A 71,753-nucleotide genomic window follows, 5' to 3' on the forward strand; every position below is an offset into this window, starting at 1 on the left:
GTTTTATAAGAAACTAATGATCAAGTTTAGTCTTAAAGATTTTTTGAAATAAAAATATTTTTTTATATAAAGTTGAATAGGTGGATTAGTTTTTGTTCGTGGAATTGTAATGGTAAATCACAAGAATAACATACCTATGAATATACATATCATGTTAGGTGCTTAAAAGGATCACAGAGTACATCCTTACGCTTTACTATTCTCACTTTGAGATCTTTATAACACAAAGTGTAATGAGCATCTAGCCGATAAACGTCCAGGAGACATACTTTGATCTACTCCAAAGGGTGAAGCGCCTCTTAATTTGGTGTGGACAAGCGGTAGTCAAGATGTACAATTTGGTGCTAGATAATAAACTATCTTAATGGACGATGTAGCAGTAAGAACTTATTTTCTTTACCCAGCGGTGTAAAGAAAACCACTTACTCCAATGCTTGGGTTATTGAAAAATCATATAGCTAGATTAATTGTTCAAAGTTGAGAATATATATATGGATTTGGCACCAAAACTAGTTCAACGGAAACCCTAGAATTTATATCGTCAAAAAGCGTCGCATAGGTGGGAAATGTTACTTGATGTAATATTTTACTTGGTGCCAAAACTATTTCGACGTAAGCCCTAGTATTCAATGATAGAAAGCATTAATTGTATACATGGATAGTTATTTCATGTTATGGACTAGACGACACTGAGCGCATGTCAAAGTTTGGTTATTTTATCGGCACAGTACGTAATATGACGTAAGCCCTAGCTAGAATTCATCGGCGGAAAGATGTTACATACTCGAAAATTATTACAGATTTGATATCTAATATACTTAGATTCTATTTATGTCAAAATCTAATTAGGTTTTTCTGAGTTGGCCGAAATTTACTGACCTAATTTGTATTAAGACTACATCTAACAATACCGACAGAAAGGATGTGGAGTTACAGTTGTTAGGCTTGATGGCTCAGCACCCTGCAGGGAACACCAAACAAAAACTTTTTTTTTGTTTGAGCAAGACGGCAGAGAAGACTCTACCTTATATCCATTTCATCGATAAAATGGACCAAACAAAAACCTGATTGGTTTATTCCTATATATATATATATATACACTAGCCACCATATATTGGCCATCCAATATACTACTTACACATCTTTGTGTTCATCTATTATTTGTCATCAGAGGCTAGAGCAGAGTTGCATTCTTTCTCTAATCCTCGCCTCATTGCCTCACCGATCGATTGCTTGCAGTCTTAGAGCAATATGTTATCACTTCATGCACTCTGCCTAGACTTGTACCATTATCGCCCAAATTATCGAGAATGGTGGCATTGTCACGGTAAAAAAAAAAAGAAGAAAAGAAGCCTAGTTGACCCTTGAAGGTTGGCCCTCCTGATGATGGAAATAAGGGACAATTAATATTACCAAGCACAAGCAGCCTCACATCTCTAGTCATCCCCCTCCCCCTCTTTTTTTTTCTTTTTTTTTTTGCAAATAAATGATGAAGATATGCATGTCTATCTCAAGAATATCTTTAAGATATGCATGCTTATATCCCAATAATGTCATTTGTTTCTCCTATGTCTCTCTTGTTAAAGAGTTAACAAAACCATGATATACCAAAATTGATACACTAGAGTCCAACTTAGACGTTAGGACCATTTACTCTTTTGTATACTCCCTGTACCTTCCCAGTGGAATCAAATCGATCAAATTGAAACAAGCATAGACATACACAGCATATATAAGGGGATGAATTTTCATTCCTCGGTTTGGGATCCACCATATTCTTATATAAGCTAAACATTCATAAAAAATTAAAAAAGTGACGGGATAGATTAATATGAGATATATCTCTATGCAAATATACATGCAAGTTTAAATTCAACTTATATATACAAGTCGTAACAAAAAAAATTAAAATAAAACTAGTATACATACATTTAAATTATATTTAAAATTTTTGTTATAATATGTAGAAGTCAAATTTAAACTTATATATTTGTATAGAGTGATCTGTTTGCCGTGTATAAACCATGTGCATATATCCATTATGCAGCATGCATTCACAGCCACCGAAGGACACACTACACCCTTGTCGTTTTCCAGTAATGGACGGTCCAGCAACGGCACACTCCTTCGATCCAGCACGGTCAAAGCGTCCGGCAGACGATGGTAGCAACGGCTGGAACCGGCGATGCTTCAACACCGGAACAGCAAATTAAAGGCAAGTGATTATATTTGTGCCGACTGGCGTACGTGACCGACGTGGACGCAGGGTTGCTGCTTGCCGGGTTCATGTTTCTTTACTATTATGACAGTGATATTATAATCACGTAGATCCATTCTCTTATAGCTCTATGTGTCAGTGACCGTAATGTTAATGATATAGTGCTAGATGATCGTAGTTCCTCCTCGCATGCCCTCGTTAAGCAAGCATGTGTTTGGTCGAAGGAACGGCTGTTTTCTTTTTCTCAGGGTGCATGTTTGGTTTGATGACATGCGTGATATTGTTAAGAAAGATATGAATCAGCTTCATCGCTTAAAAGTTAGTTTGACCCACTAACTCAGCCCTCTCCCATTACTCAAAAAAGAAAAAAAATGAACCATTCCATCACTCATGTCAAATGGATAGAAATGGCATATATAGGCTGTGCCACCATTTTATACATTGGCATCTTCACCGGGACGTATAGCGAATCCTCCAGCATATTATTCTCTTAGGTTCAAAAACTAGCAGGTAGAAGTACTTATTCGGTTAGTCGATCATGTAAAATATAATTGATCTTGCCCCTGATGCTTTGAATTGTAAATCATATAGCTAGGTTAATTGTTCAAAGTTGATGAAATGCGGATTTAACGCCCAAACTAGTCCAACGGAAACCGATTTATTGTCAAAAAAAACATTGCATATGTAGCCAATGTTACTTGGTGGAACGTATTTGTTAGGTGACTAAATACCAAAATATTACTCAATCTTTTACTTGGTGCCAAAACTAGTTCGACGTCATCCCCTAGTATTAATTAGCAGAAAGCATTAGGTAAGGTTATTCTATTCACGCGACTAGTTTGATGTACGCCCTCGAATTTATTGTTAAAAAAGTGTAGCATCAATGGACAACAACTTTACCTGATGTAATGTATTTCGCTTGGTGATTATTTGATGCCAAATGTGATTCTTTTTACTTGGTGCCAAAACTAGCTCGACGTAAGCCCTAGTATTAATTTGCAGAAAGCATTACGTAAGATTATTCTATTCACGCAACTAATTTGACGTACGCCCTCGAATTTATTGTCAAAAAAGTGTTGCATCGATGGACAACAACTTTACCTAATGTAATGTATTTCGCTTGGTGATTACTTGGTGCCAAAATTTGAGTTCTTTCTACTTGGCGCCAAAACTAGCTCGACGTAAGCCCTAGTATTTATTGGGATAAAGCGTTAAATGTTATTTTAGCTAGTTTGACATAAGCTCTAAATCTGATTGGAGAAATTTTACTATATGCCACTGAATTCGTGTGCCCTTCTAAATTTAGTATCAAACATACAAATTCGTCAATTCCATACCACTCTATCCATCCACTGCTGCTGCTCCTCAGTGCCACTGACCTCAAATATATCACCCCTATCTTTTCTCTTCTGCTTATATTTATAAGCCAAAATTAAATTTTCAACCTTAAATTTAAAGTAGATTTTGGGATTTGTTTTCATCGTAGTTTATTTTTAACCTTGGTTTTTAGATCGCTAAGAATACATATATAAAATTTTTATTCACAAATTATTTTTACATTTGCAAATATGTCGTTTGATTTTTTCTTGAAAAAAACCAAACAATCACCATAGTACTAAAATGCCTACCTCAAGAATGCCGCTTTTACTAATTTATTTTCTCTCTTGTTTAAAAAAACTTGAATTTATTTGCCCAAGCATTCCGAACCATAGCTTGGTACACCAAAATTAAAACGCTAGAGTCCAACTTAGACACCAGGACCCATTAATTTGCTACCTCCCCCAGTAGAATCAAATGAAATTGAACTTCACAAACGCAGCATAAACCATGTGGATCCACGCATGCGCATCATGCATTTATCAAGCCACCGGAACACACTACACTCTCACCATCCCTTCCCAGATGGACGGCCCAGATCACCCGAACAGCACCTCTTCCAGTACCATCCCCGAACCGCAGAGGATAGCCACGGCAACACCCACCCTCCCCGGCCTCACATTTCCGTCCATCCATATCGAGCACGAGTAAAAAAAAAAAACTGAAGTGACGCACGCAAAAATGGAATGGCCTGAAGTTGTCACGAAGACGGAAGAAGCAAGCAGTGATCGCCTCGCAAACTGGCAAGGGGTGACGCCGGCTATATATGCCAGCTGGCCAGCGCCGAGCGCGGCCCCGAGGCGTCGACGACGTCACTAAATGGGAACTCACCGTCACCCCCGTTCTTCTCTAAGCGAGAGAGCGAGGGGGTTGGGTTAGGGTGTTTTGTCTTTGTGGAGTAGATCGACATAAAGGTGAGAGTGGAGACCGGCGAGGGGTATCACTATTGTCACGTAGGTGTGGCTGATCAAGTCATTTTGAAAGTTCTGCCAAGCTAAGATGGCATTAGGTATGGATGTGGGGTAGCTTTGGAACCAAAACTAGTCCAACGAAAACGCTATAATTTATTGGCATAACTATGATTATTTATTTGGCACCACTGATAGTTTGACACAAGTCCTATAATTCGTTGGCGGATACGGACATCGCTCTTTTTAGTGTTTTGGTCTAAGAATACGTTTCATATATACTTTCTAACCTGATAAACGACATATTTCAATATAAATTCATATTCTAAGTTTATAATAACTAATACTCAACTAATCATTTGTTAATCATATTTCTCATTTTACTTGTGGCTAATCAGCCGATACAAAATGCAGAAAATAATGCGACGAGAGTCCAGATATGAAAAGTGTTATCTGATATAATGTGCTAGGGGGCCTTCATTTTGAAATCCAGTTTTTTCTGTTTTGTGTTGAAACTAATTAATCCCAAAAATTCAATGGCAAAAACTAAAAAGGCCATGTGTACGCGGAATGCACTAGAGGAGCTTCATGTGTCAAAATCTTATTGGTATTGACTACTTACATGTCTTTGAATGCTTGCATTGACATAACTAATTAAAATAATTTTAGCATGAAAAATTGTTCCGGAATAATTTTTTTTCATTATAATATGCTGAATCTATCAATAAACAATATCATGATAACCAAATTGTAATACAAAGCCAAAAGGCATCATTTTATAGCAAGCACAGTTTACGGTCATATATGAGCTCTTCTGTAGTACCACCTCCATTTTCAATATCTCAAGTTGTTGACATTATATTTGACCATATGTCATGGTCGGTGGATGGAAGCTAATAGCAAGAACCCGATGGTACCCCTTTCTTCCTGAGCTTGGCTAGGGGATTAGGGCGCTCATGTCAGTGGGAAAGAAAAATATTTCTAAGAGAAAAAGAAATTATCCAAGTTCATACCATCAGGTGGTGTAAACCCTAGTCCTGTGAGCTTTCTTCTTGCGTTCTATGTGGTCAAGCTCATGTACAAGCCTCTTCTTCGATCTTTTTACATCTCACCTCTATCTATGGCCAGCGTATACCATATATTGAAGTCAATAGTACAACGTATCAAATATATACCATACAATAAATTTCAATCATCTTATAAATATTTGAAATGGCTTAGGATATATTATAATTGGTAGAAAATAGTTAGTTTTAAATTCTAATAATATAATGTGGATCTATTCAATAGACAAGATCATATGATTTGATTCCAAATTTTTTGTTAAGTACAACAAATAAAACCCTAATACTGAATATATGTTTCTACCTTGTTTTTGACCATAGAAAATCAAACAAATATTGGGCACAATTTTTGTATGTGCATGTACATCGAACCATTTAGAAATCTAGGGTCGGACCTGAAAAAACCCCACAAAAAAAAGAATTCAGACCAATGCTGAATTGGTGCCAACGCTTAATGGAAATGTGGTAAAAGCATATGTATAATTCGTTTTTTCCGATGATATATGCAGATAATAGAGAAAATTTGAAAGTACTACCTACGTATATACACATAGTATAGGAAATTTGATAAGGTGCATGCATATATAGTAAAATTACTATAGAAAAATTGCTAAGGTGACATGCATTTAGCATAATCATAGTAAATTTTTATTTTTTTGATAATATTTTTTATTACATATCATGATAAATCTGTCTATGTTATGTTTATATTAAAGTATGTATAACCAAATTTAATTTTCTAAAAGTACGGTGGCCATGTAGCAATGAAAATGGTGCTAATGCATTATGCATCGGGTCAAGCTGAACCGAGGAGGGTGGCTACAGTTGTCCACATAAGTAGGGAAAAATGGTGGTGGGTAAGATGAATAGATACCCTAACCCTAGCCACTGAACTCATCATTTTTTAAGATAAAATATATGTGATGGCTATATTTAGATTGTAAACATGTTTACAATATTATGACAAATAACACATTTGAGAACTGTATGATAAATTGTTTTTGTTATGATAATATTCTTAATTACATATAAAGATAAATCGTTAAAAATGTTTCCAACTTATTCTGGAATAACTACCCAGCTAGTATGTAACTATATGTGTGTCTCATTTTTATAATACAGCGTGTGAAAATGTTCGAAGCACAAGCTTGAAATTAATTATTTAATTACTAGCTAGGTGAGTACTCACAAAATATATATTCAGCAGGAAGCATGAAAGAAACTGCAAGGAGAGACTTGAAGACATGCTTCCTGGCTACGGCATATATGCACCTTGCATGCCGTATTCATGCTCACGCCTACATCGATCGACCGACCGACCAATTAAACTAGAGAAATAGACAATTAATACAAACGCGTTTATCCACTCGGCTAAAGACACCGACCACGATTCTCTGAACACGATGTCGGTGTACGCAATGGTGAGAGCTGAGAAGAAACAACGAAAGATCAAGACGGCGATCCAACAGATATTCATGTGCTCCCTCTGTATAAAAAAACAATTCTCCGGTTTCTGTGTACAACGTTTGATCGTGCATCTTATTTAAAAAAATTTAGAAAATTAAAAAAATTAGTCACACGTAAAGTACTATTCATGAGTTATCATCTAATAAAAACAAAAATATCAATCGCAAAAAATTTTTGAATAAGACGAATAGTCAAAAATTATAGGTAAAAAAATAAAAAATTGATTTATTTTGGGACGGAGGAAGTACGGTGTTTCATCACCATCATTATTATTTTTTTAAATAGTACTCTCTTCATATTTTTTTATATGACATCATTTGACTTTTAGATTTATGTTCAAATGTTTATCTTATTTTAATATTTTATTTAAATATACAAAATTAAATTATTTATATAATAATAAATCAAATTATAACAAAACAATTAATAATTATATATTTTTAATAAAACGAATGGTTAATATAAAAATAAAAGCGTAGTATAAAAAAACATGAAAAGCAGTATACATCTTCGTGACGGACTTGGTCTTCGGAGTAGGTAGGAACTAGGAAGAAGCTTGAGCTGCTACCCTTTCTCTTTCTGCCATATATATTCAGCCATCGCCACACCCACACGTCTGCTAGCTTCTTTCTTGCTGCTGCTCTCAAATTATTCTCGCCATCTTCTCAGCTGGGTCGCCACCATTTCGCAGACAGCTTGATCGATTGATTGCTTTTATTAGGAGAGGCTGTCAAATTTAAGCTCCTGATAAACACAAGCATATTGCATATATATATAGAGAGAGAGAGAGGCGTTTCTTGGGGGTGTTTGAGGCTGGCCTGTCTGCCAGCTGCGTCTTTGCTTTCTCTCTCTCTCTCCTCTCTTCAGGGGAAGGAGCTAGAGATAGAAAGTAGCTAGAGTTCGCCGTCGCCGTCGTCATCGTACGTCGTCGTCGCCGTCGCCGCCGACGCGGTCTTCAGGCCGATTCCTCTTCAGGCGTACATATGGCCGTGAGTGCTTCTTCTCCCTGCTTGATTAATTACTCGATTGTCTGGTCAAATTTCTTCCGTCACAGAGGTGTGTTCTTGCCTTCTTGCTTTGCTTGATTACTTCCCCTTTCTGCTTAATTTGTTGTTTCTTGCATGCGTAAATTAAACTGGTGTTTCTTCACCTGATTCCTCTGACGCTCGAGCATGTTGATCGGGGCTCAAATTGCCCTAATTACGATCATTTTTAGGGCCATGCATGATTGCGTATTTCGTCACCAATTCATCATCCAGAATTGCGTGGAAAGCAAATCAGTTAAGTTGTGGCAAAGGTCATGAATCGTCCAGTCGAAATGAATAATCTCTCGGGGAATTGGAGAATTAAAACAGGCTTAATCTACATTCATTTCCTCTATCTTAGAGAGAAATTAATGGCTGGGAAATTAACCTGAAAAGGCTTCCTTTCCTAGCTTAATTATCTTCTTGACATGAGCCATACATATCGATGATGTAGGAAGCTGAGACGCGTGCAATTAGATTAATTTGCTTCTCTTTGAAGATTTTGTGCACACACTGATGAGAACGAGTGCGTCATTGGATCTAGACGGCGCCGTATAGTATGATATTAATTACCCCCATAATTATATAAACAGTGTCAGAGCGATCATCTTGGTTGGAAGCTATATATAATTTTGTTGTTATCTTAATTAATCTTGTTTACCCGTTCAAACCAACTTCCAGAATACATGATTGATTTGAATTTATAAAGGCAAACGCGGTTTTGTTTAATTTTATAAATAGCTACTTGGAAGCACGTAGCTTTCAAATACAGGAGGCGGTTTGCACGACTGTAACTAGAGCCGTAGCAATCCAATTCTGTAGCAGATACAAAGTTGACCAAAAATACAATAATTAATATCCATCAGCTTTTGGCTCTCACTGATATTAGAAAAATAAACATGGGACATTTCTTTTAGAAAATAAATAACAAAAAAAATACATGGGGTACCCACTTTGATTATTTTGCTTTTCCTTTTTTTTTTTTTGTTTATGAGGGTTGTCACTTTGCTGTTTGGGGCCACTTGACTAGTTGACTTTTTTCCTTAGATCTCTGAACAGCTAGCTAAGAGTAAACTGCATCGTATCACTGTACTTAATTGTTTGGTTGTGTGACTTTGGGTCCTGACATGAGAGTTACACATTAATGCCTAAGTTATGTACTTATTATCTGCTATTGACCATATGTAAGCTAATATTTGACCACATATATTTAATTACTAGCTAACAAAATAATGAGAAAGGTAATCTATATGTTACGACATGACATTATAGTCGCATATCAAATCGGACTTTCAAGACTTCAAACAACAAAATATTTTAGTAGTAAATATTAAGGAAGCATAAGTAGTTTCTGGTGGAGCCGTGAGTACATTACTTTACTTTAAACCTTATGTACAAGAATATTATACAGATACGATTACGATGTGTGTGAGCATTTCGCGCATTCCGTAACTGAAAAAATATTTGACATATTTAGATTAAATAGAAGAAAAATAGTACATATTGTAGACTTGTCTTGTCAAGCCGTTCTGATAGTACTATTTACAATTTACATTGCAGTGCTTTTAATGATAGGGGGTGATTGTGAAAAAAAAAGCAAACAGTATATTTGTAAATAAAAAATAATTTATCAATAAAAATTATATATATATATATATTCTTAGCGATATAAAAGCCAATGTTAAAAAATTAACTTCAATAAAAAATCGTAAAATACAATTTAAATTTAAGCCTGAAAGTTTAAATTTTAGTTTATAGGCATAAGCCAAAAGATGGAGGTACGTGTATCCGTAGAAATTTGTGGGTAAATTTGTATTTCCTAAACATATTAATGTCTAAAATAACATGCTCTACCACACACATCACATATATATACAATCACATCATCAAGCATCAACCCGAAAAATAGTTTTGTGAAATTAATTAAATATTCCTTAATTTTGTCAAAAAAAATTAAATATACTTGAACCCATGACACGAGCGTGTTGTACGTGGATTCGCAGAAACGGCCCAGCGTGCCCAAGTTCGGCACCTGGGACGGCGACAATGTCGGGTACACGGTCTACTTCGACAAGGTGCGCGAGAACAAGGGCGCCACCGCGCCGCCGCTGCACCGGCCGTTCAACGCCAACGACCCCGTCGACAACCCCCGCATGATCAGTGTCGGCGGCGGCGGCGGCGCCCCTCCGTCGTCTGCACGGCCGGCGACCTCGAGCGGCGGCGCCCACCGTGACCAGCAGCAGAGGCGGCCACCGCCGGACGTGCAACAACACCGGCGCACTGGGAGCAACAGCAGCGTGTCGTCCGACCCGGGCGGCGCTCCGAGCAAGTTCGCGCCGCCGCCGCAGTACCACCCGCGCCCGAGCCCCCACCACGGCCAACACGACCACGGCCACGGCTACGGCTACGCCCACGGCCACGGACACCATCAACACAACGGCGGCGGCGGACGCCGAGCGCCGCCGCAGCAGGCGGCGAGACACCACCACCAGGCGGCGCCTAAGGCGCGGTCCGCGTCCGCCTCGCCAAACGACACGCCGGTGAGTACCTAGCCCCGGCCGATCGAGCTCAATTCTGTATACGTGACCGACCGACGGCCCGAACTCCGACGTGCTGCCGTGTTAATTGGTGAGTGGCGTCGCAGAACCGGCAGAGGCCATCGGCGGTGCCCAAGTTCGGCGTGTGGGACGAGCAGAACGGCGCGGCGGCGGCGCAGGGCTTCACGGTGATGTTCGACAACGTGAAGCGGAACCGGGATGCGGCCAGGGGCGCCGCGGCGGCCGGCGTCGTCCCGCGCTCGCCGCAGCCGGAGATAAGCTTCGCCGAGGCGAAGGGCTCGCGGGACCACTCCCTCATGTCAAAGGTACGTGTTAGTGTTTTTTTTAAGCAATTTTACTGTACTTAAGTAGTTGCTGAGAGTTACCAAAATTTTAGTGAGAAAATACTAAATTTTACAATAAAATTTTGATATTTCTTGGTACATTCTCAAGGACCATAATATTGCTGTTTTTTTTTTCTCTTTTTGCTGATTTCTTCCGTGTTTGCTATGATACATGCAGATGTTTGGTTTTGGTTGCTTCCACCACCCCACCACCAGAGAATGAGGATGGAAAACAGATGTTCTAACTTAATGTCCTCTTAATTTGTGTGGTTGATATGTGAGTCATATATCTTTATAGACTTACATGACTCTGACACCTATCAGAGGACAGTATGTCAAATGGAGACTCATCTCTGTGGACAAAGGATGCTTTTTTCATGTACATGACCTTGACCTAGGTAGGTCATGTGCACTAGGCTGGGGTGGGGTTGTCATTGGTGATGCTAAATTCTTGATGATTTTCCCCTCGTGTGTGTGGGGGGGTTCGTAAGATGGAGGTTTATTAGAACTAGTACATTGTTCTCCTTCTATATTCTTTCACTGGATTGCTTTCTGTGTTTTTGGCTCGCTAAATGGCTTTCTGACTTGAAGAAATTCCAAAAAGACATGTATTTTTATTATTTAGCAAGTGCATATGCATACTGTTGATCTATTATGGGCCCCACTTTACTGTTATGAAATTAATCACAGTTACATCGTTCACTAGAACGATAGGAAGAAACTAGGAGGTTCAGCGCATTTGCAAGAACTCTGCGAAATGAAAGCATGTCTAGCTAAACCATGTGCTATTGTAGACAAAAAAAAAACATACACACACACGAAGACATGGAAGATCTACTTAACTTTAGTACATCTCCTCGGCTTTGATAATTGAGGTGTGCTAGTTAATTTAATTCTGCAATTGCAATTGCAATTGATACGAAAGATATAATTTGGTTACATGGATTTATACCCTTGTGATTTATTCGGATTCGACATGATAACATGCAACTGATGGAGATTCATATCCTAAAAGGAAAAGGAAAAACATCTAACTTAAACCTATTTTCACAAGGTATCTAAAAGTCCGGAATAGATCTGATAAGATATTTGCCACACTTGGCTTCCACCCCTCATTAAAGCGGCTAGGCTTTTCATTGGCTTCATTAGTTAGGTTTTCCTCTTTTGCTTGCTTTGACCGATTTTATTTTGAATAACAAGAAGTCAAAAATTTGCGTTAATAGATACACAGCTTGTCCCCCAACTACAATGCGAGGTAGAAATATTTTCCAGACCTAATCTAAGCATGAAACATTCATATGAAAAGAAATGATGCCAAAGTAGTAGCCGAGAAAAATCCATCTTTTATTGTCCCCAGTACCACCTGCAAGCAGTTTGTTTAGATAATAAACTGCTCGGCTAGAAAAGAGAAGAAAAGGCAGAGAGAAGCAAGCCAAAGGCCCATATCACATTCGCAGCTTGCAGCCCAACCAGCCAGCCATGTTGGGCTAGAGGGCGGTGATGGCCGACGACCTGGCGGGCGCACGTACGTGCGTGCGTGGTGGTGAAGCAGTTGGTGCCGGCGCCGGCGCCGGCGCCGGCGCGGCCGTCAGGGGTGAGGTGTAGCGAGATGGTGGTGGTGGAGCGGAGTGCGTCGGCGAGGTAGGGGTACGTACATCCATGGGCTACAGTGTGGCGGCGAAGGAGACACGATCGAGGAGCGAGCGGCGGCCGGCCCGGTCGCGTAGGAACACGGACGGCGTCGGGGGCATCACGTACGGCAGCGTCCGGCCGGGGAAGTGGAGGCCTAGTGTCGTAGGTCCGGCGACTCTGGCCACAGTTAGCTCCCGCACCCACGCGCTCCATCGATCCGATCCGATCCCCGCCTGCTTGCTGTGAGCGCCGGCGGCGGCGGCGGCAGCCCGCGCGCGCACGCCAAGGGCAAGATGGCTGCCCTGGTGCAGGGTTCGGAGTATCGGAATGACGCTCTGTATCGCGATTCACCGAAATGGCGAATTTCGGAAATTTCAAAAATATTTCAGACGAAATTGTTTAAATAATATTTGAATTCAAATTAATTTCAAAGGAAATTTCACAGGAAAAAAGAAATACGACAAAATACTCCTTGGTGGGCGCCGGCGATGTCTTGGGAGTCAGAGGGGCTGAGCGACACCGGCGGCAAGCGGCAGTTGGGGGTTGCTTGGAGCGACAAAGCCATGCCGCATGCAGAGCGCGGGGCTGCGCAACAGCTTAGGGAGGCGCGGCAGCGGCTGGGGAGGCGTGGCGGCGGCGCCAGGCTGCGGGCCGCTGGGGCGCGCGACGACTGGGGGAGGCACGGCGGCGACGCGCGGCTAGAGGAGGCGTGGCGGTGACACCCGACGGCTGGGGGAAGAGCGACGGCGGCGCGCGGCCGTTGGGGGATGGAGCGGAGGCCGGCAGTGAGCGCCGATGCGGGCAACGGATGAGCAAATTTTGTTTTGTGCGATTGGATTCAATTTTCGTTGAACGCAGCGCGTCTACGACGAAGGGAGACGAATTAGGGATCTCGGTGCCTCCTTAGGGTTTCACCCGAAACATGCGCCAATTTCTTTTACCTGAAATTTTTGACCGGAGGCACTATCAGAACCCACCGAAACGACCGAAATTTCGGAAATTTCGTTCCAGAATTTCAGACCCTGCCCTGGTGATGGCATGAATCTTGGCACATGAGAGTTTTCTTACTTGACTACCTAAATACCCGTTCTTTACTTGTATGCATATTATTATTTTCTGGCACAAATCATTTGTGAGGTTTCCAAAATGATAAAATAGAGACAATATACAACACTATTTTATAATATTAAAGTACACGAAGTTAGTTGGTAAAAAATACAACAGAGCTAGTGGTTGGCAGATTCACCGTCACCACCATTGCCTACTTTAAAAAATTATAGATGAAAAAATCACAAGAAAGATTTACACCACGTCTTTTCGTTTCTGATTATGCATTTAATCCAAAATTTTAATTTTCAATCTTAGAGTTGGTTTTCGGATTTTTTTATCAAAGTTTATTTTTAAGCTTTGGTTTTTTAAACAGTTAAAAGTACGTATATAATTTTTTATTTATAAATTTCTTTTTTATTTGTAAATATGTCCTTTAGATTTTTTTTCCAATCACTTCGATTAATCTTGATGGCCACAGAATCCTCTGCTCTTTCTTTCACGTTATATTTGTTTTTATTGTGGTTCGATGAATGATGAAATGCACCGGGCTCCGATCGAGCAGTGAAAATCACGGCGTTTTGATGGAAAATGTGTTTTCCTAGAAAGTACTGTCTAACACTTTACTGTGCAATATCAGCAGTTCAGCGCAGCCTCTATCCAAGATCAGTACCATTGAATATTTTTTACATGCTTGTCTTATATTAAAAATATAAACATGTATTTTAAGATTGTTTATAGTTTCTTGGCTGACTAGGATGCCTTGGCTGACTAGGATGCCATGTCAGAGAAACTAAGACATCAATACCGTCAAGAACCACATTTATATAGTTTTTATAAAGTTATGAAGTTATATCAGGTTTTGTTTGGAGGTTTATGGACGTTAGCATGCCCCATGTGCGCAACCTGCCCTCTGCATGGCCAATGGACAGGAATGGACGAGGGAAAGCATGAGTATCACACCGTCTCATTCCTGATTGGTTTACCAATGACTTAACGAGAGCCAAATGCATGAGTGGTACTTCTTATTTATACCTATTATAAATTAATTGAAGTTCGTTGAGTATAAAATGAACAACTTAGGATCATATGCTCAATAGGAGGCTGAGATATGGGTGGAAAACAATCGAACAACATGATTGATCGCTTATGATCTGACGATGATGACGATGAAGAAAACGATATAACCTTCATAGTGTCAATTCAGTATGATGGTATTACGTTTATAGGTGTCAACTCAGAACAAACATGACTATCTAGCTAACAATCTTCTGCTTTCTACTAGAGTTGGCTATTACAAATAATCTTATATAGTATTATACTTTAGGTGCTATCTGTATTTACAGTCATGATATAAGTATATTTAGAGGATGACCATTTTGGATTGACACAAATGAAATAATTACATTATTATTATGTGATATTTAGTGCAGATCATAAATCGTATTTAATATATCAATTGTATTATATTGAAGTCAATAGTACAACGTATCAAATATATACCATACAATAAATTTCAATCATCTTATAAATATTTGAAATGGCTTAGGATATATTATAATTGGTAGAAAATAGTTAGTTTTAAATTCTAATAATATAATGTGGATTTATTCAATAGACAAGATCATGATTTGATTCCAAATTTTTTGTTAAGTACAACAAATAAAACCCTAATACTGAATATATGTTTCTAACTTGTTTTTGACCACAGAAAATCAAACAAATATTGGGCACAATTTTTGTATGTGCATGTACATAGAACCATTTAGAAATCTAGGGTCGGACCTGAAAAAACCCCACAACAAAAAAGAATTCAAACCAATGCTGAATTGATGCCAACGCTTAATGGAAATGTGGTAAAAACATATGTATAGTTCGTTTTTCCCGATGATATATGCAGATAATAGAGAAAATTTGAAAGTACTACCTACGTATATACACATAGTATAGGAAAATTGATAAGGTGCATGCATATATAGTAAAATTACTATAAAAAAATTGCTAAGGTGACATGCATTTAGCATAATCATAGTAAATTTTTATTTTTTTGATAATATTTTTTATTACATATCATGATAAATCTGTCTATGTTATGTTTATATTAAAGTATGTATAACCAAATTTAATTTTCTAAAAGTACGGTGGCCATGTAGCAATGAAAATGGTGCTAATGCATTATGCATCGGGTCAAGCTGAACCGAGGAGGGTGGCTACAGTTGTCCATATAAGTACGGAAAAATGGCGGTGGGTAAGATGAATAGATACCCTAGCCCTAGCCACTGAACTCATCATTTTTTAAGATAAAATATATGTGATGTCTATATTTAGATTGTAAACATGTTTACAATATTATGACAAATGACACATTTGAGAACTGTATGATAAATTGTTTTTGTTATGATAATATTCTTAATTACATATAAAGATAAATCGTTAAAAATGTTTCCAACTTATTCTGGAATAACTACACCAAATCCAAGCATGAAGCTAAATATGGTTTTGAGGTTTGCTGCAATTTCTGTATTTCACTCGTAGTTAATTGTTTATCGTACCCCCTCTAGTCAAAAATATTTATCATTTAAGAAAAGATTTGGTGAGACTTCTAAAAGTCTGACAAATAGTGTTGTGTTAAAAAAATTATAAAATCTAATAAGTTTATAATAGTATAATAGTACTTCTTGAAAAAAATCTATGTATATCATTTGCCTTGTATTTAAACTAAATATTTAAAAAATTATTGATGCTCATGATTTTAGAGGTTGGATCAAATTTTGTTCTAGAACCTAAATATTTTTTTAATAGAGGGAGTAATATATATAAGTTTTTTGAAAAATTAAAATGTGTCTCTCAGTAAATCATTACAGCTTATAAACAGTGGAAATCATGCACATTGCAAAACGACAGACGCTCCGCTCCCACCTGACTCTCTCTCTGCAGGCTGCAACTATTCGTATGAAAAGAAGGCAGGAGTAATCGAGCGCCCAGGCTTTACCCGACCCAGCAAGCTTTCTGCTATGTCGGTCAAAGGACGCGGCCCCGGCCTTCTCTCATTTCCACTCCACACTCTTCTTATCCAATCTTAATAGCCGATTAATTGCTAACAACATACTGATGAGGTTGAATGCTATGACCTGATCATGTCGTTCTAAAACTATTGACAACAAAGGCATGAGCTCTCACATGTTTAGCACTATAAGTTAATTGGCGGATATATAAAGTGTGATTTGAAAAGAAAAGCTATTAGAGTAAGATATTTGTGGAAACCCATTTACATATTTTATATAATTACAGCTTGCTAATGAAACAAACGTATCTATCGAAAACATAGTTTATTGTTTATTAATATGATTTTTTATTTGTGCTAGTCCTACTTTCCAAAATCTATTTAAAATGATGATTTTAGTATAACAGTAGTAATCATGATTATAATATTCGCTGATGAGCATATGATTGATTATATAGTATATTGTGGAGGATATGAATATTAGATACTAGCATAACTGGCTATAGATAGTAGTGAGTTTGATACGTAATATATAAGATAGGATAGATCTTAGATAATAGTTATAGGATCACAATCAAATAATAACATGTAAAAGTAAGGAAAACATAGTTGTATTTAGCTACTTTATCTATTTTGTAATCATATCCCTCAGTATATAAAAGGAGGCAGGGACTAAGAACATGATATTCAACACCTAATTAATACATGTCGCTAACCCTAGCTAAAACACTTAAACCTGCATAATTTATTTTGTTATGTATACCTTCGTGCTTTTGGTATGATGTGTCACCCCAATTCACAAAACATCGACATATTTAATTAGAAAATACAAAATATTTAAAAACATAGATGAGCTCTCGCACTAGCCTATCAATATTATGTTGTCCTTAGTATTGTCTGAACCGTCGCATCTTAAAGTGTTAAAAGAGCTCCATTCCAATTATTCATGTAAATTAATCAATGCCGGATTAATAGTTTAAATTAACAACTTTAAAGAGATAATATGATGTTGCATTTTATATAATCTAATAATTTATGTTAGACCGGTGTGATGCGTGTGTCAATGACCGATGACGTAAGCAGCGGTTTGCTGAAAAAATTATCGACAATCAGTTGGTTTTCAACCAGCATCGTATATGTGTTACTGCCTCTATATTTTTTATTTTGCACAGTTAACTTTTCGATTTACGTTTAATCATTAGTCAATTGAAAAGAATTACATGATTACTAATTAATTAATTATAATTTAATTTATTCCTAAATATTTATAATTTTGTATATTTACATAATAATTTTGAATAGGATGAACTATCGTCACAAACTACAGTGGGAGTAGAAAACGTGAAGAGCCGAAAAATTACATTGATATATGTTTAACCATTCGTCTTATATATTATTATTTTGTTATGTTTTGATTTATTACTTAAATACTCTATGAATATGACTTATAGTTTTATATACGAACGGTCAAAACTTTAACGACTTTAGAAAAAACGAAGGGAGTGGAAAACGTGATGAGCCTAACAAAATAAGAGGTTTTTGTGTGAACGAGGCGGTGGCAGAGCAGCAGGGTGTGAATGTGTTATCACGCGAGGCGGCAATGAGAGCGAGCGCGAAAAGACTAGTTCCCGCGCGGTCGCGAGCGTGCGCCGCAAGCGGCACTCGTGTCAGGGTTCTTTTTTTATTTTTATGTATATAAAGTTTGTATTATAAAATTTTATGTGTAAAGACTTATATATATTACATTTATATGTTTCTGCTATCATACAATAAAAAATACAGACTTCATACATATATATATCATTCATATGAGATTTAATGGTATTTTGTTTTCGGTTGGGTGAGAGATTTATCTATAAACTATATATACTATTTATCTATTTAATAAACCTCATTATCCATGTAAGTTGTAATAGATCTCACTTTATTTATAGGGATTTGAAACGACTCTATGATATAACTAATAATATTTGTTAACATTTATGTTAATGTAATTAATATTTTTATAAAACTTTTTTTGTGATGTCTTTATTTTTAACCAAACTAATTTCACTCTGTATTAGTCACTTCTATTGGAAATTGATCTCTTACCATGGAAACCGGGAGAAAATTGCGGTCATTTGCTCTGGTTGGCACGCAATCACTGGGAAACTTTATTTCGATGATGCTTTCATCTATGATTCGATCAACCTCGATCTTGCTCGACACCAAATATAAAGCGAAATTAAATGTAGCTGTGAGGAGGGCTCTCTCTCACACACGTTGATTATCTCACAAAAAATTCCACTTCCTCAAAACTAATCCAATCACTTTGGACGCTGGAGTGAAAACATGCGACGATCATCAGACAGTGTCTATAGTTGGCAAAACAAAATCATACGATTCTAATAGAGAAAATCATACGATTGTCATGACGTTTGGAAATGGTCGGTGAGCCTAAAATTCTGCCAAAGGGTGATTTTAGGCTAAGCACGCCACTTTGAGTAAATTAGATTAATCTAGAACTTCATGCCCTTGTTCTTTTATTAAGCGTGAAAAATCGTAAAATAATACCACACTCTAATAATGCAACATGACTTCTATTTGACTAGACAAGCTTACACCATTCCATATGGTCACTTTACGTCCTTATTCTTCATAGCGTGGAAGAATCTTAAAACAATTCCAATGTGGCTTATATTTAACTAGCCAATCAAGCTCCGTTTTCATTCTATATGGTCACTTTATTCCTGTCCTTAAATAAGGGTGGAAAAAATCGTAACACAGGAAGCAATGCCCAAGACCACCCAACTAATACCCCGCTGCAACAACTAACCATACACCATTATTGCATAAACCGATATGTTTTTATTTCATTGGAAGTTATATATATGATTTAAATCTTATACTTATAACATTACATGATAAATATTTATTGGGGGAGGGGGGAGGGGGGAGGGGGCAGACTATTTTGTATTGTCATTTAGCAAATGATAAATATAACATTACATGATGTATAAGCATTTGCACATTGTTAGCCTATAATATACTAGTATAAGCATGATTAGGCCCGTTCAAAACCTGGGCCGAGTGGGCCAGGCTTGAACATGCAGTCTGCGTCACAAATGTATTCACCTTCCGAAACTACTCAGGCACAACTGCACCCTTAAGTTGTAGGAGTTGTCTCTTGACCTAGACCGAAAATTTGGTCTAGTCTTTTTGATCAAAAGACAATTCAATCTTTGAGGATAAGAAACCGAATTTATTGGTGAAAATTTTTGGATGGATAGTTCGATTAACCAATTTCTGATATTATTTATCGGTGAAAAAAGGTTGGGACTTTACGAAATTTGGTTCGGTCTTTCAAATCCTACCCCCGAAATAACGACCGGAGACCGAAAGTACTTCAGTTTTCATGGTTCCATCTCGTTTCTTTCTTGCCTGATCTTTTGTGCCCCGGCACGGCCTAGCCCAGCCCGTGAGGCATGGCCCATTTTAATAATTTCTTGAATTTTCCTGGTGTTTTCCTATAATTCTCAGTATTTTGTCGATTCTTTTCTATGTTTTCTGTATTTTATTATATTCTCAATGCAATAGCTGCCTGCTGGAGTATGAGTTGTCACTGCGAGTGTACTTTCTATGTTCTATCAAAAAATGCGATATAATTTCCAGCTCTCAGTGATCTACTAAAGCAGGAACTGGAGAGGCTTAGGCTTGCCACTTGTGAGAATACAAATTCCAATGAAACATTTTCTATGTTCTTCCATTTTTAAAATTTTTCTATTGTGTTTCTTTACTTTTTTTTTCTTTTTTGTTAGGTTACACCTCTGATGGATCATTTCCGGCCCATGGGCTATTTTCATGCCTAGGCTGGCCCAATATGGCATGTCTCACCATTGGGCCGCACTTGGACTCATGCCATAGCATGTGGGCTAACCTAGCAAGACTCGTGTGTAACAGGCCATGCCTAGCCATGTTTAAGTCGAGCCATACCATGTGACCTATTTGGCTATCTATAACTATTGTTTCCCTGTCAGACTTCACATCTCTGCCTATTCTTTGTTTCATCGAGTCGCTCGTCAAGAGGAATTGACTTGTTTTTCTTTATATATATATTTATATATATATATATACATATATATATATGTATATGACTATTGTGTTCTTATCGCTACTTTGAAGTCCAATTACGATTTTGCCCTTGCTTTTTAGGATTTGTATTTTGTCCATGTTCTCTTAAACGAAGAAGAGATCTATCCCTGGTTTGCAAACTTCATTTTTATCCTACTATTGAGCAGAACTTGTGTATCTATTATGTACATGAAACTTGCAATTATTTTAAACCAAGATTTTCTTTGAAATAATTCAAACCTGAGCTGATTGTTGCCAAAAAATTTTTTTGACAAATTGACAATTTTGATTGATTTCAAATAAAATTTTGACTATTTCGAATAAAAAGCGGCACAACGATGCAACTATTCATTAACTGCTCTACTGGTTGATTCATTACTACTAGTAAGAAGTCAGTCAAACCACCTCGAGCGTGTCATACTTTGGGCGATGGCATTAGGCATAACAACGGCTGACATGCCCTTTTCGTCCAAGAAGAATTAGTATGTTGCAAGACAAACTATCATAGCATTGTAGAAGTAGAGATGTCTAAAAAAAATCATTGCATGCAAAATAAAATGAGATATTACAGTGAGATATTTGAGTAAACCAATTTAGTGTTTTCTATGAAATGACAACAATTGTAAGCTCAATTATGATTGAACCATTCCTTCAACGACCTCTGCACTTAGGATCCAGTTGAAAACGGTAAATGGGTTTAAGCTATTCTGAATCTGCAGTGCTAACATCGATCAGTTGTTAGGCTATGGTTGTTCTCTTGAATAACTGTAAATGAGATGTCTATTGTGACTCAAGCCTTGAATTTGTGTTTTTTGAAAAACATGTCCACTACTTGCGTTATGAGACTGAGTACATATATTTATAAAACTATAATAATCACAGCATGAAAGCAAACAGAGACAGTACCAAGATTGAGTCACATTTTAATATGATCTTTCTTATTATGTCTATGTTTTGTGCTTTGCTTATCTTCTCCATAATTTACTGCTTTGCTAGTGGCTCATAATAGTATTTATTAACATAGACAATATATGATATCTTACTCCTCGGTCATTAAATACTCGTCAACAACCAATCCAATGTGTGGTTGGTTAAGAAAAATTAGAGAACAGACTATGAGACTAAAGTGTATATTTTAGTATTACATGTAAATATGAAATGGTGGTGACAGTCCATCGGCAGTAATGGATAGCTCAAGTTTGTGTTATACATGTGAAGCCTCATCATATTAGTGTGATATATGCGGTTGTTAGAGTAATAGTATATATTACAAGTGAAGCTCTCCTCATGGATAATTTAGTATGTTTCAAGACAAACTATCACATCATTGTAGAAGTAGAGATGTCTAAAAAAAATCATTGCATGCAAAATAAAATGAGATATTATAGTGAGATATTTGAGTAAACCAATTTAGTGTTTTCTATAAAATAACAACAATTGTAAACTCAATTGTGTTTGAACCATTCCTTCGACGACCTCTGCAGTTAGGATTTCTTCTGAATCCGCAGTGCTACCATCGATCAGTTGTGTTGCTGTGGTTGTGCTCTTGGATTACTGGAAATGCGATATCTATTGTGATTTCAATACTGAATTTGTGTTTTTTGAAAAACATGTCCACTACTTGCATTATGAGACTGAATACATACATTTACAAAACTGTAATAATCATGGCATGAAAGCAAACAGAGACAGTACCAAGATTAAGTCATATTTTAATATAATCTTTCTTATTATGTCTATGTTGTGTGATTTGCTTATCTTCTCCATAATTTACTGCCTCACTAAAAATTTAAAACTAGTTAACATAAACAAGACATGATATCTTTCTCCTCGGTCGTTGTAAATACTTGTCAACAACCAATCCAATACGTGGTTGGTTAAGAAAAAGTATAAAACAGACCATGATATTTAAACAAGGTGGTATTTTATTAAAACGATTTAGCTTTTGTAGATGCTTATTTATCAAAATAGCTTAAACATGTCGCTGGGAGGTACATAATTGATTTTAAAACAATTGGTGGGTACCAATAAAGAGAATGGAGAAGGGTGGAGTATGTATAGACATGTCCATCCTGTTGCCTATTTGGTTTCTATTCTTTAAAAAAAATGCATACGCTGCAATTGTGTTTAATCCAAATTTGGTACAATATATGGTACATAGTGGATTAGTGGTTAATGTCTGTCGTTGGTATTCCTTCATATGTGGATAAACTGTGTTTTGTAATCTTCACTCTGTATTATATTTCCTGTTTAGAATGTGAATCCTATACCTAACTCACCAAAAAATGATGGGAGGTATAAGAAGCGAAAGTAACATATTTACATTTCTCATATTATTTAATCATCCTCCTATCACTGAATTATCAAATGAACATGTACGTTTTTAATGGTTGTGCTATATCCTATATGTATCAATTTAATTTACACCGAGTAACTAATATCGGAGGAACTAAAACATCCTCTTTCACTTTCACTATAAAAAACATGAGAAGAACACTAGTAACTTTACTGAGATGCAGAGTAACTAAGTACGAGTGTAGAGACTAGAAAAACCATGGCGGTCAGTCTATGCATGCAGTTTTGCAAAGGAAGCATAGGAAATTCAGAGTTCGTCAGACCATGTACACGTCTTCATCAGGGTCTTCGTCTCCGACCAATATTAACCCCTCGACGAGGACGGGAAACATGCACCTCCTTGGCTGCCAGCCAGTGGTCACCGCGCCGGACGCTGCGTCGATGATGTCGAAGGCGTGGTGCTTCTTCAGGACACCAATCACACTGGCAGTGTCCCCCTCTCTGATAAACCTGCAGCATTTGGTGTGTGATCCCGGCGAACAAATTGCATGATGTGAATGTCAAAGTTGATGGAGTACATCTGTTAGGATTACATTGCAGATATGAAAATGGTGGTGACAGTTCATGTGGCAATAATGCATAGCTCAAGTGGGTGATATGGAGGTGAAGTCTCATCACATTAGTGTGATATATACAGTTGTTAGACCAATAGTATATATTAGAGAAAATCTAAAAAATTTAATTGACAAACGTCTAAGTCTAAGAAATACCATTGACGAATACGAGTTCTAAAAAATGCCATCGTACAAATAAATTTGTCTAAGAAATATCATCATCATTAAGGTTCCATCCATTTCCACCGTTAAAAGCAGTGTTCATACTATAGCACTTAACGAAAAAAAAGTTGACGGAACCCTAACGGCGATGACATTTCTTAGACAAATTCGTTTGTACGATAGCATTTCTTAGAACTCACACTAATCAATGATATTTCTTAGAATTAAGTATTTGTCAATGGCATTTGTTAGATTTTCTCTTATAGAGATTACGATCCCAGCATTGCAAGAGTAGAGATGTCTAACAAAAAATCATTGCATATAAAATAAATTGAGATACTGTAGTAAGATATTTGAGTAAACCAATTTAGTACGTGTTTGGTTGGCTAAATATGACACTTAGTTATTGTATCTATTTGATTTGTGGCCGAAAATGTTTAGGATGGCTGAGGAACAGAACATTCACTGGAGATGTTAAATGATTGTATCTAGTTAAATTGGATAAAGACCTCATCCACCAAGACTAATAGTGATCATTAGTGATTGTTTAGGGATAATTAACATATTTTTCATTAATTATTAATTATAAATTTTAAATTAGTTCTAATTATAAATAATAGATACATTTTGTTGTTAATTTGTATTAATTATGATAAGATCTATGATGAATAATTTATAATAATATTTATTAGTAATTAAATATACTCATTCCATCTGTCCTCATACATCCCATCAAACAAAAAATTTGATTGTATCATCCACCCAACCAAACACAAAACAATCACCTTAAATATGGATAGCCATATCTTATCTCAACTTAAACGCCAACCAAACTATTTTCTATGAAAGGACAAAAATTATTCATTCTTAAATTATAGGTACCAAGCAGATAAGTATTTACTTATCCCATAATATGTTGAATATTTAACTTATATATGAATAATCAAATATATTTATAAGAGAACAAGAAGCTACAATGTCATTATATCTATTTAAATTATGGTTAGAAGAAAAAAAATATAGATATGGATCAGCTAAAAAGACATAAAAGAGAGTTTGGATTTATTAACAAACCACATCAGAAGATTAATGAATTTATTCTTGTTTTTCAATTCTTTTTTAATAAGCATCACTCCCTGACTATATGTTGAATATTTTCTACAAAAGCATATCGGAGTTTTTCAGTTGTCAGCCATAGTTATACAAAAACATATTGCAGTTTATACAGTGTTAATTAGCTAGTTTTGATATAATGAATTAGACTTTTTCATCATTTAAATTTCATCCTATAAATTAAATTAATTCACACCCTTCTGCATCCCCTGATTCACGTCTTTATCTTTTTGTTTCGTTGATGTGTAAATTAATATATCTTACCCTTCTTTCACACGCACAGGGCCGTCGCACGACACGCCATTGCTGTCCATCCAGCTCCTGAGGCTGCTCGACGCACCCTTCTTCTTCTCGCCGTCTAGGCTGATCGTTCTCTCCCTGATCATCACCCAGCTGGTGACCTTGCCACCCTCGCCGGCTCGCACGTAGAACCTCCTCCCGCTGTTCCTGTCGGAGATGTAGAAGTTCGCCGCCCGCGCCTGCATAATCCACAGCGAATTCGCGACATAGAGCCTCACGCGGTCACCGATGAATGAACTGACGGAAAAAATGGTGAACTGATGAACTGACAGAAAAAAAAAATGGTGGTGGTGGGTCTCTGCTAACTTTCGCTCACCTCGGAGTGCCTCGGTTGCCACCGGAAGCAACATCCATGGCGCTCGTGCAGCTGCGTCGTCGCGAAGACGCACCGGGCCGCGTCGTGGAACCGGGCTCCCAGAGGGGTGTGGCCGCAGGTGATTTGCTGCGTGGCACGGTCATCGTTTCAGAAACTTTTGAGCTCAACTTGCTTGGCATATTTAAAATAATTTGCGAATAAAAATTTTTATACGCGGACAAAAGCTAGAAAATAAACTTTGAAAATAAACGAAAGAGATGGGTTGTAATAGTGCGACTGAATAATCTGCGCTACATGTCGGTAGCAGAGCATGTCAACAACCAAAATGCAGAGTAATTTCACCTATATGCACATCATGCAGTACATGCTACGTATATTAGTTCTGACTGAATCAGCCGTTGCTTCAAGATGAATGGTGGTGAGAATTGAGATGTTATTAGCAAGGCAAACGTGGTGAAGCAAAAGTGGTTTGGTACCTTGGCTTGCTCAGGGAAGGTATTGACCACAGCGCATGGGAGTTTTAAGCCCATTTTGACATTGGTTGACATTCTCTGACGCATAGCCAAATGCAAGCAACAATTTGGACCTACGAGTACTATGGATTAAGCTAAGCCAAATACAAGCAACAACACAGCATGCATAATCCGGAACGCCCCATCAGCTGCCAAAACATTCACAGCCTCGTCTTTTCGCTTCTCATCGTGCTTATTAACCAAAATTTAAAACTTTAACCTTAAGTTTTAGGTTGATTTTAGAATTTTTTTCATTGTAGTTTATTTTTTAGATTTGTCTTTTAGAACGGTAAGACCGTTTAACGGTCACTCCCTCAATCGGCAAACGTTTCCAAAGATGAAATTAATTAATAGAACAGGCCGGTTGTTCTATAAAAATATGCGTGTTTTTTTCGAAATGGATGAACAGAGATAGAGAGGTGTGGATGCAGCCACAGATGACAGATTTTAGATTCAGAGAGAGAAAATAAATGGCACAAGCAGAACAGTTGATTTGATTTGATGAGTAAATGGATGACAAGGTTGCTCACCCCGGTGATCTTGACGACCTCGCCGATGGGCATGTCGCTCTGATCGAACACCGTGTCGGGTAACCGCCGGAAGAACCTCTCGGCCTCCGCGTCGCGCCGGCGCACGTTCCAGGCGAACGCCGCCACGACGGCTGCCACCGCGCCGCCCGCCGCCGCGAGCACCTCCCACCGGCGCCACGCCACGAGGAAGAACACGCCGGCGCCGACGCCGGCCGTGGCGGCCACGCTCACCAGCACGTAGCACGCGACCGACACGCCGAGCGTCGCCCTCCCGCGCGCCACGGCCGGCGCGGCCTCCTCCTGCCCCGCGGCGCGCATCCTGCTCGACGCCTTCCTCCACGACCCCGACGGCGCCGGCGACTGCGCCGGGGGCGGCGACGGCCCGACGAGCAGCCCCGAGTGGGACAGCTGCGACAGCGGGCCGGACGCCGGCGACGGCAGGGGCCTGGGCAGCGGCCCCGAGCTCCGGCGCGACGACGCCGGCGACGGCGCCTGCGACAGCGTCGCGCCGATGTCGAACATCCGGCCGAGCTCCCCCGACCTCGACAGATCCCCGCCGGTGTACGGCGGCGTCGCCACCGACCCCGACGACAGCCGCCGCTCCTTCCTCCTGTCCGGCGCCGGCCCGGACACATACATCCCGCTCCCTATCTGGTGCATCCCCGACGGCCCGACCCAATCAAGATCGCAACCAAAAGCGAGCTGAACAAGTGGAATCTCGAACCAGCAAGAGGAGGAAGAAGAAGACTAGTGCTGCTCCTTTAGCTCGCAACGGTGATGTCGTGATCAACTTATCAAGAACAGAGCAGGATGCACTGCACTGTATCTGGGTTTATACGCGCGTGTTGTTGCTTAATTTAATCGCGAATTAATTCGAGGTCGGCTTGACTAAACACCGTCACTAATCCGAAAGATTGCAGACTATTTAGTAGAAGAAGATTAGCTTGGCCATAGTGGCTTTCTCTGCACTTGATTAGTGGAAGCGTGCAGCTAATCAGGTCGTGGCAGAGTAATGCCGACGGAAGTGGCGGTAACTCTGATGAGGCCACTGCTTCCCGCGCTTTTCGCCGGCAATACACGTACGTGGCTCGAACATTACTAGTCTCGAAAATGTTTAAAGCTAAATTTTAAATTTTAAATTTAAATGTATGGCTTCTTTTATCGTGTTTTATTTTTTCGATTCTGCATTGAGAAAATGTATATAAAAAATTTATTTATAAATTATTTTTATTTGTAAATACGCTGTCCGACAATCGCCCGCTACACGTAAAAGAGTCACTATACGGTCAAATTTGAATTTAAAATCTCAGCTGTGGTCACCATAACGTAGGACCCTAGCTATCGATACTTTAACCCTCCAAGCAATTTCATGCAAACACAGCTTAAGATTCTTCCTAACCTTTGACGTCGCATCTAATCTGGATGCTTAACCAAAATAACTAATCCAACTCCATACCAAACAACAGTATATCGCCTGATTTTTTTTTCTCACCATTATCAGTTGCATTGTCACGTGTCTCTCTGATTAATACCAGTTGCTCGTGGAGTGTTTGAGTAGCAGTAGTGCAGTTTTGAAAAAGAGAACTAATCACGGTTTCAATAATCCCCGTGACGATTTGGCTTCTCGATTTCCATGAGACAGCGACACGCAAGCACTCACACGCATTTTAATTTAAAATTAAATTCGAGTACTGATATATATATTCGGCACAAGTGGAGTATGCACGGGATAATGACAGCATTAGCAGTAGCAGCAAAGAGGGTAATTAATTACGGGTAAATAAATAAATCAATTAATTAATACTAATTATTACTCGCGAGCTAATGATCGCGCGTGCGTGACGTGTCACCCGCCGCCCGCCAGGTAAGCCCCCGAGCGTGCCACGTGGCCGGCTCCCGCGCCGTCCGCGTTGGCGACGCGGACTGCGGGGAAGCGGCTGCCGATACTGAGCTGGGCGGGGGATGGGGTTGGAGGGATTGGACACGTGGACGGTTGGGATGAGGGGATGGGCGTGGTGGGCCCGGGGCAATGGGAATGTGACCCTGTGACGGTTTCGTCGTTTTTCGGAGTCACAGGTGATCTGAATTGGGGGCCGGTTTTGTTCCGGCCGAGCCGACTGGCAAAGTGTGATTAGCGACAATGATACCTTGGAAAAAGAGATTCGTGACAATGGCGAATGGCGAAGGTTCAGTTGACAGAGTCATCTTGCTAACCTGTAATCCTATTGTGCATTTGCATTTTAGTCAATTGTTGTTTTCAAAAGTCCTTGTCGAATTTTAGCTCTTACATTTAGATTTTATGATAAGATTTATTTTGACTTGCGTCCAACATAATAAATAGCAGATATTGGGTTGGTAATAAATTTGTGTCTGGGTGACGGATTACGTATACGAGAGACACTATGTTCCAATGGCTAAATCTAGAAATGAGCCACAAATATAGTATATATCAATACTAACATCAATTTTTCTAACTAATTTCAAACTTTAGACTACATATTTAATTAATAATCCATTTCGTAGTGTAAGAATATAAATGATGTAAATAAATATTCCCTATATTTCATATTATAAGATTTTCTAAACTTACGTAGATTCATATGTGTGTTAATAAATCTAAACACATACAAAACATATACATTAAAATATTAATTAATCTAGACAAAGTCAAAAAATCTTATAATATGAAGTGGATGTAGTAAGCTGTAAATATTATATAAAATGGTATAGATAAATTAAGTTCCAAATACATGTATGCTTTAGCACAATAGTGGCCTAGTCTATGACGGACGGTACCATGATCGTTAAGCGTTACAGCGGTTGCTAAACTCCAATATGATGTTATTGGTTCGCTATCTTGTGGCGGTAGTGGTAGAAAACTAGAAATCCGCTACCGCTGTAACCAATGATATGAATACTATTTATTATCTGGCCTAAGCTGTCACATTGACTAGGAACATCAACTGTTTTTCAAATTGAATGCTTGAATACTGACGTATGTTAGTAAGTGTATTCCTACGTTATTAATAGTAGTCTTTGATGATGTTCATAGCCAACCTCAAGATACCCCAATCATAGTGTTTGATGATGCCCCTATAAATAGGGAGTCGAACTTAGAACCTCAGGTGCTACTAAGACCTTATGTAACCACTAAGCTATATGTCTTTTTGCCAACTATTATTTAAATTGCATGCTTGAATATTGACATATGTTAGTAAGAGTATTCCTACGTTATTAATCGTAGTCTCTTTGATGATGTTCATAGCCAACCTCAAGATACCCCAGTCAGTCTTTGATGATGCTCATATGAATAGGGCATGTCTTCGTAGGGATAAATATGTGTGTATGACTACGAGTGTATGTGTATCTGTCAGTCAAAAGACTAAGTCAAAATACTATCGTCATGCATAGTCATGATAGTGTACTCGCCACTTTGTATTTGTACCTAATTCTTTCTTTCATATGGGTGTTAGATACGTATCACAATGTAATAATTTCATATATTATCTATCTATATATATAATATAAATTAATCAACATATAAATCTAAGCACAGTTAAAACGAAACGCCATACTTCCATTTGGGCCTTCATGGGGGACAGAAATGGACTGATACCCCATCACTCGTCACTGTAAGGCCCAGTATGTATTACCATCAGCCCAAACACCGGGCTAGAGGCCCATGAATCTGGGCCTAACAATCAGCCTGCTAGTAAAATATTTTGGCTCCGAAATTTTCCAATAACCACTCCTTTTTCCTTGCTTTTCCGGGAGAGAAATGACGCATCTGCTGATGTCATACAACCGGCGGCGCGGCAGCCACAAAAAAGGCGCTTCCATGAGGCCCAAAGCGCAAAACCACGTCTCCCTCCCACATACAGCCACCAATGCGCTTTCCTAGTGTCAAATGTTCCTTTCAAAACACCACCTTTAATTAATTTTTCCTAATGAAATTTCATCCCCCTTAATTATCCTTCCCACTTCATGTCGTGTCATGTCAAGTGAATCCTTTATCCCTTCTTAGCTGCACTCTTTTACCGACACAATTTTTCTGCACTTTTTTTTCTATAAGAGATATCTACTCGGTCTAGCTGTGTTTTTTGTTGATAGAGAACGGAAGATTATCTGAATTTTTTAGCTATTTAATGGTATAAAATATAGAATTAACTATTATAATTTATAGAGTTAAAAATCTATTTTAGAAACGTAAGATTATGAACTTTTACATAAAAACTTTTTAAGAAAAAGCTCACGCTTAGCAGTTTAGGAGATACGTGAAAAAGTTAACAATAATATATTCAAAGGAACCCAACCTCCATCTTAAATAAGTTTTCTTAGATCTCGACAGACTTCTAGATGCTACTTCAATCAATAATATAATATAGATAAAAACAAGTTATTTTCAAACAAAAATAGTTGCATATACGAAGGTTTGTTTTTAGTGATAAATCTAATAGCAGCACTCTTACATGATTTTTTTATTAGTAACCATAGTTAGACAATTTTTATCAATAACCATAGTTAAAAATGTCTAACTTAGTATCATTCTATAAGTATTTATATTTTAGAACGGACATGAAAATAGTGATTAATCTCATGCACGTCGTTAATTACACGAGCTTCAAAGAAAATGGAATCGATGGTTCTGATACATATGGAGAGGAAGATGATGATGATAACGAGCATCACTGTGGATGCATGTATAGCTGCTGGAAGAAAATAAAGGTGATGCCCTCTGCCCGGATGGATGCATGCATGCCCTTTTCTGAACTGCATCTTCACGAGACATCCTTGAGCATATTTGCAACTTTAATCTTTCTAGCTTATCTCTAGAGTCAACAGCTAACAGCAGCGTCGTCGTCGTCGTTTCAGTTTGCTTCTCAACACTACCAAAGAAGAGGAGGAGGAGGAGGAAGAAGCATCTCCTTTCTTTGCGTGCTTTTCTTTTCTCTCTTTTTGCGCTTTCTTGCCATTTGTGTCCCCAGCCAAAGAAAGCACGAGCTGCTGCTGCGGCTGATAGGTGAGTGGCATCCATGGTGGATTTGGTAGGGTAGGGTAGGGGGATGGGGTTCTAAGCTACGTGTCGGTGTGGTTATACTTTGCTTTGGATTGAGGCGGCGGTATCGATCGATCGATCGGTTGATTCCGGCGTGGTGGTGGTGGTCCGGTGAGCAAGCAATGCGCGCGGCGCGGCGACCGGCCGGCGGCGTGTCTCCGCGCCGTCGACGAGGGTGCCGTCCCGCGGCCTTCGGCATGCTGTGCCTGCTGGTGTTGTGGGTTTCTTGATCGGCTCCATGCTTTCTTGCTTCCGGCTGCCGCGGCCGGGCGGGGAGACGAACCAGGCGACGGCGGCAGCTTCGGCGTTGGCGTCGCCGAGGCGGCCGTCGCTGCCGTTCGCGTCGAGCCTGTTCGCGGGGTCGCCGTCGACGTCCGGGAAGCACCCGTGGCCGCCGGACGCGGACGACATGGAGAAGAAGCGGTGGGACAGCATGGAGTCGTGGTCGATGCTGCTGGACACGGCCATGGGGCCCTCCGGCGAGGGCGGGTCGTCGAGCAGGGACAGCGGGCGGCGGGAGGAGTGGATGGCCGACCTGTCCCAGCTCTTCATCGGCAACAAGTTCGCCTCCGGCGCCAACAGCCGCATCTACCGCGGCATCTACAAGCAGCGCGCCGTCGCCGTCAAGATGGTCCGCATCCCGGAGCGCGACGAGGCCCGCCGCGCCGTCCTCGAGGACCAGTTCAACTCCGAGGTCGCCTTCCTCTCCCGCCTCTACCACCCCAACGTCGTCCAGGTCACACGCATATATACTTCTATCCGTACGTCTCCTTTCTTCTCCGGCGACGGTGGAAAGCTTACACCATAACTGTTCGTACGGGTGTTGAGGCATGCAGTTCATCGCGGCGTGCAAGAAGCCGCCGGTGTACTGCATCATCACGGAGTACATGTCGCAGGGGACGCTGCGGATGTACCTGAACAAGAAGAACCCCTACTCGCTGTCGTCGGAGACGATCCTGAAGCTGGCGCTGGACATCTCCCGGGGCATGGAGTACCTGCACGCGCAGGGGGTGATCCACCGCGACCTCAAGTCGCAGAACCTCCTTCTCAACGACGAGATGCGCGTCAAGGTCGCCGACTTCGGCACCTCCTGCCTGGAGACCCGGTGCCAGGCCACCAAGGGCAACAAGGGCACCTACCGCTGGATGGCGCCGGAGATGACCAAGGAGAAGCCCTACACCCGCAAGGTCGACGTCTACAGCTTCGGCATCGTCCTCTGGGAGCTCACCACCTGCCTCCTCCCCTTCCAGGGCATGACCCCCGTCCAGGCCGCCTACGCCGCCTCCGAGAAGGTCCCTCTCATTCGTTCTTTCATGCCCGAGATTTGTCTCAGTCCAACAAAAAGTACCTCGAGGTACTAAATCGTTTCTGATCATTAGACTTAACAATGACCATTCTGATCAGTTATATCCAATGACGTGAAACGATTTAGTACGGTAAGATACCGATACCTCGAGATACTTTTTATTGGACCAGAGTAAATCTGTGCATGGCCGCCACCGTTACTACGTCCCCTCTTCTTCGTTTCATTTCATCTAGATTTCTTCTTGCTTTCGTTGGGTGGCGCAGAACCTGCGGCCGCCGCTGTCGAGCTCGTGCTCGCCGGTGCTGAACAACCTGATCAAGAGGTGCTGGTCGGCGAACCCGGCGAGGCGGCCGGAGTTCAGCTACATCGTGTCGGTGCTGGAGAAGTACGACCACTGCGTCAAGGAAGGGATGCCGATCATGGCGCACCAGGAGCTCAGGCTCTGGAGCTCCGTCGCCAAGATCTTCAGGATGGGCTGCATCACCAACAACTTGTCCATACCGGTGCACGCTTGATTCGATCAAAATCACCATACATATATGCTACTTTCTACACATGTATGTTGGATTAATCTCTGATTACATAAATACACATGATGCTGTACCTATACATACATTGCACACACCTGTTTGTGCTTTCCATGACAAGTATTTGAATGGCATGAACATTGGACCAAATGTACCTCAAATGTGTAATTTTTTTTTATCTTTCACTTCGAAACCACCCAAAGAATTGATCGATCAGCACATAATTGGAACAGTGTACACGTTAATTAGATCGTCCTCGACGAAACCTATCTACGACGGCGGTCACCTGCACCGTGATCATAGTACATTTTGATCTGAATGTCTGAACATTTGGTACATCCAGCATTGTGCATTCATCAGAGGAGCTCCTTTAAGCATATCTGCAGAGTGGAATTGGCAAAGAAGCGGTTCACCTTCTCCGTCGGATGGAAGGAGTCCCAGAAGAAGTACTTGTCGGCGTCGGGGCATGTCAGGGGGCTCTTCTCGTTGCAGAGATAGCCCATCTCGAACATCCCCGTTGCGCAGCAGCCCTGCTCTACGTTCTCCAGCCCTACCAATTTGCAGTTAAAAAATGTACTTTAGAAATGTGATGCAATAAACTTCTCTGCATAAACTTTTTTGTAAAATAATATATTATTTATATTTAGCAGCTCGGTAAACGTGTAGGGGCAGGTTCAGTTCAGAAAATTAGGGAGGGATAACTGCCTTCTTCTCTTCATATTTTTTCTATTTTTCTTTCTTTTCTCCTTCTTATTTTTATGGGGATCCAGCAGGTAGGGGGCTTGAGCCTCCAGCACCCACGCTGGATCCGCCCCTAGAAACGTGCATGCAAAAACCTAGAATTTCTTTTCAAAAAAATAAATAGCCTAACAAACGCAGCTACCGGTTTGTCACCATTGGATCTAGCTAGGTAAAATGTGCACTGTTAGATCCAACGATCAGAAACGATTTGGTACCGCGAGGTATTTCGAGATACTTTTTATTACTTGTTGTTGGACTAAAATAAAATCTCTTTGTGTAAATTAAATTTTGTCGTACGTGCTACAGTTCTGAACATTTTTTTTTTGTCAGTAGCAAATTCAGCAGCTGAGCTCACCGAGCGTGGAAGGATTGTTGATGAGGTTGAGCATGTCGTCGTAGACGGGGATGTAGGCGAGCTTGAGCCCAGGCAGCGAGCTGCGGAGCTCGGCCATCATGGCGTTCACCTTGACGTTGTAGTCCCGGGCCACCTGGTTGTACTCCTCGATGCAGCCGCCGCGGACGGCGTTGAGCGTTCGCTCCAGCGGCAGGCAGCCGATGGCGCTGAGGCCGGCGAAGGCGACGCGGCGCGCGCCGAGGCGGTAGATGGCGGTGAGGAACTCCGCCGCCTGCGCGACGAGGAAGTCCTCGAACTCGCCGACGGTGAACTGCTTGAACCGGCCCGTGACGAGCAGGAAGTAGTTCTCGAGGAAATCGTTGGTACCGACGCTGACGACGTAGAGCGCGTCGCGGACGACGCGCCGCGCCGCCGCGCGGCCGGCTTGCCGCCGGAGCCGCCGCTGGTACTCCTTGAAGTACTCCACCTCCTTCCACAGCGGGATCACTGCCTTCAAGCAGACAAGAAACGAAATGCGCTTGTCAGGGTCAGAGTTCAGATTCGAGCAGCAACATCTTGGAAAGTTGGAATGCAATGAAGTAAATCATTCTTTACATTTAAAATTGTTTTGGCCGTAGCTCGTTCAGCAAAGGCCAGAATATTATTCGACTGTCTAAAAAAGTTAAATTGTTGAAAGAATTTTTTTTGTGATTCAATAAATTTTGGACAAAGTTCAGCAAAATCTTGAATGCAATGGAACATCTTTAAAAGATAATTAAAATTCTAACCATCAATTATTTCTTTAGTGAATAATTTAAATGCAAAATAAATTATATACATAGACTTTCCTCAAAAGCTATTATCTAATATCATAAATTTATTTAATTTTATAAATTTATTGTAACGAAAATTAGTTATTAAATTTTAGAAGTTTGACTTAATATTATTCTAAATGATAAGTATTTTTTACCGGAGTAGTATTTAATGTAATGACTTTCTGTGTACATCCTTATGAGTGACGATGTTTTTCGCTCGACTAGTTAAATACTCATGCTTTGCTACGGATTTTATGATGTGTTATCAAATTTTCTTATATGAAATAGTCACCTTAATTTGAATTTATATGTAGATATCAATATATATTTAACTGAATTTGATATCAAAAAATTTAAGGCTAAATTAAAAACTATAGTGAGGATAGGTGGTGGTGACAAATTCCACTACTCCTTTTTATAGGAGTATAGATAATAAAAATCAATCTGATGTCTATAATATCAAAACATATATTGGCCCATACATATACCAGCAAGGACGGATCCAGCCTGGGTTATAGGAATTAAGCCCCATACCCGCTGGATCATGCCGCCAATCTTGTAGCACTCTACTTTTGAAATTATCCAAAAATATAATGCAAAGAAAAAAGAAAGTCCTTGCAACTTCATTCAGAAAAGATCCTGCTTTCCAAATGCGGTTAGTGAATGAAAGATTCTCTCTCCAAATGCAGTCAGCGTATGAAAGATTCTTAGGTGGTGTTTAGTTACCAAAATATTTTGGCAAAAACATAACGTTTGATCAGATGTTGGAAGGGGTTTTTGGATACGAATGAAAAAATAAATTTCACGGCTAGCCTATAAACCGCGAGACGAAACTTTTGAGTCTAATTAATACGTCATTAGCACATGTTGGTTACTATAGCACTTATGGCTAATCATGGACTAATTAGGCTCAAAAGATTCGTTTCAAGATTTCTTCCATAACTGTGCAATTAGTTTTTTGATTCATCTATGTTTAATGCTTTATTTAGGTGTCCAAAAATTTGATGTGATGTTTTTGAAAAAAAATTTAAAAACTAAACAAGGCCTTAATCCAAATGCGGTCGGTGAATGGAAGATTATCAAGGAAGCCTGAACACTGAACAATGGTGCCAGTCTTTCTGAGCACCACAGTAGTAGTAGATGCAATGATTGTTAGTTAGTTCCAAAAATTTTCCAAAAACATTACATTGAATCTTTGAACATTTAAATAGAGTATTAAATATGGATAAAAAATAAAAACTAATTGTACAGTTATGGGAGAAATCGTAAGACAAATTGTTTAGGCTAATTAGTCCATGATTAGTCATAAGTGTCATAGTAACCCACATATGCTAATGACGGATTAATTAGGCTCAAAAATTCATCTCAAGGTTTCTAGACGAGCTGTGAAATTTGTTTTTTTACTCGTGTTCGAAAACCATTCTGACTCAACGTTCGATATGACCCTTTTGTCAAAATTTTTGCCAACTAAACAAGGCATGAATTTGTACATTCTCCCATTCAATTGGCAGGCTATTTTCCTGTGGTTGGTAGATCCTGGCCCAGGATTGGTGACAGCAGAGAGCAATTAACTTTCTACTGGTCTTCTCAATTACTCCCACACAAGAACACTTCTTCCGTGCCAGTCGTCGACGGCCAATCAAATTTTATTAGGAAGGGAGAGAGGCAGTAATTCTAAATGAATTAGCTGTGCACCATCTTAAATAAGAGTAATTTTACAGTCATGGAGAAGATATCATGAGGTATCAAAATTTAAATGTATCTTTTGATACCTACGCATTATAAAATATCAAATTTTACACTAAAATTTTGGTATTTCTCGGTATCTATTCAAGTACTATAAAATTGCTCCTTAGATAAATAGAGCAGCCAACAACTGTCCTCAGCTTAGCAATTGTGCCTACCATAAATGTGTGTCTCTTGAGCACATTAATTTCTTTTTCAGGGAGGCACATGAACATTAACAGGTGAAGGAAATGAAAAGGGGGAAAAGGTGAGAAGGAAAGAAGAAGCACATTCAAACAAAGTTACTCACTAGGTTCAGAAAAATGTGATGGTTTGAGTCATCACACAAAAGTGATACTGGGAAGATTTCTCACGAAGACTGTATCACCATGATTCCTATGCTCTGAACATGAGCAGCTGCTATAGACCTGGACGCAGAGTACAGGGAAGAACACAGTAGTGATAGTTGTACCGGTTGTTGAACCAACCAACCGTTCTTACTTCTACTAACTCTCAAAAACACCAGAGTTCCTGTAGAGTTGTAGCAGGCATGTGCACATACAGCGATTTGCAAGCACTAAATGCAGAAGGTTTTAATGCCTCTACAGTTGGCGCCTCTTCGCTGACCACTAATCCACAACAAAGACACCCCTAATCCTGAATCTACACTCATCCAACTGTAATCTTCGCCACATCTAATCAGGTTCTCGGAAGAACATTATTTGTGCAAATCAGGCTAAAACTGCCATCAGCTCCCGGATTGCAGGAGACACACTGCAGATATAGTATTACAGTTCAGAGTTTAGTCTTTTCGCACTCCATTTTCTACGGAACGAGATCCTCCAGAGACGTTAGTGTTGTCACTCTGATTTTACGTTAGAGGATCTGTTTCCGTTTTCTACCATGTCCTGCTAGCCATGGTAAAAACTGAAAAAGAAAAGAGCAACAGTTTGGCTGGTTGTTTGCTTTGCTTTGCCATATGCGACACTGCACATAGCTCACGGGATCTCCTTCTGCTACCTGACTACTCCCCGTGCCATCTCGCAACGCCGGAAAACGCCATGGCTGCAAAGCTCTTGCCACTGTCAGATGTACCTCCAAAAAGACCATGTCGTGATGACTGATGACAGTACATGCCCCCCCTCTCCACTGACTCGGCGAAAATGGCTGAGATGCACATACTAGTTGGTGGCCATTTCTTCGGATGGAAGAATACACAGGTTGATACTGATAATTCAATGGGAGATGAAGATGAATTGAAGGGGCACGTAAAAATGAGTGCTCCCTCTGTTTCCATTTCGTAGTATAAGACATATATATTGTTTAGATGTTTAGATTTATTAGTATTTATATTTCGATAAATACATTTTATGTTATAACGTTTTATATTATAAAAAGAGGTATTAGATGCTATCTTGAGGTGATCACTCCCAATTCGTTAGGATTAATAAGAAACAATTAAGGCTGTGTTTGGAGGATATTGTGCCTCTATTCTCGTGTCGTTTGTGATTCAATTCGATGGGGGTGCCGCTAATGAATAATGCCCCCCACTATGCCTGGATGTACAGTGCAATCGTGTGCAGTGAACAGTGCCCCGCATTTCAGTTTTCTCCGACTAAATATTGCAATTCCAGTTCAAATTCGGCTGAATTATCAAGCCAGTGTTGATTTTGGTTAAATTCCAATCAAAACTGTATACCGTGGTCAAATATTAACTTGAACTAGGTATATGCTTTTTGACGAAAACAGATCGAAAGCAGCGAAATGTCCAGGTTTTGACTTGGGACGAGAGTAGATTTCGAGTGTAATTTCGAATTGTTTTCAAAATTTCAAATTTAAGATAGTAAAACCCAACCAATATTTGATCAAACTTTGACAGAAAGGTCTTTTTACCCTCCTTAAAAAGTACATTCTCGAGGTACCAAGAATTCTAGTGTAAATCTTTTATATCTCAAAGTAGGCACCATCACCTTTACACTAAAAAGAATAGTAACTTAAGGTATTTTTTTTTAAGGATGGTAAAAAATCTCTTGATAGAAAGTATCATATATCAACTGTCTAGGGTCGTGTTCGGCCAGAAGGCTAAGTTATCTAAACTCTCTTATTTTTCGCACGCATGCTTCTCGAATTACTAAACGACGTATTTTTTTAAAAAATTATATAGAAAAGTTGTTTTAAAAAATCATATAAATCTATTTTATATTTTTAATAATTAATTAATTATATATTAATCTATTACTATATTTTTCACGCCGGATAAATTACCCTCCCCACACCCACTCCAAACGCGGCCTAGGGATAACAACAAATATTTTGAATGAAGTGCCCACAGGATTACGGGAGAGAAAAACGAAAACGTGACACCTGTCCTATGGTACCGTTACTACCAGTCACATGACCAAATTCTTCAATTCTCACAGCCCGGTAAAAAAACGCGTAATTAGCGTTAGATTTTTTTTTACGGTTTAGTAATTACTGCTGCGCGTGTGTGAGAGAGTGAGAAGATTATTGCAACGGGGTGGCCGGCCGTGGCGTACCAGGACGCCGGCGGTGGCGTTGTCGAGGCCGGTGCCGGCGGAGGCGAAGCAGACGCCGCGGGCGAAGTCCTGGATGCCGTAGGCCGGGTCGAGGTAGGCCGGCACGAGCGGCGGCAGGCCGAGCGCCTCGGAGATGAAGTCCGGCGGCAGCCTGCCGTTGCAGAACCGGCCCGTGGCGGCGCCGATGTCGCGCCCGTACGGCGGGAAGTTGCTCTTCAACGCCGTCGCGATCACGTTGTTGTTGCCGGTGTCCACCGTCGAGTCCCCGAACACGATCACCGCCGGCACCTTCGCCGCCGCGGGGGGCAGCCACGCCTCGCGGGCCTCGGCGCCGCAAAACACGGCCGTAGCAACAACGAGAACCGCGAGCGCCGCCGCCGCCATCGTCGTCGACGGCATTGCCCCTCTGACGCGCGGGAAGCGTGCGTGCGTATGGTGTGGTGTGGCGTGGGCGTACGTACTCGCGGTGGTGGGAAGAGGCGACGAGGCCACCATTAAATACAGAGGCGGCGAGCGAGGACGAGCGAGAGTGACCACAATTTTAGTGCACCAGAGTATTGTAAGCCGACTAAATGCTAAGCTAGAGTAGAGAAAGGAGAAGTAAGTTTTAAGCTTAAAGTCGGTTCGGACACATAAGAGCCAAGAAACTTTAAGTAAATTATGTATTAATAATAAAAAGCTAACTACTTAATGGATGAGTTGAGCTGAGAGAAGACTCTAAAGAGTCTTAAAGCCGGTTTGCACACTATAATTTTAACCTTGCTTTTATTGTCACTAATATATAGGTTTACGTGTCAGTGATTGATTATAACAATACTAATTGCTAATATAATGCCAGAGGATCCAAAACCAAAAAAGTCACCCAGACAAAGAGGGTGATGTACGCGTACACTGTATAGTAGAGTGGTTGCTACATTGTGATGCTAACTGACTGAGGTGGCTTTCAAGGTTGCATCAAGGGGCGCATGGTCGCTCTCAACTTCCTTATTGCAGATAATGATGTGAAATTTAAACACCGCTAATGTGCCTTTGGGATGTGATAAATCTGGTAAAGAAGTATGTAACTCATGAATTTCATACAGGTGTTTTTAATTTCCACGATAATCGGAGTAAATCAAATGCAAAATAACCGTTTCTATAGCGAGCAATATTACGGTACTTGAGTAGATAACTAGAGATACCAAAATTTTAATGTAAAATTTGATACTTCCTAATACCTTCTTAAACACTGTAAAATTGCTCTTTTATACTAGCCTTAAAAAGCATGGATAGATTTTTGTTCTTTTTGAAAAAGTTGGAAAAAATAGATTCAAGATAAAAGAAAGCAAGTTTTAGTAAGAAAAATATGAAATACATGATGTTTTCTCTTTTCTCGATTTTACATCGTATTTTACACCGGCATGGTCAAGCGGTAAGGCAGGAGACTGCAAATCATAGAAGAACAGAGTTTTAACGTAGAAAATAGTTTATAGTAAAATTAATATTGTAGTATTCTATTAATTTCAACCGTATGTTTTTGAAAGGGATTTTAACCGTTGATTATATACCAGATAGTATATTGCCTAATTTAGGATGCTCTTTGACATATCTATCATATTGTTGCGTAAAAATGTTAGAATAATAATTATTGATGAAAATAAATGAAATCAATTTTTGAAAAACATTTGTAATCTCGAATAGATATTTGCAAGAGCCTTGAGGATCCAACCGTGTCTTGTTTTACTAAATCTTTGTTGAAATTTTCAATAGCCTCTGCTAAAGTTTGACTACAAGATCCATTTAGCCGCCATTAAATTTTATCTATACATTTGTTCAATTTTTATGGCCTAATACTCTCGCTAGGTTAGGGGTGGGCACAAAAATGTCGAACCAAAAAAACAAACCAAAAAAACCAAGACCAAGACCGAGAAATTCAGCCATTGTCTCGGTTGTTTGATCAATTCAGTTATTCCCTTTAATGAAAAGGCAGAGCTCCTGCCATTTGCTTAAAAAAAATTCGGTTAGTCCCACGGTTAACCAGATGACCAAATTAACCAAAAAAAACTTGCTAAAATGTGATCTACAATCCATGAAGTTCAAAAGGATTAAACTCTAATTTTCATATCCTACTCCTAAGCATTAAGAGAACAAGAGTCTTCACTTGGATGTGCCCGTGAGTTTTTCTGTCTGATTTTTGTGTTGAAAGTTTCTAAGATTTATATGCATGTATTAAATGGTTACTGAATACCAAGACCGAATTGTTCAATCCTCCTTTTCTTTCTCAAAACCGATCGGTTTTGAGTTTCTAATAACAGAAATTTAGGTGAAGGCCGAATTAACTAAAATGTCGTAATGCCACTCCTACCCTAAGTCTACACAAAACTCCACGTGGACAATGTCGTACCAAACTTCTAATTTCCCAATATCCATTTTAAAACTGTAATTGCGAGATATAAAAGTTTAACATTTATGTTTAGGATGCAAAACACTTTTGTTTATGTTTATAAACCAAAATTTAAATTTTGTCTTAAATTTAAAGTGTATTTTGGAGGTTTTTCATCATAGTTTATTTTTTAATCTTTGCTTTTAGATCGCTAAGAACATAATATATAAAAATTTTATTCACAAATTATTTATCATTTAGAAAAATGCCGTTTTAATTTTTCATGGAAAAAACCAAACGATCACTCGAGATATACAAATGCTGTCCAGTAACAAGCATTTAGAAACAGAGTACAAATGTTTGAATAATATTTCGTGGCACATGCTTGGATTGAATCTTTAATGTTGTAGAAGTCCCAACTGAATAAGTGATAAATCCAATGTACCTACACTTCAGTTTGTTCATAGAGACCACGGATGTGATTTCTTTGTGTCCGTGCCATATGATTTCCTGTAATAAAGGGTACAGAGATGCTCATGGGCCATCTACCCAACAGCACTGACCCAAAATGACCAGCAGGCCAGATCATATAGCCACACTGCGCCCACAATCTCCCTTCTCCTGCATTGCATGTGAAGAGCTTCAATTTATCAAACATCATGCATAGCTTCGTCATCATCTTCTTCTTTCCTTAAAAAAAACAGTCAAAATTAATTCAATACAAATAATTAAGCCATTCGGTCAGGATCAGTTTTCATCTCCATGATCAGTCGATGTCAGAAGGTGATATATACGGTTGTGTTCTTTTATTGACAAAAGATAAAAAAATTGTCTGATTTTGTGATACTTATTTAATGATATAAATGATATAAGTAAATACTACAAACTTACAAATCTACTTTAGAAATATAAGACAGTGAACTTCTATGTAAAAAATATTTTGCAAAAAAACATGTAGTTTAACCGTTAGAAAAGCGCGTAAAAAAACCAAGCAAAAAAGCTAACAATAATCAATGTGAAAGAATGCGCCATAACCGATCGATGACAAATTCACGCAGGTGGTCTCCGGATTGCAGTCGCTCTCCTGCGCCTCTTCGCATTAACAAACTTCCCCCCGACATTTCGATCAAAATCTGCATACGCATCAGCATCACTAGCCCCCCCAGCTGCATTTCATTGCATTACAGGAATGCATGCGTGCCTCATGCCTGGACCTCGATCGATCTGACCTGGCAAAGAAGTTGTGTACGGCAACGCAGCTCGATCGAATCAGCATCAGCTCATTGGAGTAGCAGGAGCACGCACGCAGAATCAGTGGCCGGTTTGATGGGTATGTGCCAACTGCCCAGGCATAAAGGTTGTTATTGGTTTCGCATCGCCATCGCAACTTATTGTGCAGTTAGCCGCGATCGGAATGACGAACACCAGCAGCATATGCAGGCTTTCAGAATGCCAGCATACGACGCATGGGCATCCGCCATCTACTGGTGATGGCTAGCTATCTAGCTTCAGAATGTTCAGAGGAGCATGTAACCGATTGGTGTGCGAGTAACTGATGAGTTCTTACTTGTCTTCTCTGTCTGATTCTGATTCTGGTGCTCTCGTTTTGATTGCATACCAAGAAATGAATAGCAGGTTAAGCTGATGAAGTAAAGTTCAAAACAACCTATCTTACTTTGTGAAGTTCTAGTGCTTTTTTATAAGTACAACTTTCAATTTTGAACTAGCGAAAGTTTGAAACAATCTTACTTTCCGAAGGTCCAGTACTCTCTCGACCATTTGACTTTTGGATCTACGTTTGATCATTTATCTTATCAAAACACTAATTATTTTGTTATGATTTATTTCTAAACAAACTTTAAGAATAACTTATAATTTTATATATTTGCAAAAAAAAAATTGAATAAAACAAACAGTAAAATATAAATCTTACCACTTTCAATTTCGAACTAGCTAATAACTAAGATGTAATTAAGATCTATGATTTTACAGATTGCCCATGGTATACATATTTTTATTTGTTACAGGAGGCTGTGATAATCAGAAGCTGGAGTCTAAATACTTCTGAGGCTAAATTTAGCTGCAGCAATGCAGGCTGTGATCATCTGACGACCTCCCGTTTGGTTCTTCCAGAAAAGCAGGGGGAACCACCCAGAAAATTTCCTCCTCCATGCAGAGTCGCGACCTTATAATCTCGCTGCCTCGCACGTAGTTTCTTGTGGTTAACTTTAATCTCGCAGCCTCAATCGCGTCGCGTAGGCATTGTGTTCTTCCACGCGCGGTCGATCGATCGGCTGAGATCGAGCAGGTTGCCAGACATGGCGGCGACCGTGCGGGCGTGGGTGGTGGCGGCGGCGCTGGCCTCCGCGCTGGTGCTGCTGCCGTGGCGGCCGGTGGGGGCTGAGGAGTCGGAGTCGTCGGCGGCGGGGGCGACGGCGACGGCGTCGTTCGGGGTCGGGTCGGCGTCGTTCAGCGTCGGGGCGGGGGCGAAGCCCAAGTGCCAGCCGGGCGCCACCACGGGGCCGTGCCGCGTCGGCGCGGTGCACGACCCGGAGAACTCGGAGGAGGAGGGGCTGTTCAGCGTCAAGGCCAGGGCGCCGTCGGGCGCGCCGGACGGCGACAGCGACGACGACTACACCGACGCCGACCGCGACGACGAGCTCGTCGTCCTCGGCCACTGATCGCCGTACGCCGACGTGGTTTTGATGCATGGTCGGTCGTTCGAGTCGGCTGGTGGTGCTAACTGGGCTTAATTTTCGTGTCTGTTGTTTGATTAAATTCGATGATGAAGTGATTGTTTGTTGCTAATTGTATTCCGTGGTAGTGGGCACGTAGCTACCAGCTAGTGTGAATCAATTAATGAATGTTATGAGCTTTTGTACGATGTGTTGTGGCCTCATTTCATAAACGACACTCGTCGATTTAGGATTAACGTGGATTCAAGTGTGAAAATGCTCAGATACCTTAATAATGTATTTCTTATATCATCTTCTTTTTTACCAAATTTATCATCCTTAGGAGGTATCACTGTTTTTTATGTAAAATTTGGTACATCTTGTTACCTTAGATACTAGAAGGTACTAAATTTTACATAGAAAACAGTACTATATCCTGGTACCTTCTCAAATATGGTAAAATTGCTCTTCCTTCTTACATTAGGAGTGATGGGTTTTTATAGTTTTGAGAATCACGATGTGAAGTTTTAAGAATTTACATAAACAAACTAGGGGATCCCAAGGGTATTATGCTAATCTAGAGACAATTTGGGACCATATTACGAGGTGTCAATAGCACTTGAGTATTGGTCTCTGGTCATCTTATAGAGAATATTTCTCGGAGGCGTGATAGACAAGATTCATATTGTCCTTAGTCGAATTATCCCTCCAAGTGATCCATTCCTTTTGCATTGATATATCATCAAACTACCGATTAGATTAGAAATTCTTTTGCATCGATATATAGTCGATTGACATGTTATGGTGTTTCTAGTATAATCGTTAGTTCTCAAGAGTTCCCATCTGCATGCAGGCTGATCAACTATTTGATTTAATCGACACTCTTCTTACCATGTTTTAATGTTTACCTTCCTGATCAATTACAAGGTTAAATTGACTAGCATGCCCGAACTTCAATATTTAGGACCTATACAGCTATACTAGAGTTGAGCAAATCTATTAGGCCGTGGACGGTGTAGGTGCAAATTTTGTGTCAACGCCACCTTACCCCTATGTCCTCTCTACGTGCTTCTTCCATCCTTTCTCTCCACCCTCCATTCTCAAGCTCATGAAGCAACACAAGCCTACCTAGAAGTGGCAAGGTAACTCTATCTGGCAAGGCATGTAGTGTTGTGGACATCGCTACCCTGAACACTACTAGAGAGGAGAGGAGATCGTGCCGCCATGAAACCCTCCCTAGATGTCGCCATGCCAAGGTCGTTGCCATTTTCTCCCCATAGCGGGGCCGTTGACGACGGCAATGGAGATCCATAGGAATGGACCCGGTAGTAACAAGCTCAAGATTAGGGGCCCTCATATCGTAGACTCTGATATGCACGTGCTTGCGTCAGCCTCCCTCTCCCTCCCACACCATGAGTAGGGGTAGGTAACTAGCCAATTTAGCTCACTTGAAATCGCTATCTTAACAAGAGAGCTCGGGTTGGCGCGATAATGTTAACGAGCTAAAACCAAGCTTTGCTCGACTCACAAGCTAGCTCGTTAAGCAAGTATTTCATTTAAATCACCTATATAATTTAGAAAGTTACCGTTTTATTATGGATTTTTAAAGTACACCACTTTTGGTGCGAGCCATTGATTTATTTTGATCCAATGGATGATATTCACTAAATATAATTAGATTGGATATGCTTATAAGACTAAGCATCAGTTAAGAATTTATAAATATATAAAAATATGGTGATCTTAATACTAACGAGCTAAACAAGTAGCTTGTGACTGGATCTTTAAGTTCATGAGCTAAAAACTTAGCTCAACTCATTAGGACTACAAATTCGAGTTGATCCAAGTCATGAACTTCATGTTTTTTGTCCAACCCTAGCCTTGAGGCTGCAAAAAAAGGGATAGTAGCCATGTACTTGCCGCCACTACTGGGCCACCAATGAAGAGGGAGTGGCGGCCACAACAAGATCCAATCGAGAGATGGTGGGGGAGCTCTACGGACAAGGCCCGTGGCGAGTAGGTCGTCAGCAGCAGTTGCTTGCCTCTCCGTTATTACTGCCCCGCCAATGAAGAGGAAGTGGTGGTCGCGGTCAACCGCCACCGCAGTGGAAGTGCACGTTGAGATCCACGTTGCCGGTTGGGGAGGATGGATCAAAAGTAGAGAGGAGTCAAGAATCAAGTGGATCAAGGGACAAAAGAAGTGGAATCCGATAATACATGGGCCACATTATATTTTTGTCTGTCTTTATGACTAACATGTGAGCTCTATATATTTATTTTTATTTTTCATTTTTGTACGTTTACCTCCAATGCTACATGGAACACTGACCAAGTAAAACATGCTACCCATGTGACACAATAGCCGAAAGCGCTCTTAGTATTGTCAAGGGACTTGGTTAAAGCTGATTAAAAAAATCGAGAACGTTTAGTACCCGATTTTACCACAGAGAGACTAATAAAGCTCAACCAATAGTTGAGTGATATAATTGGACCTTTTTTCCTACACAAGTATACAACAAGGCTACATAATATCAAGCTATCGGCCTACGTGGGGTTCAGACAGGTCTTTAGCTTTCGCGGCAAATCCCAAGTGAGTTTTTTATTGGGCCTAATGGCCCAAAACATATATAGCTTAGAGTTTCACAGATACAGATACAGTAAGTCCATATCTTTGGCCAGTTGGCCGTCTGACGTATGCGGTGATTCTTTGTTGATGGCTACCCCTACCTCCAGACCTAGGGGTAATTGCATAAAAAAGTTTAGATGATATATTTATAAATGAAAAATAATTTATGAATAAATTTATGCATACGTATTCTTAACAATCTAAAAGTTAAAGCTGAAAAATACTAAAAAATTTAAATTTTGATATATAAGCTTAGGCGTAAACGAAAACATAAAGTTGCGAGCAAGCAGTTCGATCGCATCGCGATACCCGAGCCGCGCGCGCCGGTCGGGGAGCGTGTCGACGGTGTGCGTGCGTGCGAGCTAGCGTACGGTGGGGTCAAAGTGATTAGCTAGCGAGAGGCGCACGTTAATTAATTAATATTACGATACGTGTTAGTAGTATAGTGCACATGTGCGCGAATGCTGCTTAATTCTTGCTTAATTAGCTTGGATATATCCAGTCGCTGTTTCGTGGGAACCAACTACCTCCTCTCCCCTGTGGAATTGACCCATTGCAGTCAAATTCCATTGCCTACAGTTACCAATTAGTACTGTCTGTATAGTTGAATATATGATGCTTTAGCTTTTGAATTTTAATTTTGATCATTTAATTTATTTATATTTTAAACCATAACTTATTTGTCCTTAAAAGTATTTTAAGCACAACATCTTTTTAAAACATAATTTATTTTATTGTGATTTATTTTATCCCTAAAAATATTTTAGCAAAACATATATTTTTAATATTTGTATTTTTTAACAGGATGAATAATTAAACATGGAATCTAAAAGTTGAAAAATCATATATTAAAACTATAGAGGAGTTACTAATGATCGAGTATGATTTGTATTACATGACAAAACTTCGTAGAAATTAACTCCATCACCCAGCTCACCCTGATTAGATTTTGGGGTGGCAGCTCATCGGTGTTTAGCAAGACGTATACTAAACCCGTTGTAAACGAGGCGGACCTAGCCCAAAAATCGAGTGAGACATCTTATTAAAATTGTTAGTGCGCTAAAATTTTTTTACTTAATTATACATTAATAATACACTAATTATTAAATTTAAGTCTTTATATTCTATTCTAGATCCGCCGCTGCTAGTAAAAAGGAGCGAGAGGGGAATATACAAAAGCTGGCCGGACGGGGCAAAGCAACTAAACAAGCTACAAAAAAGCGAATTTTTGACGTGCGTGGATTCGGTTACAGGATGTTGGCCAAGAGCAAAACATGCATGGATGTCGCCGGCCGCCCCCAGCTCACTCACCTTTCTCCATCCTCGATCCCTTCTCTTTTCTCCGCTACTCGATATCCGCATTAGCTCTCGATATATTAAATATTATGGCATGTATAATACTGAGATGACGGTTTGTCTATTTATATCTGTGTTAGATTAATTATTCTACACGTCATCATTAAATAAAAAACTCAGTAGTCGTATTTTTGTTCGTGCCCACGCATGTACTCGCAGGTTGCATGTAACCTGTTTTACATGAAAAACTTCATACATTGGTCTGCATATAAAAATACAAAACATAAAAGATAATATATTAAATACGATATTACAATCCACCCAAAAGAAAACACAATATGCATCTTTTCTGAGCAATTTTACGGTCCTTGAGTAGGTACCGAGAGGTACCAAAATTTTATTTTATAGTATCTCTTAGTATCTAAGGTACTAAGAGGTACCAAAATTTACATTAAAAAATGATATATCATGGTATCTTCTCAATAACTGTAAAATTGTTTATCTTATCTATTTAGTTATCTATTTATATTAAATTAAATAGATAACAGCCCTTAACATCTCTACACGCATGGGACCAGAGGTAAAAGGGTTGTGCTACCTCCTCATCTTGCTGCCTTCCTCTTTCATTCTTTTCCATTCTCTTCTCCTCCATGCCCCCACTATTATGGCCTGTGAAAAGCTACACACTGCCCTCATCAATCCATGCTGTTACTTTGAGTTTACTTTGGGTTTTTCTCGCCACAGTTTTGCTTCCATGCCTTTGCTTTGGCATGCAGGTGGTTAAAAAGGTGAGATACTAGTATAGTAGATGGGGGGTAGAGATGATGTGGTTGGGTTAGCGCGTGGGAATCTGATTAGTGACCAACTGGCACGCCGGCCACCTGATGACCTGATCGAGCTACACCTCTAGCAACTCTCTCAGAGCAAGTTCGATAGTATAGCCAATTACTCGCTCTAAATTATCTATAGTCAATTCATATAATAGTTACCTATACATATATACTATACTATTAATATCTGGTCCCACACATCATATACACATTGCGTCTTAGAGTCTGTGCGCTGCAGCTTACTTAAATATGTAAATATGTAGCTCGCTGTTCTTCTCTCTTTTATCTCGTTTAAATATATTTATAGCAGGTTTATAGTCTGCTATTGTACCTGCTCTTGTATGATCATCACATCAACCAGTCCACTACACACAAACATGTACACACAGCTAGCCATTTTCCAACCATTTTCCTTTTGGTTCTCTGCCTTCAATTATCCATGCTTTTCTACCTTGTCCCCCTGCCAAAGCTAGGGGCCCATTAGAGTATATACATGAGACATGGGACATGGATAATTATTAAAGTGTGTAGCATTAGTTCGTAGCCAGTAGTAGTACTAGCTTCTTAAACCGAGAGATCGAATATACGCACGCGCCCAACTACTCATTTGATCGAGTTGTGTAACTGGTTTTTTTTTACTTGTTGGTTGTTGAAGAGAGAGAGAGAGCATGGTTACCTATTATCATTCAAATGTTTAATAACATAAAACTGCTTTGCAGTTTTCTTTAGGAAATTAAAAAAAATTGTGGTACGTGCAGGTGTGTTTAAAGGTATTTCTATGATTCTATCTACTTATACTAGAGCCGCATTCGGCAGAGGGCCTAAGTTAAATTAGCCCCCTCGTTTTCCGCGCGTACGCTTCCCGAACTGCTAAACGGTGTTTTTTTTTTTCAAAAATTTTCTATAGGAAGGTTGTTTTTTAAACAAATCATATTAATCTATTTTATTATTTTTAATAATTAATAATTAATTAATCATGCACTAATGTATTACTACGTTTTCCGTGCCAGTTAAGTTAACTTATGCCCCTCTTTCCCGAACGTGGCCTAGGTCTTGTTTGGAGAGCTTCTGACAATTGCATATCTTCTCATGGAATATCATATTATCAGAAGTTCCTCTAGGCTAAACAACACTTTGAAAATTTTATAGTCGTAGAATATAAAGTTCCTCCAAACTAATCAACACTTTGATTGTGACAATTTGTAGTCGTAGAATATAGAAAATAAACTAAAGTTAGAAGGTGAATTCCAAACTTTTCTATATTCTCACTAGATGGTTTTCCACTCGCGTCTTTTAGAATCTTAAACTCTTCCATACAGAATGGTTTGTACCACATTGAGATAGCTCCCGTATGACTAGGTGGATCGCATTATTGTGACCACCTAATTCCTATTACATTAAAAAGCAATTGGAAATCTATATTAATTCGTACAAATTATACATTCTAACCAAAGTTTCTATGCTAAAATAAATTATGTCATTAAACATAAATACAACACATTTAGATAATATTATTATGGCCGCTTGTCACATTAATGACTTGTGTAAAAAAACATACGATTGGAAATATTATGTACTGCATCTGTTTTACAATATAAAACTTTCTAGAATTGCCTGCATTCATATGGATGCTAATAAATCTAGACATATATACAATTAATATGCATTGATCAATATAGTAATCTAGGCATAGCTAGAAAGTCATACAATATGAAATGAAGAAAGCACTACCCTATTGTTTTAGCTTTTGTTAAATGAAAAATTAATAAATATAAAGTTGCAACGATCGACAGTTATCAATTTAGTATGCCATTGAATTATTCTAAAACACAAAACTAATAGTTAAGACGTTTTAATTTATATATCTAGAAAAAAAAGAGATAGTTGGATGGCCCAAGTTGTAAAAACAGTAAAATTGCCTAGTTTAAAGTTAAAAAAAAAAGGTTGGTTTAAGGATTATCCAAATCAAAACTATGGCAATAAAAGGTGGTCCAAACTGCAACTCACTCTTTTATATCATTGATTTTGTAACCTATTTTCGACAAATCCCGCTTCGTTTCCACATGTGAAACATCGACAAAAGTTCTAAAGTTTAACTCAACTCATTCTAAAACAACATTATTAATTATTGATCTATTTATGAACTTGCCTAAATGGAGGAGTAAGTAACTAACATGAAAGCAAGTATTATAGGCATCTAAGCACTAGCCACAAGATGTCATATAAGACTTAAAAGATGACGTGGATGAGAGAATGAAAGAAAGAGAGGAGCCACTCATAATGCAAGAGACAATCTCTACACAAACTTTAAAAAATGAGTAAAAGAAGAGTTGATCAGTATACAGTAGATAGAGTATTGGAGCTAGTGCACTGGAAGCAATGTATTATATATATTGGTTTTAAATTTATGAATAAATGATGTGGTAAAATTAGAGGCAACCATTGCCTCCACCATAAGAGCAGTTACAATAGCAGACTTTAAGTCGGCTATAAATATATTTTAAGGAGATAACAGACGAGAGAGAAGATCAGTGAGCTACAAATTTATAGCCAGCTACAGCACGAACTCCAAGATATAATGTATGTATGACAGGTGGGACAGTGTAGTATATGTTTTGTAGATAACTATTGTATAAATTGACTATTAGAGCAGATACAATAGCAGGCTATAAGCCAGCTATAAACATATTTTAAAGAGATAAAAAGGGAGAGGGGAGAGATGTGAGCTACTAATTTGTAGTCAGCTGCACACGGATTCTAAGATAGAGAGTGCGTATGATATGTGAGACTATGTACTAATGTTTTGTAGACAACTAGTGTATGAATTGACTATTAGATTGACTATAGATGAATTGGAGCTAGTAATTGGCTATACTATTGAACTTGCTCTTAGATTGACTATATATGAATTGGAGCTAGTAGTTGGCTATGCTATTGAACTTGCTCTAGAACTTGCGCAAAATAAAAAGTCTGTCTAGCCTTTTCATTTAAGCCTTCAAGAAAGATGCAAAAAGTAGGAGAATGCAGCACCAAAAGGAAACAATAATTGTGACAGGGAAAAGAAGGCAGCAACGAGAGAGCCAGCCACAGCCAGCAATCGATCAAAACCAAACACACACACACAAAGAGAAAAGAGAAAGAGAAACAAGAGAGAGAATGTACTGTGTGCGGCCAACACACACAAGATTAACCGAACCCCTATGCGCGAGGAGAGCTCGCCGTTGTCCCCCGCCGCGGCGCCACGGCAGGGCCGCTTTGGCGCCGCTGTCCCCGCTCGCCTCCGCAGCAACCTAGCAGGGGTGTTCGATCCTAGTATTTATTACTGCTGCTGCTGCTAGCTACACCAGCACCGCCATTAGAGCAAAGCCAATAAAAAAAACTAACTACTGGTTCTAAAATCTTTTCATGTCACTGAGACCAATCTCAATGTCTAGTTTTACTACACAGTTTCTAAAATAACTAACTTAATGAAACGATGCATGAAACAGCTATTCACAGTGTAATATTTCATTGTACCATCTACAAAGCTAAATAAAACATTTAATTACTACTAAAGTTTGATTGCATGTAAACAATGTTTGATTGCATGAAACACCTCAAGCCTCTCAATACAAGTTTCACTGCGTTACCAAGGACTTTGTGACGGTGCCTAAATGTTTCATGGCCATGAAACTAACTCTCTATCTCTTCTTACCGTTTCATGCAAATATTCACTTGTATACTGATGTATCACCTTATTAATATGCATGACACATCCATAAAACCCATTAAGTCTTTCTAGTATTGCCTAATTTATATAGATGCTAATGAATCTAAACACATATATAAAATATATATATATTCATCCATCAGTGAATTTATGTAAAACTAGAAAGACTTACAATATGAAACGAAGGCAGTACATCATTAATATATGATCCACTTATCATACACACTGTCTTTAAGCTTGTGCTGAAGCTGGCTATAAATGTGTAATCTGTTTTTCTTCTCTCCTCTGTTCTCCCTCCTTGACAAAAGCATAAACGTGACGTGATAATTTTTAGAACCCACTTATATCACTTAGCACTCGCTCTTAGCCCGGTTCAATTTGGTTAAGAAAAGGCGCGAAACGCCATTAAGAAACTGAGATCGATTCAGAGAGAGGCAGGGGACGGATTTACGTGCAAGGTGCTCCCGATTAAGAAAGTGGCCGCCTTTTGTACGGACACACCGATCGAGCCGCCACCATTCCTTCGACTTCGTCTTCGTCGTCGTCGTTCTAGGCACACACATTCTGCGCTCCTGCCCCCGATGCGCGCGTTAAGTTAATCCCCGTGTCGTCTTCTTCCTCCTCCTCCTCGTAGCGCTACTGCCTTTGCTGCTACGTGTGTACGTGCTCCATAATTAAACAAGTCGAAAAGATTAATTAATTAATTGTTCCTTTCAAAAAGATTTTAATGATTTGACTGATGGTGTTCTTTCTTTTCTCTCTGAATTGATTAGCGTTAATTCCCAACTGTTATCGTCCGCGAAACGCTCGACCTACCCCACTATTGTATGCATGCTGACCATGCAGAGAGAGAGAGAGAGAGAGAGATTAATGGGGGTGAGTGAGATCTGTATATATCTTTTGGTCTGCTCGTCTTCATCATTCTGCTCACTACCCCCCCTCTCCCATGGAGATCGAGCCCGGAACGCGTGCCTCTCCGACCGAGCTGAGGCTCCTATTTCATGGCCTCCCCTTCCCCTTCGCCTTCTCCGTGCCCTACCATGGCAATCCACTCTGATTGCTATCTCCATCTCTGCATGGCTTCTCTGAATAATGCAGCTGGCTAGAGTAGCTATAGCTAGTTAATCTCTCGCTTAGCTCAAAGATGTTTTGATGGAGATGGACTGCATCAACAACGACGTCTCGTGAGGATCTACATGTAAGTCATTTGGGGGTATAGTGCGCTACATGAAGCTTCCAATTAACCCTAGCCAAAACACAACACACACCACTGCACGGCTGACAGCCAAAAGTTGCTTTGGTTCGCCACTAACCACATTTGTGTTGTTTCTATATGTTATCCCTTCTTGCGTATACAACTTGATGGAGATTTGATCGATCAGCCGCCATAGCTGTCCGCAGATCTCGGTCGATCTGGGATAAACTTTGCTTTTGTGTGTTTCAGTTATCTGTATATTCAGCAGCTTTGGCCTGATTTCTGGTGTTTGATTAACTGAGCTTTCTTCTTGCATCACAGGTGATGATGATCTGAATGTCTATCTGATCAAGATTATGAGAGAGCATGTCCTGCAATTAAGCTTGTTTCTTGCAGGCTTGAGATGAGATCCATCGTCCATGATGCCTGCATGGCCTCCAGAAGGTTGCATGGTGTTGGTGAATGGAAAGAGCGATATTGGTGAGGTTCAATCCGATGATGGGTTTTACAGCGCAGTGGTAAAACCAGTATCTGATTGAGCCGCGCCAATATCTCTTCCTCCTATATATATATCTTGCTTCATTTTTCCATGAAGGCCATGGATACATTATGTCTGCCATGGCAGGTGAGCAGACCCCTCTCTATTCTTCTGATATTGCTAGTTTGATTGTTACGGAGTATATGTGCAGATCAATATATATTCCAAGCAGGACTCTTGCTAGCAAAGTTACTGTTTTGTAATGAAAAACTACTCTTGGAAATTTGACTTTAGATAACAAATACCCACTCAGTGTTTTTCGTAAGTTTACGTAGTACTGTATCCGTTCCTAAATATTTGACGCAGTTAACTTTTTAATACACGTTTGACCATTCGTCTTATTTAAAAAATTTACATAACTACTAATATCATTTTATTCATTGTTAAGCATACTTTTATGCATATATAACTTTATATATTTGACAAAAAAATTTGAATAAGACGAATGATCAAACGTGTATAAAAAAGTCAATGGCATCAAATATTTGGGGACGGATGGAGTATCTTGTAATTTGTATTGAGTAATACAGGAAGGTATTCATGCAAGAAACAAATTCAGGTCTCATTCGAAATGTGGGAATTTAAAGAATTTTTGTGGAACATGAACCAACTTTGTGAAAATCTTGCTAGAATTCATATATGCTCCAAAGGTACCCTTAGCTTAATTAGGAATAGTAAAAACAACATTAATTGAGTAATGCTTAGATAAGTTACCACATGCTGCCCTAGAAAAGCATATAACACATGCATGTAAGACAAAATCTCTTGTGGCTAGCAATAGCACGAATTTCCTTCATTTATCAATTATCATGCCATGCGTCACTAATACTATGTGAGGTTAAAGATTTTTCAGTCCAACGAGAGATACCATATATGGTCTGGTGCAAAATTTGATCTCTTTCGGTAGGTAGGTAAATATCTCATGGTACCTATATATTCAATAATTCAAATGTAGTAAAAAGCACTTGTAAGATATCCATTCTATGTCTAGGGGCTGTTTGGATTCAGAGACTTTTTCGTAGTCTCTTGTCACATCAAATGTTTAGACGTTAATTAGGTCTATTAAATATAGACTAATAACAAAACTAATTTCATAAATAAAGGCTATTTCACTAGACAAATTTAAGCCTAATTAATCCATTATTAGCAAATGTTTACTGTAGCATCACATTCACTAATCATAGACTAATTAGTCTCAATAGATTCGTCTCGTGAAATAGTTTAAAGTATGAGTGAGTTTTATTAATAGTCTATATTTAATACTTCTAATTAGTGTCCAAACATTCGATGTGATAGGAAAAAAAATCATAGGGGATCCAAACAGGATCCTAGTCTCCTGGCTGGAGCACTTCTATACCATAATTCTTTGTCTTGATGTTACACTGAGAGATCACTTGATCTATTCTACTGGTGTTGTCGTTTACTGTCTCCGTTTTATAATATAAGACTTTATAGTCTTATTTAAATTTATATGATGTTTATATATATATATAGATAAATCCAGACAAGATTAAAAAGTTTTATAATAATACACGGAGATACACTACATATGGGACACTACTGGTACGTACCATTGCACTTCGGGATGGATTTGGCCGCTCTGTGGATACTCATTAAATCATTCAAGCGTAACAAAACCAAATAAAACATATATACACATTTTAATGCATAATTATATGTCTAGTTCAAAGCCTAGGCCCATATATACGTGGATGGGCTAGCTGAGTTTGAGGCCCCATGATAACGCACCACTTTAGACCAAGGCTAATAATGTAGCCAGTAAACTGACTATAAGATTTTTTATAGTCTTTTTTTACTCACTCATATACTAGTTAGCTCTTCATTATATTAGGACTCGCATGTCACTCTCACAGAGTTTCTTGGTTCATGTGCCAGCCCATAAGCATATAGCCAGCTTATAGCCTGCTTACACTCATCTACGTAAGCATATAGCCAGCTTACAGCCTGCTTACAAGCTTATAGCCTGCTTACACTCACAGAGTCTTTTTTTACTCACTCATCTCCAAGCTTACAGCCTGCTTACACTCTATCTCATCTTCTCTCTTTTCCACGTAAGCATATAGCTAGCTTATAGCCTGCTATTATACTTGCTCTTATCCGTATGATGGTCTTGGATCACTTTGTAAATCCACTTAGATAACTCATTTATTTCACTAGATTCACTTTCCATATCCTCTTGGACCACCAATTAATTTGCTGGCATATACCTTACGATCACCTTGTCCTCCAACGAATGGTGCACTCGTCTGGACAGAATTTTTTGAAATACAAATACAAATTTTGATTTATAATAAGATACACAAGCGGAAAGATAGGCCCCACATCCCTAAGAGCAAGGCTAATAATATAGTCAACAAGTTGGCTATAAGATTTTTTATAGCATTCTCTTAGTCCATCCATATACTAGTTAGTTCTTTATCACTAATGCAGGGCCTACATGTCACTCTCACAGAGTTTTTTGTTCCTGTACCAAGCTGGCTACAAGCTTACAGCCTGCTTAGAGCAAGTTTAATAGTAAAGCCAACCTATTAGCTATAAGTTTATATTATAGTCAACACATATAACAGGTTGGCTATAATTTTTATCTCTTATCTTTGCATTTAATGTATTTTTTGGAGTTGGTCTATAGCTGGCTCTTATATGAGAGCCAACCCCACTTCTTTTTCATTATCTCTTTCCTCCACATCAGCTTATAGCCAACTTATAGTCTATTATTATACTTGCTCTTATACTCTCTCTCGTCCCCTTTCTCCTCCACATAAGCATATAGCCAGCTTATAGCCTGTTATTATACTTTCTAACGTGTTGCAGCTATCGCTGACAAAGTATTGGGATGACAAGAAAGTAAGGAAAGTTTTTTTTTTTAGAACGAAATTAAGGAAAGTTAGGCCGCAGGTTTAACACCGTCTCTTTACCATCTGCTCCTACTGTCTATATATGGACTGGCATAATTAACACGCATAATACTATCACCCTTTCATAAAGAGTATATTTTAATTATTCATATTCAATGTTTAACCGTCTTTTATAAATTTGTACTTTTATTGTTATAATTAGAAGATAACTCATAAACAATATTTTTCGTGCGATTATTTTTTTATTTTTCATAAATTTGTAATTAGAATAAATGGCTAAATGGCTAAATTTGTAATTATAAATATAGTTAATTTGGTATGGGTATAGTATATACATAGTAGACTCGATGATACGTGTGCTGTCACGGTAAAGACCGACCGGCAGATATTCCAAATCCTGGTCAGAGTTGGCTCCGATACGCGTCAGCACCGCGACCCCAACCCGTCTCTCCTCAGTCTCCTGGTCAAAGTCGCCATCGACGTTAGTATAAGCTTTTAAAGAGATAAAACGAGAGAAGAATGATGGACTACTAATTTATAACCAGCTATACACAAGCTGACATGTAAGATCATGTATTAATGTTTTATAGGTAACTATTATATAAGTTGGCTATTAAATTGACTATATATGAATTGAAGCTAGCAGTTGGTTATACTATTGAACTTGCTCTTAGCCGCCGCCCGCCCCATATTCTGTGCGTTGATCAGGCAGCAGCTACGACAAGGGGCATGTTCTTCGTTTATTAAACATGAAATATTTTTTTGGTGATATAGACAATGGGATTATCTGCTACCCTCTTCGGTTTTTTAATGGACATCGTAACTTTTTATTTATGGTTTATCCTTTGTCTTATTAAAAAGTTCATATAAGTATTGAGTGATTTTTTATGATTTTGATTTATAAGTAAAGTAACTTTTAAATATGATTTATAATTTTGTATATTTAGACTAAAAATTTAGACAAAATAAAAGATCAAACATATATCCAAAAAGTGAACGACGTTAATTAAAAAATCAGAGTGAGTATAAAGTTTAAATATATTTTACATTAGAATAATAAGATAATAAACATATATAATTTTTTTAGAAAAAAATGTTACGCTTAGCCATTTGAAAAATATGCGGGGGGCAAGGAACACAGCCTAAGCCGGCCCAGGGTCTCGTCGGCTTCAGCGAAATCTCAAAAAGTCCACGATCTCGCGCGGAAAATCTACGCGCGGCCGTTGCTTCCACGCGAGAATTCCTAGCCTCGCGCATGGCGCGACACGGACCCTCGTACGGTCGATCGCTCCGGCCGCTTCGGCGACGCTTCCGACCGGCCATTCGACACCTCGTGCTCCACTGCTCCTCCGGCGCCTCTCTCCTTCCCCGTCAAACCGGAGACCGAGAAAACGCGACTGCCTCGCCACGGTGATCTCATCGCCACCACCACCTACATAAACCCCTCAAACCAATCTCACCCTGAGACCACGAGTGCGTGCAGGGAGAGCAGCAATGGCCGGCCGGCAGCAGCAGCAGCCCAGGCTCAGGGTGATCTTTACGCTCGTCGTCGCGTGCATCGTCCTCGCGACGACGGCGACGGTGTCCGACGCGAGGCTGCTCAAGCGGATGGAGAGAGACGGAGACGCGTCGTCGTCGTCGTCGTCGGCCGTGGTGGAGTCGCCGGCGGTCGATTTGCAGACGATCGTCGGGAGCACGGAGGGCGACGTCGACGACGGCGCCGGTGCCGTTGGCCTGCGGTGGCTGAAGTCGATCCGCGTCGACAGGCTCGGCGGGATCAAGGACTCCGGCCCGAGCCCCGGCGCCGGCCACTAGACGCCGGCGTGCCACTGGTTTTCAGATTTCGAGAGATGCAAGCTCTGATTTTTTTTTTCTCTCTGGTGTTCTGTAGTACAGTATTTCATTTGTTCTTTCATGGTAAGTTTTCCATAACACAAAAGCAGTAGTTAAGTTGCATCTGTGCTTGGATCAAGTAGTATACTCAGACAGTGTCACAGTGATGATGATGTAATGATGACAGCAATCTGTAAGGATTTTTGTACACAGGGCTACTCCCTCCATCCCAAAATAAACTATTTTTTTACTTTTTACCTATAATTTTTGACTCTTCATCTTATTTAATTTTTTTGTGATTGATATTTTTGTTTTTATTAGATGATAAATCATGAACAGTACTTTAGGTATAACTAATTTTTTTCTAATTTTCTGTAAATTTTTCAAATAAGACGGATAGTCAAACGTTGGATATGAAAACCGAGGAATTCGTTTTTTTGACGGAGGGAGTACGTAGATATAGAGCATATATATACTGCTGTGATGTTGTGCCACTGTCGGTCAACTTTTATAGTTGTTATGCGCAACTGCAGGATTTTTTTTCTAATTTTGCGTTGTAAACAGTGAACTGAGTATATCAAATAGCATATAGGAGATCGATTACCTTTGGGATGATTGCAAATTCACCGCTGATTTAAAACGTTATTGTAAAACTATCATTAGAAAATTGTAAAAAAATCAGTTGAACTGTCATTCGGGTGGCATATTTGTAATTTAGAAAAAAACCAGCGGCAAATTTACAATTACCTCGTTATCTTTTTGATACGACAGATCATGCTCGATCCATTCCATTCCAAAATACAATAATTTATATAGTAGTATTTAAAATTTATATTAAAGTAAATATTTTAGATACTTCACAATATTACTTATCTCATCAGTAATTTTTTATTTAAAATTCTTTATATTTTATTTTTGCACACCATTTAGTCTCTAAATTATTTCTTTTTATTAAGGGACACTAAATTAAATAAAACATAGAAATACTTACATCGGAAGTATTAGATCCAAATACATGCACATACATCAATGGTCAAAAAAATGGAAAAGTAAAATACAGACGGTAAACGGAGTACTTCTTCCATAGAGGAGTGGCTATTTTGGCAAAAGATCTTGTCCCACAATAAATGATCGTACTTAGAATAAATCAGAGTAAATAGGGATGTGCAAGATTATTACATTTTTTGGGAGTAATGTTCGTATATCCTTTTCATCACAAAAAGATAAATATATTGATATCATTCTAATTTGGTAGGAGTATTAATTTATCAGAAATTGATCAGATAGTCGATTATTTGGCGACTGGGAGAGTATTCAGTATTAGCAATATGACATACTGTCTGTCAGTGTCACGTTTGGTGGAAGAATAAAGCACGAGCGGCTTTGACGCACCTTCCTCTCGTGCGATCTCATACTCCGGTCTCAGTTTATTACTCCTTCCGTTTCATAATTTAACTTTTTTACTTATAATATTTAGTCATTAGTCTTATTTAAAAAATATGAAAATATCATTTATTTTACTTGTGACTTACTTTATTATCAAAAGAACTTTCAGTAAGACTTGTTATTTTTTACATTTGCACTAAATTTTTAAATAAGACGAATGGTCAAATATTGTAATAAAAAAAATCAAATATTTTACGTTATGAAACGGAGGTGGTACTGTTCTTCGTGACAAGAACGGTATGCTACCCAAACTACGGTATAGGGATCCCATTGTTGCGCCAACTTATCAGCAACAAAAAGAAAACACTTCTTCCGTATCTTCATAAGTGATGTAAGTTTAGCACAACTTTGACTATCCATTTTATTCAAAGGTTTTGTGCAAATATCATAATATAAGTTATATTCATAATGCATTTGGTAAATAAATCTAATCACAACAAAATAAATAATAATTACCTAATATTTAGAATAACACGAACAATTAAATGTGTATCAAAAATCAATTATGTCACTTATTAATAGAGAGGAGGTAACAATTATAGCTAGAACTTATATATGATGTCGTGTTCATTTGGATTGAAACAGTTGAGATTACTCCTCGGCTTTTGCGGGCACGCTTACTGAACTGCTAAACGGTATTTTTTAAAAAAAATTCTATATAGAAATTGATTGTCTCATATTTATAAAATAGATTTTCTATATTTGAATAGTTAATTTTATTATTTATATCATAAAATAGCTACCAAAAAATAATTTTTCATCTTCATCTAACTAAGGAACGCAACCTAAGTAGTAGTTGTGTTTTTGTGCTTTCCTATGCATAAAAGAAAATAAGTTATATTTTTCTAAAATGAATAAAAATATAATATCCATAAAATGTGTTACTCATTTTATACGGAATATTCATCTTAATTTACTTTTTTGTCTACCACTCCATTTACATTTGATTGTTTTCCAATATTAATAAGTTTAAAACATAATTTGTAAAATTTACCGTGTGGATAGGCTCGGTGGCATATTTATTCCCACCACCAGCCCATCAACATTTTTCTTCGTGATTTAGAAACTAATTATAAAAGTAAACTACGATAACCAATTAAAATTTTTAACTACGGCTTACTAGATAAGCTAAAAAGATAGACGATGTGGACAAAAATGGGCTGGGCTGGCGTCCCACGAGGCCATCCGTCGCCATTCAGGCCTCACCATCTCGCGGACCAACGACCGGCAGCAGCTGGTCGCATCAGAGGTGCTGTCGGCCTGTGCTGTGGCTGCTGACCATCCCTCACTTTTACTACGGTGATTCTTCACGATTTCTTGGTGGAAATCGGGTACTCTGTTCCCTCCGTTTCGCAAGTTAAGTTTTTTTTAGTATTGTGTAGATTTATAATAATGCTAATAAATTTAAATATATATATAATTATATATTCATCGATGAATGAATTTAGACTTATAATATAAAATGGAGGTAGCGAGACTTTTTAGCATTGACTAGATTCATACTGATACGAATGAATTTAGGCATATAATGTTTCATTTGTTTCCTCAGTTGCAAGAGCTTCCAGCATTCCAGTAAACACATTGAGATGCGTCCCTTGAGGAGATCCAAAGCAAATCTTGCCGATACCTGCAAGACCAAAGTCGGATTTATTGATGATTCTTCTGCGTTTGTTGCATGCGTTGATACTGAAATTCGTAATGTCCTTTTCTCGAATTGACATCCTGTACGGTCCCAATTTTAATCGTATGTTAGGGACTGCACATAATTTCAACCATTTATTTTCTAACGAAACACTAAGATCAGTTGGTATAGTTCGAATGTTATGGTAAATCTATACAGCTTTTTATATGGAAATTTTATGGAAATTAATATTATTTTAATGAAAAATCGCAATAGTAGAGGTTATCTGGGGAAAATCGCAAATTTATGGGTCTATTGAACGGTGGGCGTTCGACTAGGGTCTATCGAACGGAGGGAGTTCAACCGGGCCCACCACCTGGTTGACTGCTGAGCCAACCAGGCCTGTTCGATAGGGGGCATGTCTAACTTCCAAAGTTCGACAACCCCCTGTCGAACTGTAACGATGGCAATCTAGTCTAATCTCCTGTCTAGTCGACTGCTGGTCGTTCGATAGGGGTCCTATCGAACTACGGCAGTTCAACAGGATACTAAATTTGTGATTTTTCAGGGAAGCGCTCTAGTTTTGCGATTTTCTATTAAAATAATATTAATTCTAAAAAAATTCTTTTATATGAACAGTGGCATGAAATTTTTGGACCTCTGAATTTACATCAGACAGTCATAGTCTAACCGCTTAAGTTAAAATCGCACCTGAGAAAAATCTCCTTCACCACCAACCATGACTTAGTCAGTCTAAACAAGAGGTTATCTAATGTATTGGTAGTTTTGTCTAAACAAATTCGCACTTAAGTAATCATTATATTACATTAGAGTTTGTAAAAGTTTGGAACAAGTAACTTAGAATTTGATAAATTTGTAAACGGGCCTATAGTTTAATGGTTACATAGTACTTAGTAGTACTTGAGATCCTGGGTTCGACTTCTTATTGGAACGAATTTTCTAAGATTTTAACGGCGTGTTTTTAGTGGGAGACGCGGTCTTCGGAGGTGTAAGTGAACGTCTGTGTTGTATTCTTAAAAAAATAATTTAGTGAAAATTACAATGAGATTTAATAAGTTACAACGGCATCGCGTTCTTTTTATGAAACCAAACTCCCAAAAGGCGTTGCTTACAGACACAAGCCACAAGTCAGAGCACACTGCGCGGCACTTGCGATTCTACTCCACACGTTGCCCTAACCTGCAGTGCCAAACCCTGCCTTTCCCAGCCGAGCCGAACGTGATCCATGGCGGGGTCGACGTGCCACTGCTACCTTCCGTGCTTCCTCCACACACGAAAAGGCGAGCCATCCATTTCGCCGGCGCCGACATGGCGCGACCCTTTCCTTTTTCTTTTCTTTTCTCCTTTCCCGTGCGGCCAGGTTGCAACGAACCGGACCGCGTTGTCCACCGGGCCTTGCGCAGTTGGGCCCCCGCGAGAGAAAAGAAGGGAAGAAAAGGCATCCCTGCCCGCTTCCTCTCCCGTCCCGTCGCGTTTCCGCTTTGCCCGAATCAGCTAAACACCATTTCACAAAAAAAAATTTAAATTTTTAAACTTAAATTTAAAATCAATTTTAGTTTAGAAAAATTTTTTTCTATAAATTATTTTTTATTTATAAATATACCGTTTACTTTTAACCATAAAAACCCAAACATCACCCAAAAATCCTTCCATGCAACCGATCAGGACGGAGACGTCGCGATCGATAGATGGATGGCGACGATGGGACGGGTAGGCGAGCGAAAGCAGCAAAAGAAAATAAAAAGAAAGAAAGAAGGAAAAGGGGAAAGTTTGGCTGGCCGTTTGCGCCCCGACGACTAAAACGAGCGAGCGGTTTGATCGATCGACTCCACCAGCGTGCATTCAACGAGCGGTTGCCTCTCCATTTTGAGGGAGAGATGGGATCCCCATCGCACGGCTCGCTTTCGGTTTTTCCTACTCGTGTGAAATGTGCTGGTAACCGCAAAGCTGCGAGTTTGGCTGGCTGGGCCCTTTTCTTGCTCAGATCCAGCCGATCGGGTGACGGATTCAGCCACTCGATTCAGATTTTTCAGATCCAGATCAATGGCAGTAGTAGAAAGTACTAGCAAAACTGGTGAATTCTGATCGTTTTTCATGATTCACCACCACTTTTACTTTCCCCATTTCGATTTGCATTTTGCATTTGCTGTACATAGGTAGCCGAGCTACTGTTTTTCGTAGTTCGCACATTTCTTTCCCATCTCTCCTCGCCTTCTTTTTTTTTTTTACTGCTTCCTTCCATTTTGGACTACTGTTTCGGTTTTCACAGCAGTTTGGGAACAAACTTTAAAAAAAAGAAAAAATAGTTGAAACGACAGTAGAGATTCTAAATGGACGCTAGGTTCGATCAGTGCGTCCTCCCGACTCCTCCGACGCGCTCCGCGGCGGCGCGCATCACGCCCTCCAGCAGCTGCGGCATGTGGAGGTCGGCCCCGCCGGCGTCGCCGCACCCGGCGCGGACGCCGACGCTCGCCATGTACTTGTGCACCTCGGCGCGGATCATCTCCTGCATCGCGGCGGCGAACTCGGGGGTGAACGGGTACTGCGCCGCCGGCTTCGAGGGGGGCGGTGGTGGTGGGGACGGAGAGGAGGGGAGTTCTTGGAAGTGGCTGTGGGCGCTGTCGTGGTTGAAGCGCTGGTCCATCCCCGGGAGGGAGAGGGAGAGCGAGGTGAGCGGGTCCTCCTCGTGCCGCCGGCTGATGGCGCAGTCGACCGGCTCGAACGCGCCGGTCCGCGCCACCGGCCGGAAAATCTGCCCGAAGCCGCCGCTACCGCCGCCGTGGCTGAGGTCGCTGCGGTCCGACGCGGAACCAGACCCCGACGGGCTGTCCGGCGTGGAGCTCAGCCGCTTGCACGGCCGCTCGACGACCTCGGCGGCGGCATCGGCGACGACGCCCGGCGCGGACCCGGCGGTGGCGACGGCGAGCTTCCGCTTGAGGGAGCAGTTCCAGTGGTTCTTCACGGCGTTGTCGGTGCGGCCCTGGAGGAGCCGCGCGATGGCGGCCCACCGGTTCCCGAGCCGCGCGTGCGCGCGCAGGATGGTGGCGTCCTCCTCGGGCGTGAACGGCCGCCGTTCCACCTGCGGCGAGAGCTGGTTGCACCACCGGAGCCGGCACGACTTCCCCGACCGCCCGGGGATCTCCCGCCCGATCGCCGTCCAGTTCCGCGCCCCGTGCCGCTCCACCAGCCGCCGCAGCGCCTCGTCCTCCTCGGGACTCCACGGGCCCCTGATCCTGTCGCAATCCGCCTCAACACCTCCCATCCCGTCACCCGAAAGACCGCCGCCGACGACGACGACGAGCACCTCGTCCAGTAAAAGGTGTTTGGTTTCTTGCGGTTTCTGTCTAGTTCGCGAGTGGGTGGCGATGGCGTGGGGGTGGGCTGGAGAAATAGTGATGTGGAGGACGACGGTATTTATAGCGGCGCGTCGACCGGTGCCTCTGACCGCGCGAATACAGCTGGCATCCGCTGCGCACGTCGCGACCCTCCCCCCCGGGCACCGCCTCCTCCTCGTTACCCAGCGCCTTGTCGTTTTCGCTCCTCTCACCGCCATGTGGGACCATGCGTCTCGGACGAACCCATCGTCAGTGACCGTGTAGCACCCCGTCCCGTGGTTTTTTCTTTGGGGTCCGGGGCCGGTTTTGGCCTCGCTGGATTCGAAATTTGAACCGTGTTTTTCTGTTATGGTAGTACTACTCCGGTCCAGTACGTGGGAAAGTGGGAAACGGCAGTAGTTGCCGTTGAGAGATCATGCAGCGCCACCGAAACGGCCAACGGATTTACGAATGCGAGCGATCACTGGTCGCTCCCGGACTCGCCGTGGAAAGTGAATCGGTCATTCGGTCCCAGCTTCCGGTAATTTGGGTAAACCGTTACATGTTTCAAAATCCGAATCGACGATTTTGCGTGATTTTTCCGGCTGAGAGAAATCTCTCTTTGCAGGACCGGGTCGGGTCGCACTCGCACGTCTCAGGGTTTGCTGTGCTTAAAAAAAAACCTTTGTCGTCTTCTACAGCCCAGCGACCTCGGTAACACGACAAAAAAATAAAGCGGTGTAGGGAGAGGGAGAGAACGGAGGAAGTGGAGTAGAGTGGACTCGAAACCACCGTGAGAAAGCAACGGCAGTGGAGCAGCAGCTGCGCTACTCGTACGTACGTGTACGTAACAAACCGACATGCACGCGAGGTGGCCCTGCTGTGCTTATCCCGTCCCACGCACGACCGATGAACCCGGCACACGATCCATTCACGGGCTCCTATCTCTTATCATTATCAACACCATTGTTTATCTTTCCATTCATATTTATAAATCAAAATTTAAAATTTCATCTTTAAATCTAGATTTTATTTCACTATGTACTGTTTAACCTTAGCTTTAGATGGTTAAAAATACATATAGAAAAAAATTATTACAAATTAGTTTTCATTTACAAATACTTCGTTCTAATCACTTCTTAAGTCAATGTTATAATGGTTACTGAACATTTAGATCCTACTCTTTTTAAAGTCCATATGTCAACGACTCTAAGAGCAGGCACAGTAGCCTATAGATTTATAGCCATTTATAGCCAGTTACAGCACAGGCTTCAAAACGCGACGCAGTGTGTATGACAGATGGGATATAGTAATATATGTTTGTGTAGATAAATATTATATAAATTGACTATTAGATTGTATGCAGTGAATTAGAGCTACTATTGAACTTGCTACTTGAGTTTAGGATGTGAGTTATCTCGACGTCCCCATCCGCAGTTAAACCGCAACCGTCCGATGCCGATCCGCACGGCGGCCGTACAGGTGTACCGCGGCGGGTACGTACCCCCTTCCCGGCGCGATCGCGAGATCTGGGGGCCGAAGAGATGAACCTGTCCCTCTCCTGCCAGCAACCGGGCGACGGGAGGGATGACGGGTGGGGACGGCAGTTAGGGCGCTGTGCGTGCGGTGCGTGGGGGGGATAAGGACGGGGGCGGGGCGGTCCACGGCCAGGCTGGAGCGCATGCGCGGTTGCAGCGGCGGTTTCGTGGGAAGCAGTTATGGGGTGGGGCCCCTCGTGCGAGACGGACGGGACGGGAGTGGGGGAGCGCAGGCGCAGGCGCAGCTGTGCGAGCTCCGTGTGTGTGTGCGGACGGTCCGCCACGTACGCGGTCGTACGCGCGCGTCGTACGTACGTCCTCCTCCCCACGCTTTGGTCTAATCCGCAGCCTCCGCCCGCGCCGCCGCTGTGGCTATCTGCTGGTACACCGTTTCACCGCCTCTGGCGCTGGAGCAGTAAACGAAGTTGCAGGCCAATTTTGTGCACTCCATTGTTTCGATTATGCAAACGCTTATGGACTAAAATTTATTTTTTTAATTTAAAGATAAATTATAAGGGTTTGTACTGAAGTTTATTTTTTATTTTGTCTCTTAGATCGTTAAGGATATGTATATAATAATTTTATTATAAATTATTTTTTATTTACAAATATATCGTTTGGTTTTCTTTTATTAAAAAACAAGAAACCATCACCCCGTGGAGGTGAGGACTTGTAAATTGTAATTCCACGCAGACCTCTGACCATACGAGGTTAACTTGGTTATTGTTTTAAAACTGTATATTTATAAGTGAAAAATATTTTATAAATAAATTCTTTTAGTTGTCTAAAAATAAAAGCTAAATTAAATTACACAAAAATTCTTAAAATCAACTTTAAAATTAAATTTGTAAGCTATAAGCTTAAGAAAAAAAAGAAGAGTTTGCAAATCATATACTTAGGATTTTTATTATTTAGTGGATTTGTTGTAAAAGTTTTTTATTTAATATTATAACGAGAACAACAACAGTGACAACAATAATAGGAGTACGATTTGGCTATCGCAATCTCAGGGGCGAGGAGGCGGGCAGTGTGCATCTGGGCGCTGAATCGGTGGGGCCAGGGACGTGGTGAGGAGTGTGCAGTGGAGTCGTCGACCGGTCAGGGGGAGGGGGGCGTGGGGGCGCGGCTCCCGAGACGAGGCCAGCCTGGCCGGGCATTGAACGGCCCCCCGTCCCACCGACACGAGCCGGTACTGCGAACTGCCGTTGCCAACCACCCCCACCCCCCTGGGCGGGGCGGGCTTCGCTTCGCTTCGATCGGGCGGGCGGTTGGCGGAGGCGCGCGCACGCGGCGGGCAGCTTCCTCGCACCTTCCTGGGACGCTTTGTTTAGCGCAACCGAGGCCCGCCACGCCGACGACGAGATCTTTGCTCCCCCGCCTCCCCGCATGTGAGTGACGCCGCTCGATTCCCCGTCCTGCTCGCCGCCGCGCTGTCATGCCATTTGCCACGCTACGACGAGTGCTGCTGCTGCTGCGATCGCACTCGTGCAATAGGATATTTGTCAAAATGGCGCACGGGGCACGAGGCGCGCCCCCGCGGCGTCGTCGTTGCCGACGTCAGTGGCCGGATCCTGGCTGGGTGCCGTTACAATACGGGGTCTGTTGTGTTTTTTTTTCTTTTCCTCTTAGTCTCAGGTCCTGTTTAGTTTTCAAAAAAATTCTTTGAACATCTAAATAAAATATTAAATATAGATGAGCCAAAAAACTAATTGCACAGTTATATATGAAATCGTGAGACGAATTTTTTAAGACTAATTAGTGTATAATTAGTCATAAGTGCTACAGTAACCAACATGTGCTAATGACATTAATTAGACTCAAAAGATTCGTCTCGCGGTTTATAGGCAGAATCTAAAATTTATTTTGTAATTAGACTACATTTAATACTTCAAATATATGTTTAAAAACTTGATGTGATGTGTTTTAAAAAATTTTTGCAAACTAAGGTGATGTTTAGATTGAGAAAATTTTTAGGAGAAGTGTCACGTCAAATGTTTGACCGGATGTCGGAAGGGGTTTAACCGTGTAATTAATTTTTTAGGTTTCTAGAAATTCGATTCGATGTGATGTTTTTAGAAAAAAATTTTAGAAACTAAACAATCCCTTAAACAACCCACTTAGCTGGCACGCACGCGACTGCCGGTGAGCTGCTCCATCGAGTCACCCAAAAATGCGTGCGTGCGCGCGCGTTTGGATGGATCGGAGCACTCTACTACTGCCACCGTACTGCGGGACGGACCGGGGGCGTCCGTCGAGGGTGTTAGGTGGTACGGGCGCGTCCGTCCGTGAATAAAGATTGCGGCGGTTTTGTGCTTTTTGGAAAGCGGAGGCGGTGGTGGTGGTGGTATGTCTAGTGTGACGACGGGCAGTTGGTCAAGATCAAGGCCGGTAGATAGACTATTGATACAGCTTAGCTCAAGAGGGACGATGGCCACGTAGCCCCGGTTGCCCCAGATTCCCTTCCAGGCCACCACCGCCCCCGACTTGTGATAAAGATATCATCCTGTGGGTGAGGTGTGCTGCTGGTGCTGGTGGGACTGTGGGACTGGGGGACTAGGGAGGAAGCCACGGCGAAGCTCGGGTGGTCGGGCTCGCCAGCTGGGGGCGAAGATGCGCTCAGATCTCGCCTGTCCTGTGTCCGTCCGTCCGAGAAAAACAGCTCTGTACTTTGCGATTCTGTTGCTGCCGAGTTGGAGGAGGAGGATTGATGATGGGCCTTTTTGCGGTCTGGAGAAAAAGTATGGGCCTTTTGCTTTCGGTGAATGGAACGGAGGGTTGGCTTTTGCGTGTGGGCTCTGCGAGTGGTGGTGCCTGGGAGCAGTGACTAGGGCCCAAAAGTGTCTCTTTCGTCCATGGCTTCGTTGCTCCCAGTGGGGGGAGAGCCTGGAGTATTTCAGATGGGCTTTCCGGTGCATGGTCGCTCTAGAGTCGCGATTAGAGAGAACCAACGCCTCAATACTTGGCATTAGGGATGACAATGGGTAAATACCCATCGGGTATTGGTACCCCGTACACATACCCACCGTTAAAATTTAGACCCACTAAAATCTCCCCATATCCATCACGGGTATAAAAAAAATTCCTCATACTCGTACCCGCCTGGGTAAGCTTCACCCGCGAGTCACCCATTTACCCGCCAAATTTGACATGACAATAAAAATAATACAAAATGTTTTGATCTAATTGTAGCAATCAGCCAACGACAAGGCATCTGTATCAGTCACACAATACCATAAATCCCATCAAGTAGTACTTAAGTAGTAATAGACAATATATAAATCCACGTAATTTCATATATGGGTTGAGGCTTAAATAACTAGGGTTTCATATTGGGCTAGCCTAATTTCATATATGGGCCAGAATGTTCATTTGGGCTTCCGGGTATTTATTACCCACGGGTAAACAGGTATGGGTATCATAGGAACGTTCTCATACCCACGTACCCGTTGGGTGAAGGTATTTACCCGTTTACTTACCCACAGGTAATACATTTAACCCATACTCGTACCCTAATGGAGTAAATACTCGTCAAATCTTAGGTCGCGGGTCCCCATTGCCATCTCTACTTGGGATACGATTGCCGACCCTGCTGACCTTATGACCTTATGGGAGATACAGACAGAGGAACAACAATAGTGAATTTCAAGTTTTGAAACTCAGCTGCACGATACTGATGAGGTTTGATGAGTAAGTGAAGACAAACTAAAACCTATTTAAGTTCAATCATAAATATTTGCAATACATATCTTTGGTATCAAAGTTCAATCACGATTTTTATCACACCGTTAGAATAGCGACGATGATACCAATACAATGAAGTACGTGATTAACGCCATACCATAGTTGCGTTAAACATAATATCTATCACGGTTCTATGTCATTATTATTGGACGCCCAAATAATCAAATCACTACCAATAATATTAGGTATAAATCTTTCATGAATGAGTATATGGTATTCCAGAAATATTTTATTAGCACCATGTTTTATGTGAAATAAGTAAATTTCTTGATCTATCAAATGATGTACCACTGTAGAATATTTTTTAAACCATGAAAAGATATGTGCACCTACTGATAATAATGAATTGAAAACACATCTAATGAAAAATTTCACTAGTAATTACACTTTGTCAAAAATTATTACGTATTTTTTAAAACTACGAAGAACTCGTGCAATAATTATTTGCTACGAATTATATGATTATTTAATATTTGATTTAAATATATTTTCTTGTGATATAAGAAGATATGAAAA

General features: G+C 40.3%; 7 protein-coding genes and 1 non-coding gene across 8 annotated transcripts; 5 read left to right on the plus strand and 3 right to left on the minus strand.

Moving 5' to 3' along the window:
* Window positions 1-7,666: 7,666 nt before the first annotated feature.
* Window positions 7,667-11,622, plus strand: LOC107304366 (RPM1-interacting protein 4-like). Its single transcript, XM_040525230.1, has 4 exons — window positions 7,667-8,023; window positions 10,063-10,599; window positions 10,704-10,922; window positions 11,119-11,622. Exons 1-4 carry the CDS (start codon window positions 8,018-8,020, stop codon window positions 11,161-11,163), a joined length of 807 nt encoding a protein of 268 aa, XP_040381164.1. The 5' UTR covers window positions 7,667-8,017; the 3' UTR covers window positions 11,164-11,622.
* A 2,526-nt stretch (window positions 11,623-14,148) lies between these two features.
* On the plus strand, window positions 14,149-14,241 carry LOC121054843. Its single transcript, XR_005812127.1, has one exon. It is a non-coding gene; the product is annotated as a small nucleolar RNA snoR118 (small nucleolar RNA).
* An 8,728-nt stretch (window positions 14,242-22,969) lies between these two features.
* On the minus strand, window positions 22,970-27,349 carry LOC102706488 (uncharacterized membrane protein At1g16860-like). The gene is made up of 4 exons (XM_040525409.1): window positions 26,576-27,349; window positions 25,534-25,659; window positions 25,182-25,396; window positions 22,970-23,538 (listed from the first exon to the last, which is right to left on the minus strand). The coding sequence occupies exons 1-4, from the start codon at window positions 27,233-27,235 to the stop codon at window positions 23,346-23,348; spliced, it is 1,194 nt and encodes a 397-aa protein (XP_040381343.1). The 5' UTR covers window positions 27,236-27,349; the 3' UTR covers window positions 22,970-23,345.
* Window positions 27,350-31,476: 4,127 nt separating this feature from the next.
* Window positions 31,477-33,593, plus strand: LOC102708254 (serine/threonine/tyrosine-protein kinase HT1). The gene is made up of 3 exons (XM_040525144.1): window positions 31,477-32,367; window positions 32,468-32,923; window positions 33,201-33,593. The coding sequence occupies exons 1-3, from the start codon at window positions 31,870-31,872 to the stop codon at window positions 33,450-33,452; spliced, it is 1,206 nt and encodes a 401-aa protein (XP_040381078.1). The 5' UTR covers window positions 31,477-31,869; the 3' UTR covers window positions 33,453-33,593.
* Window positions 33,594-33,616: 23 nt separating this feature from the next.
* On the minus strand, window positions 33,617-40,097 carry LOC102706766 (GDSL esterase/lipase At4g26790-like). The gene is made up of 3 exons (XM_040525145.1): window positions 39,617-40,097; window positions 34,561-35,050; window positions 33,617-34,014 (listed from the first exon to the last, which is right to left on the minus strand). Exons 1-3 carry the CDS (start codon window positions 40,013-40,015, stop codon window positions 33,821-33,823), a joined length of 1,083 nt encoding a protein of 360 aa, XP_040381079.1. The 5' UTR covers window positions 40,016-40,097; the 3' UTR covers window positions 33,617-33,820.
* A 4,028-nt stretch (window positions 40,098-44,125) lies between these two features.
* On the plus strand, window positions 44,126-44,964 carry LOC121054779. The gene has a single exon (XM_040525442.1). The coding sequence runs from the start codon at window positions 44,297-44,299 to the stop codon at window positions 44,657-44,659; it is 363 nt and encodes a 120-aa protein (XP_040381376.1). The 5' UTR covers window positions 44,126-44,296; the 3' UTR covers window positions 44,660-44,964.
* Window positions 44,965-59,121: 14,157 nt separating this feature from the next.
* LOC107304454 lies at window positions 59,122-59,786 on the plus strand. Its single transcript, XM_015838540.2, has one exon. It carries the CDS (start codon window positions 59,218-59,220, stop codon window positions 59,536-59,538), a length of 321 nt encoding a protein of 106 aa, XP_015694026.2. The 5' UTR covers window positions 59,122-59,217; the 3' UTR covers window positions 59,539-59,786.
* Window positions 59,787-64,729: 4,943 nt separating this feature from the next.
* Window positions 64,730-66,020, minus strand: LOC102707043 (transcription factor MYB77-like). Its single transcript, XM_040525252.1, has one exon. It carries the CDS (start codon window positions 65,904-65,906, stop codon window positions 64,992-64,994), a length of 915 nt encoding a protein of 304 aa, XP_040381186.1. The 5' UTR covers window positions 65,907-66,020; the 3' UTR covers window positions 64,730-64,991.
* Window positions 66,021-71,753: the final 5,733 nt, after the last annotated feature.

The sequence above is a fragment of the Oryza brachyantha genome, chromosome 6 (assembly GCF_000231095.2).
Source record: "Oryza brachyantha chromosome 6, ObraRS2, whole genome shotgun sequence".
In the NCBI taxonomy this organism is placed as follows: Eukaryota; Viridiplantae; Streptophyta; class Magnoliopsida; order Poales; family Poaceae; genus Oryza; species Oryza brachyantha.

Coding starts and splice junctions, on each gene's coding strand:
- LOC107304366 (XM_040525230.1), top strand. Junction 10,600..10,703: donor CCTCGCCAAACGACACGCCG/GTGAGTACCTAG, acceptor GTGGCGTCGCAG/AACCGGCAGAGGCCATCGGC. Junction 10,923..11,118: donor ACCACTCCCTCATGTCAAAG/GTACGTGTTAGT, acceptor TGATACATGCAG/ATGTTTGGTTTTGGTTGCTT.
- LOC102706488 (XM_040525409.1), bottom strand. CDS start 27,235: ATGCACCAGATAGGGAGCGGGATGTATGTGTCCGGGCCGGCGCCGGAC. Junction 25,660..26,575: donor AGGTCGTCAAGATCACCGGG/GTGAGCAACCTT, acceptor CGTGCCACGCAG/CAAATCACCTGCGGCCACAC. Junction 23,539..25,181: donor CCTGTGCGTGTGAAAGAAGG/GTAAGATATATT, acceptor CAAATGCTGCAG/GTTTATCAGAGAGGGGGACA.
- LOC102708254 (XM_040525144.1), top strand. CDS start 31,870: ATGCTTTCTTGCTTCCGGCTGCCGCGGCCGGGCGGGGAGACGAACCAG. Junction 32,368..32,467: donor ACCACCCCAACGTCGTCCAG/GTCACACGCATA, acceptor TGAGGCATGCAG/TTCATCGCGGCGTGCAAGAA. Junction 32,924..33,200: donor CCTACGCCGCCTCCGAGAAG/GTCCCTCTCATT, acceptor TGGGTGGCGCAG/AACCTGCGGCCGCCGCTGTC.
- LOC102706766 (XM_040525145.1), bottom strand. CDS start 40,015: ATGCCGTCGACGACGATGGCGGCGGCGGCGCTCGCGGTTCTCGTTGTT. Junction 35,051..39,616: donor ACGCCACCGCCGGCGTCCTG/GTACGCCACGGC, acceptor GTCTGCTTGAAG/GCAGTGATCCCGCTGTGGAA. Junction 34,015..34,560: donor CAACAATCCTTCCACGCTCG/GTGAGCTCAGCT, acceptor GCAAATTGGTAG/GGCTGGAGAACGTAGAGCAG.
- LOC121054779 (XM_040525442.1), top strand. CDS start 44,297: ATGGCGGCGACCGTGCGGGCGTGGGTGGTGGCGGCGGCGCTGGCCTCC.
- LOC107304454 (XM_015838540.2), top strand. CDS start 59,218: ATGGCCGGCCGGCAGCAGCAGCAGCCCAGGCTCAGGGTGATCTTTACG.
- LOC102707043 (XM_040525252.1), bottom strand. CDS start 65,906: ATGGGAGGTGTTGAGGCGGATTGCGACAGGATCAGGGGCCCGTGGAGT.